Genomic DNA, 72,089 nt, shown 5'->3' on the forward strand with positions numbered 1-72,089 from the left:
CCTCGAACTCGTTATTTCCCAACGTACGAGGAAAAGATCTTCAAAATACAGTCACAGTAGGAGCAGGTTTTAACCAACAACTCCAAAATCGGGCCGCGCTAAATCACCCAGAACAAAATGATGAAAACACACAGCAAAAATATACAGAAAAGAAACGAAAGCAAATCCAGCAGGAACAAAACAGCAGCGTGCTTCTATATGTAGTAGGGAAATGCAGCACGCCCAGTCTTAGCCCTTAATAGATAAGAAGACGATTAGTAAACTAGTTCTAGTTTATGAACAGCAATCGGAAATATAAACACACATACCAAATAACGCAGCCGTTCGCCACACCAGAAAGCAGAGCTGACGTCAGTATCCACGGGATAGAAATGAAGTAGATGCCAAACAGCATATATTGGATATCCCCACTCAACCGGTAAACACACGGGAATGCTGGGACTAGGCAGTGTAACGAGCCAGACCGCACGTAACGGTTGTTTACAATAGACTCTCCAGTGCACGCAAAGCCCCACAGAAATAACACAAGCGGTGTTAAAATGCCCAAACGGCTGTGTTTTAACCACAGACCTCTGTTGAATGCCGGTAAACAGGAAGAGCGCAGGCACAGAACAGATGACCACCTCCGGCCCGCACCAAACAGCCATTTAAACACACCTCCCTGCGGGGAGATAGGCTACCAATAACATGACGTCACTACAGGGAGGATCTGACTAATCTGCCACAATCTACCCCTACTTTTTGTATCGTCGCCCCGACGATAGAATACGGCAACCCCACTTATCAATTCCAAGGCCTGTAAATGACAGAGATCCCACTAGAGACAGACCCACCTAGGGGCACAGCCTCACCAGGCGCCTCCACTGACCGTGGCAGGTGATGGACATTGGAGTGCTGGCCTGCTCTGGGTCTCGTTGATCTCCGCAAAGCCATTACCTCAGTGCCTGGTGGGCCTACAGACACAGTAACAGATCCCGGAGCGAGACCCATTTCTCCAGAACGGTGTTGTCCTTGGGCTACTGGTATCCCAGGTACCGTCACCAGGGGGCAAGGGTCCAAGATATCCAAGGGAGCTTGGACAGCTGCAGGGACTAAATTACTAACAGCCGGACTCTGAGCCTGGGGGGTTTCAGGGACGAACAGTAGCAAATCGCCCTCGTCTGGCTCATCCTCTAAAGGCAGCGCCCCCTCCACCAAAGGCCTATCCCGAGGGCTCGGAACTGGACGGTCCCCTAAAATCTTAGCCTTCAACAAAGAGCGATGAACATGCCTTACCTTACCCAACTCATCAACCGGTGCAATTGTATATACTGAACCCCCTTCAACAGGTGCCTTCACTACTTTATACACAACTGGGCTCCACAAGTCTTGGATCTTATGGCGACCTCTCATGCCACACTCACGGAGGTAAACCAACTGGCCCTCCTCAAGTGACACACACCGCACATTCTGATCATGATGTATTTTACGTCTCTCCGCGGCCACCCTTAGCCGATCACGTGCCCCTTCAAAGGCCACATGGAGCCTAGTTTGATGTTCCACAACCCACTCATGAACATTACCTACCCCCACCTCCTGGACTCTGCCCAACAAAAAGTCAACTGGGAGCCGTGGTTCTTGCCCAAACATTAGGAAGTATGGGGACTCGCCAGTGGTCTGATGCGGGGTGGTGTTATAACAGAAAAGTACTTGTGGAAGGCAAGACACCCAGTCCCTCTTCCGAGAAACAGGCAATGTACGGAGGAGACTATGCAACGTCCTATTGAAGCGCTCGCATTGGCCATTACCAGCCGGATGGTAAGGAGTAGTGCGAGACTTCTCGACCTTGTACAACTGACAGAGCTGCTGGATGAGAGAGGATTCAAAGTTACGGCCCTGATCGGAATGAATCCGACCAGGGACCCCAAACTTGTAAAACCACTCGGCCACAAGAACCTGGGCCACAGTCTCCGCCCGTTGGTCCCGTGTGGGGATAGCCATGGTGTACTTCGTGAAGACATCAGTCATCACGATGACATTTTCAACTCCTGAACGAGAGGGTTCAAGCACAGTAAAGTCAATGGCTACGATCTCGTTAGGTCTTGATGCCAACAAATGGCCCATAAAACTACGGGCAGTGGGACCCCCATGCTTAGCAACTTGGCACCTTTCACACTCCTGGCACCATCGTGCCACTTCTGAGGACATTCCAGGCCAATAACACCGCTGCTGTACCAACTCAGTGGTACGCTCATTCCCCTGGTGCCCATGCTCCTGATGAAGCTGCCTCAAAACCTCAGATTTTAAGGTAGTGGGTAAAATCAATTGAAAGCACTCCTCACCCCCATCAGAGCGAAACACTCGTCGATACAATACACCCTCTCTCTCAATGAACCGATCCCACTGACGAAGCAGGATCAATCCCAGCCTAGACAACCGTTTGCGTTCTTCCACTCTAGGGAACACCTTTCGCTTCCAAAAGGGCAAAATTTCCTTAATCACAGGGTCTGCCTGTTGCAAAGAGCTCAATTCTGCAGTGGTATAACTGGGCAGGGCTGTGATCACCGCTTGAGTGGCTTGAACAGCTACCTGCGTACCAGCCCCCTGCTGTACAGCACGAGGAACTGCAGTGCCTGGAAGCAAGTCCCCTAACATGCTAGAGTCAAGTGGGTGCTGCCTCGACAGAGCATCTGCGTTTCTATTACATCTGCCTGATCGATACCTCACCTCAAAATCAAAAGCTGCAAGTTGTGCTGCCCAACGCTGTTCAGTCGCCCCAAGCTTTGCCGATGATAGATGGCTAAGGGGATTGTTGTCGGTGAAAACAACACATTTGTGCCCCAACAAATATTCACGGAACTTTTCAGCCATGGCCCACTTGAGCGCCAAGAACTCTAATTTCATAGAGCTATAGTTGTTCATATTGCGCTCAGTGGGCCTAAGACTGCGGCTGGCATATGCAATTGGCCGCACGGTTCCTCCCTGTTCTTGGGAAAGAACTGCCCCAAGACCACTGAAACTAGCGTCAACCTCCAGAATAAATGGCAGAGTAAAATCTGCGTAGGCAAGCACAGGGGCAGAGGTGAGTTTCCTCTTTAAGGCTTCAAAACTATCCTGACAAATCTCACCCCAGGCACCGTTAAAACTCACCTCCCTACGTTTCTTTGTCTTGCCACCTGCCAGTTCGGCCACCAATTTATGCAGAGGGGCCGCCAACCTGGCAAACCCCTCCACAAAACGGCGGTAATAACTGGCAAAACCCAGGAACGAACGCAACTCGGACAGACTTGTAGGAGTGCGCCACTGAGCTACCACTTCAATTTTACTTGGGTCTGTGGACACACCTTGAGACGACACCACATGCCCTAAATACTTTACCTCACGTTGAAAGAAGGCACACTTTCCTAACTTGGCTTTTAGTCCTTCAGCCCCTAACCGACCCAAGACCACCCCCAGACGCTCCAGATGTTGAGCCACCGAGGAAGAGAACACCACAATGTCATCTAGATACAAGAGCAAAGATTGGCATTGTTGGTCACCAAACAACCTCTCCATCAGACGTTGGAAGGTACTGGGAGCGTTACAGAGACCAAATGGCATCCTATTCCACTCGAATAGGCCAAATGGGGTACAGAAAGCAGTCTTAGGCCGGTCAACTTCAGTGACAGGTACCTGATTGTACCCGCTGGCTAAATCCATAGTGGAGAACCAGCGGGCACCAGTCAGGGCATCAAGGGACTCCTCAATACGGGGCAAAGGGAAGGCATCCTTCCTAGTTTTAGAATTAAGTTGACGATAGTCCACGCACATTCGTAGACTACCGTCTTTTTTCTTAACTAAAACAATGGGAGACGCATAGGGGCTGCAGCTTTCCCGGATAACCTGTGCCTCAAGAAGTTGATTAATGTGGGACTTTACTACCTCATATTCCGAAGGTGGTATACGCCTGTACCGTTGCCTGACAGGGGTATCGTCCAGAAGCGGAATATCATGGGCCAAGAGGTTAGTGCACCCCAGATCACCCTCATGGGCTGAAAACACAAATTTGTACTTGTGAAGCAAAGCCCGGACCCGGCTTTGCTCTTCCCCTGCCAAAACTGACAAATCTATGGCATCAATCTGGTCCTCCACAGTAGAGGGGACCAAGGAACTATGGGAGCCTACAGTAGCAGTTAAGGACCTTACTTCAGTAATACCTTCTGGCAAACTAATGACAAAGACACCACTCAATGTGCCTAAAGACGTCCTGGGGTAAAGAATCACCTCAGTGGTACCCACATTCACAACCGGGATATACACCGTGCCCCGGGTCACTTGAACCAGTGCGGGGGAGGCCAACAAACCAGCAGGTAAGCCTGAATCTGGAGGCTCAAACAGCACGGGACCGGAAGCATAATGTTCTGAGCAGGTTGCCGCTACCAGCTTCATGGTACCACCTGGAATGTGACACATGCCCCGCCCCCGCACCCTAACCCCCCCAACACGATCAGAGGTCTGGACACTAACCTTACTACAATGTTGTAATGCCTTTGTGACGGAGCTAGGGGCCTGTGACACCACCGGTAAGTCAAAAAGGGATGTACCATGTTGTCCAAAAAGTTCCTGGTAGCACCGGCCAAGGACATTCATCCCCAAGACACCCGGGACATGTCCACCGGCGCCACCAGGAGGATCTCGGACAACCAGCACTCCACACTCCGGTACTACTTTACCACAAAGTTCGACATCGAGCTCCATATACCCGATATAAGGAATCGCAAGACCATTCGCAGCGGTAAGTTGCAACCATTGACACGACCTAAGACGCTCCTGCCCCCATGGTTCAAAATACTGGTGAAAGCAACTCTCGGTGATCGTGGACACCATGGAACCGGTATCCACTAAACATGGCACTTGAACACCACCGATGAGCACATTAAGATGAGGACAGGAGGACACCAAACGAGAGACAGAATTTAGACGGTTTACAACATTTGAGTCAAATGACTCCCCATCCGCGCTGTGACTCCGCAGCCCGGTGGGGATTAGTTTTCCGACGGCTGTGAAGATCGAAACTGCCTAGACCCAGTTGAAGATATACCCACTGCTGGAGCGCGAGGGAGAACACGTTCTCCATCACACTCTCGGGCAAAATGGCCAGACCGTTGGCACCTCCGACATACTATATTACTGTGATATGGGGACCGGCTATATGAATTAGGGACCTGCAAGCGAGCCAACCCTTGGGTAAGTTGGTTTAACTGTTCTTGTTGTGCCTTCAACATTTCCCGTAACTCTACTAGCTCCGACTTGGAAGGGGAGCTCAACCGAACTACCTGCGACTCCCCCTGCATGGCATACTGGGCCCCATAGGCCACTGGTACAGACTGACTTCGCCCTCTCGCACCCCCAGGCACTCCCTCCCGCTCCCAGCGCATTGCCTCGCTACGAACATCTAAGAGGGAAGAGGTAGGGTCACGGCGGACTAATTGTTTTAGTTCCCGACGAAGACCAATATCGAGCACGTGCTCGACAAACTGGTCACGCAATAAAGCTTCTGCATTTGGTATGGCATGCGGCGACTGCTGTTTTACCCCCTCCAAGAGGCCCATCAATGCAATAGAGAACTCTAAAAGTGTTTCTCCTTCCTGCTGCCTCCTGGAAAAAAATGCCTGTTGCAATGCTACATATGACAAAGAACACCCATACAATTCCTTTAAGGCCCGAATTATCTTATCTGGATCCCCCCTCTCTGTCTCAGACCGATACCTGATCTCATCCCGAGCTTCTCCCTCTAAATGATCAAAAAGAAAGAATGCTTGATCAGCTCTAGACAAATGGCGAACCCGCATACAGGCTTGGGCCTCCTCTACCCATTCATTTATGGTAATACCGGGTCTCCCGCTAAATTTTGGGCACTTCCTATCTCGGGGAACAAACACAAATCGCTCAGTAGATGGGGCACTTGCACCAGCAGATTGCTGTGCACCAGAGGGTAAGGCGGTAGAAATAGGAGCTGTACTAGGACCTGGAATAACAATTTGAGCCTGTTCTTGTCTAAGTCTCTCATTATCAGCTCTTAATTGGGCCACAAGATCCTGAAGTTCTTGTAATTCTTCTGCCATCGCTAACTTTTAGTAAAACACTTACCACCAAGCAAGGCGGGGCAGAAAGAAATTTGGACCTGAAACACAATCAGGGGAGGTAGCCAAAGAGACCCTTCAAAGAGTCTACGCTGCTGTCTTGTTCCTGTAAAAATAAAAAAAAAAGCAAATAATGGCAATACCAGCTGGCAAAGAAATCTTCACCCACGTCTCTGTTCCATTTAGTGGACCCTGCCGACTACGCCAAAATGTGGCAGTGGAGGGGCATATAGGACAGTAGCAGACTACGCCACTGGTAAGATTCCGCCCTGTCCTCTTGTTCTCTCGTTCTGGCCAGGCACTCGGGTTCGTGGATGGATCGGCCAGAGACAGTGGCCCGTACAGAGATGCATTTTTTGTTGTTGCTTGGAGGCACACAATGATCGCACCCCCGAGAGAAGAGGGGTCCCATCCCATCGTGGCGTAGTCTGCTACTGTCCTATATGCCCCTCCACTGCCACATTTGGCATAGTCGGCAGGATCGCTTGGTAAAGCCAGAGACGTGTACCAAATTTTTGTTTTGGTTTTCCTGTTTGTGTGTTTTTTTTTTTTTTCTTTACAAGCAAAACAGCAGCTGTTCTTTGGTGGACCGGTAACAGGGCAGGTAAGGTGGGGATTCTTTTTTTTGCCAATTAGATTGTGCATTGTCAAAATATGGAACGGGGTGGCCAAGGGGAATGAGTTACAGGTGTCGAGGGGCTTGATAGCTCCGCTGAAAGCAGGTAATGAGCGCCTGCGTCAGACCCCAGGCCCTGTGCCTGCCCGGCTCCTGGCCCGGCTCTCGCGTTTCTCGTTGAGTAGCCGTCATAGCAAGTGTTTCTTGTTGTGTAGCCGTCATGGCAGAGCACTTGTAACAGGTGTCTGATGTTTCTCGTCGAGTAGCCGTCAAGGCCAGAGGACTTGTACCGAGTATCTCGTGTTTCTCGTTGAGTAGCCGTCATAGCAAGTGTTTCTCGTTGTGTAGCCGTTATGGCAGAGCACTTGTAACAAGTGTCTCATGTTTCTCGTCGAGTAGCCGTCAAGGCCAGAGGACTTGTATCAAGTATCTCGTGTTTCTCGTTGAGTAGCCGTCATAGCAAGTGTTTCTTGTTGTGTAGCCGTCATGGCAGAGCACTTGTAACAAGTGTCTCATGTTTCTCGTCGAGTAGCCGTCAAGGCCAGAGGACTTGTACCGAGTATCTCGTGTTTCTCGTTGAGTAGCCGTCATAGCAAGTGTTTCTCGTTGTGTAGCCGTTATGGCAGAGCACTTGTAACAAGTGTCTCATGTTTCTCGTCGAGTAGCCGTCAAGGCCAGAGGACTTGTACCGAGTATCTCGTGTTTCTCGTTGAGTAGCCGTCATAGCAAGTGTTTCTCGTTGTGTAGCCGTCATGGCAGAGCACTTGTAACAAGTGTCTCATGTTTCTCGTCGAGTAGCCGTCAAGGCCAGAGGACTTGTACCAAGTATCTCGTGTTTCTCGTGGAGTAGCCGTCATAGCGAGTGTTTCTTGTTGTGTAGCCGTCATGGCAGAGCACTTGTAACAAGTGTCTCATGTTTCTCGTCGAGTAGCCGTCAAGGCCAGAGGACTTGTACCGAGTATCTCGTGTTTCTCGTTGAGTAGCCGTCATAGCAAGTGTCTCTAGTGTTTTTTTCGTTGTGTAGCCATCAAGGCCAGAGGACTTGTACCAAGTTTCTCGTGTTTTTCGTCTAGTAGCCGTCATGGCAAGAGGACTTGTACCCCGGGTCTCTCTGTATTCGCTCTACTAGTTTCGCATAGCGAAGGTGAGTGTCTTGGGGTTATCGTCGGGGCGCCGATTTAAAAAAAAACTGGGGCGGATTGTGGCGGGATGCAGTTTTCTGGCTCATGCCTCCCTGGGTGACGCTTGATTTGCTGCAGCTGTGGGTGGTTCTGGGCAGGTAACTTTGAGCCAATCGCGAGGACTACTCCCCCTTTATAAACCGGGACTTTTCTTTGGATAAATGATGCCACCGGTATGCGACTTGTCTTGTTTACCTGCCCAGTGACCTGATGTCTGCCTGGTTACCTGTCTACCATAGCGCCGCAGGTATGGTTAGCTTTGTTTCTCTTTTCACTCGTTAACTCTATAAAGTGGGCTTATAAGGAATGTTTCATGTTGTAGAATCCCCGGTGCGGCAGCAGCCCTTTCACCAGCTGAGTGTGCGCTCTGCTATCAGCAATCAGAGCTCAGCGCCTGTGACGCAATGTTGTTAATCATAGGGAGTGCTATTTAACCGGGGGTGCGGCCGCCAGTTGGCTACATCGACGCTGAACAACTGCTGCTTTGCTTATACTCTTCACGTTACATGTTCACATATTTATGTCGTACCCGATTGCCTTTTCACACTGGACCAAGGAGGATTGAACTCAGTTGTGATGTTTTTCATTTGACCTTTTTATGTGATTTGTCTAGGGTTGATTGTTTATTTTTGATTTATTGTGTGATTGAGTCCCTGTTCATATTGCTAACCCCAGTATAATCTTGGGCCTTAGAACGGGTGACTGATTAGACATTGTGTTGTAATTGTTATTTTCGTTTGTTTAACTTTCAAGTGTCCATTTTGTCCAGGTGCTGAGAACTGCCAGTGGGAGCAGTGCCCCTTGCGGTGGTGGGTCCCTTGGTGTGTGCTGTGGCTGTGTTCACTGAGTGTGGCCATTTCCCTTGCGGTGCGTGTGTGTGAAATCGACACGTGTGATTGGGGTGTCTTTTAAGGATGCTCATTGCTCGAGCCACTAGTCTCCCACTGGTAAGATTCCGCCCTGTCCTCCTCTTCTCTCGGGGGTGTGATCATTGTGTGTTTTTAAGTAATAATAAAAAATGCATTTTTGTACGGACCACTGTCTCTGGCTGATCCATCCACGAACTTGAGTGCCTGGTTAGAACGAGAGAACAAGATTCTTTGGGTGTAACTCCCATCGTGGCGTAGTCTGCTACTGTCCTATATGCCCCTCCACTGCCACAGATTGATGGAAACACATAATGAAAAAGTTGTTTGTTTGCATCTCATTTCTTGTCCTTAAATACATTTTGAATTACAAATGCATCCCAAACTTTTATGCTACAGTATGCCTACCCTTTAAATTTAAACAGATTACTTATTATTAACAAGTTATTAAAATAAATACCTTCTTCGGCTGTGTCTGGTGGTTTCTCTTCAACTGCATCCTCCAGCTGTTCCACTTGAATCTGTAACAAAATGAAATATAAATACGAACAATTATTAACGAAGTCAATAATTTCACTAAAACAAGCCAAGTACTATTTCGGACCATCATATTACAACTTATAATCCTTAATACAGTCTAGTTAATTAGCCAGCATTTGGTTCATGAAAATAAGGGAAGTTGCAAACATACACTGTTTGTGGCATCAACAGTAAGTTTGGTGAAGACAAATTCTCTTTCTTCGTTTTCTAGAAAGGGTAGCCATTTGAAGCGGGGTCCAATGCAGATGCTAGCAAAAAAATAATAATAATAAAATACTATTAGTTGTTACCAAGTCAAAATGAAAACTTTGAACAATGTTGTGCTATTAAAAGTTTTAATATAAGCAACAATTTGGTCAACAATTTAAGCAGCATGTCGCGGGAGTTGGTATACCGGGATGAAAAGTCCGTTGTCATCGCTGATTTCATTTCTCGAGTCATGTCTGTATCGTCCTCGCAGGGCTCGAGATGTTTGAGTAGTTTAGCCTGGAGAAGCGCAATCACAGACACGGTTGGTTGTTCTTCTTCACACATCATAGTAGTAGCGATCTTAATGGGTGTCATCACTTTCACAATATCCTCAGCATTACTGATGTCCGTTTCTGTGAGAGTGTGTACTTCTGTTCCCCTCCGTAAATCCTTTGACATAAGCGTTGCCAAGATTGCAGTTTGTTGTTCTAAGAAACGCTCAAGCATTTCCACAGAACTATTCCACCTAGTGCTAACGTCCTGTTTAAGTTTGTGTATCGGCAAGCCAAGAATTTGCGGTTTCTCTTTTAACGTGCATGTAGCAGTTGAACTTCGGTGGAAAAAAGAGACAATACGTCTTACTTTGCCCAACAATCACTCTGCACTGCTAACTTTCATGGCCTTTTGAAACACCAGGTTCAGAGTGTGTGCAAAGCAAGTGATGTGCGGGGTAAATCCAGCAACTTTACCTGCAACAATCATATTGCGGGCGTTATCAGTAACAAGAGCAGGACTCTTGTCTGCAATTGTCCACTCAGAACAGGCATCGCGCAGCAATTCTCCAATGTTTTTGCCTGTGTGGGCTTCATTTAGAGTCCTTGTTTGAAGAACGAAGCTCTGCATTTGCCAGTTCATGGAAATCAGATGTGCGGTAATAGTCACATAAGACTCTGTCGAACGCAACGTCCAAGAATCAGTCGTGAGAGCAACATGGACAGATTGAGAAAGCTTGAGCTGTAGCTCCTCTTTCGTAGACCGATATAATTCCGGGATGCATTTTTCACTGAAAAACTGATGGCTGGGTATTTTGTATCTTGGTTCTAAAGTGTTTATCATTTCTCGGAAACCAGTTTTTTCCACCACGCTATAGGGCACATATCCTTGCAAATAAATCTTGCAATAGATGCAGTTATTGCTTTAGCACGATGGGTGTTTTAGGGAAGACTCTGAAGTTGACCAAATAGGTTAGGAGTAGCACTTCTCACGTCTGACCCTGAAATACTAGCAGCTGCTTTAGGTGCAGGTATTTCTATATTAATGGCATGACGTCTGTGGAGATGGTTGCTAAGGTTCGTTGTATTTCCAAAGTATTTTAACTCAGATTTACAATGTCTGCAAACTGCAACGGACTTGTCAATCTTTCCATTTACTTTGTGAAAGCCGAAGTAATCCCAAACCTTTGATCTCACGTTGGCTGGGGCCTTGCAAATTTCTCCTTCTTCGTTGCCCTCCATTGTGCACTGCTGCATTTATTTGAATGACAACACACAGGCGCGAATTGAAGATTAGTGACGTAATCCACTGCGCCACTGCAGTGAGGGCACACTTTACATCGCAGACGCAACTAATTTAAGATTTATATTTATTTATTTTAAATTATCCATCGTATATTCATTATAAAATCGCGATTCATTCGTTTTTTTTAATATAAAATCGATTATTGACCAAAACAAATGATTCATGATTGAAAAGTCCATGTTTCAAGATCGATGCATATGCATAGACAGGATTTGTAATCGATGTTTTGAGAAAATGAATGAATCGTTACACCCCTAGTTTGCAGTGATCGACCTGAAGGATGCGTACTTTCATGTCTCCATTCTTCCTCGACACAGACCGTTTCTTCTGTTTGCTTTCGAGGGGCAGGCATATCAGTACAAGGTTCTCCCATTAGGGTTGGCCCTGTCTCCCCGCGTCTTTACGAAGGTCGCGGCGGAAGGTCGCCATGTTTGCGCGGCTTACGAATGAGCACGCGCAGTTACTGCTGAATTGCCTGAGACAATTCGAGGGCAAGAGAGCGGTTCCACTGAAACTGTTTCAGAGGCTCCTGGGGCATATAGCGTCCGTGACGGCAGTCATACCGCTCGGGTTACTCCATATGAGGCCGCTTCAGCACCGGCTTCACGACCGAGTCCTGAGATGGGCATGGCAACAAGGCACGCTCCGAGTGACTATCACTCCGGCCTGCCGCCGAAACTTCACCCCGTGGTTGGACCCCGGCGTGCCCCTAGAACCGGTGTCCAGACAGGTCTGCCGCGACAAGGCAAGCAAACCAACCAATTGCTTGGGGCCCCTAGCTGGTCTGGGGCCCCAAGACAACGACTGGTTATGAATAAATGCAACAACACTGTGTGACCACCCCTTTGATCGTCAATGCAGTAAAGTGCAATGACACTGTTATCGGGATCCCCCTCAAGGGGTCCCCTCTCAGTAGTCACTGACAGCAGCCAGCCAACGTGATCTCTGCTGCCGGCAAAATACAAAATCTCCTCGGCAGTCATGAAGCGGAATTATGCTTCAGGAATCCAGAAGAGAAAGAAGAGAAAGGAAGAGGAGGATAAGAAAAAACAAGATAGTGGTAAGTGATAAATTACGCTGGATAAAATAGCTCTACTTGTCAGTCTTGTACAAATGGTGTAATTTTGCAGCAGGTAGGCTAGCAAAAATATGTTTATGTTAGCTACCTGCCTGATCGCAAATGCTGCTTGTAACGAACAGTATGTGCAACTTTTTTTTTCGAACGGATGGAATATGGTTACTGTAATATGTTTTTTAACGGGATAAGGAAGACGCAGATCTGTTCCAGAATCACTGTTTATCGTATTTACTGACATGACATTGCTGTAGCTTTGTAATAGGTTTTGATTAAAGTGGCATAGCAAATAGCATGCTATACTTTTCCACCGTGATAATCTATTTACCAAATGGGGGTTGGGAAAACCACACAATAAATTCTGTGCATCAAATATTAGCTTGGGATGTTTTTAAGCATTGGTAAGCAGCTGCCTGCATCCCTTCCCTTCTAATATCAAAATATGGAAATGCTAACATTGCTAACTGTAAACTTTATAATAAGTAAAAATACTGTTTGCTAACAGATAAATGACAATTAACTAAAGATTAATTAACTATCAATTTACCATCTATTAATGATTGTTATTATAAAGTGTTACCATCTTTTCTTTCTCCCTCAAGGTGCTTTGCTTAAATTTCTCAGCCCTCAGGCTCTTCCTAAGGATACCTCCACTGATGAAGGTAGAGTGAATTTCTCTCACTGAGCTGTTAATAGTGACCTCTTTCAATATGTTAACAATGAAATGGTAAAACGTACTCCACAGGTAATTTCAGATTTTTTTTTTTTTCAATTATTTTCCCAGCTACACAATCAACTTCATCCTCAACATCAACATCAACAGATGCATCACTTCTTAGTGCTGATGTTTCCTCTATAGCACAATGTACCACGAGCTCTATAATTATAGTTGATATCCTGCACAGCCCAGAGTTTAAACTGATAAGTGTGTGCTGTCATATTATTAGAAAAAAACTTTTGCCCATGGACATTTCAGAATTCTTTATATACAGTAGTGCTTGTCAAATTTCTAGGTGTCAGACACTCACTGATGCATTCTGTTCCTGAACAGATAGATTATATTAATAAAAACATTATTTTTCCCCAGCTACACCGTCAATACCATCTCTCACAGTGGAAGACACTGCATTCAGAACAGAAATTGAGTCTGCACCACTTCCCAACACTGAGGTTTCCTCTACAGCTCAAGGTACCACAAGCACTGTCATTATAGCAGATGACCCTGTGCAGTGGCCAGCAGTCCTGACTGATAGTGTGCACTGTCAAATTGTTAAAAAAGGACCAGTACAAGTCACAATTGTTTTCCCCCAAAATTCTGCGGATCGAGATTGAGCATTGGAAAGGTGTCATAAGGAGAGTGATTGCCATAATATGTCACTTAGCAGAACGCAACCAGGCTTTAAGAGAGACCACAAGTGAGTTGTATGACCCACACAATGGGAATTTTCTGGCACAAGTTGAACTGATGGCACAGTTCGAATCAGTTATGACTGAACACATAAGAAGGATACAAAACCAAGAGACAAGGACAGTGCATTACTTGAGTGGAACTACTCAAAATTAAATAATTGCACTAATTGGAAATAAGGTACTGGAAAAGATTGTGAGAAGAGTACACAGAGCAAAGTATTACTCTGTTATTATGGATTGCACTCCTGATGTCAGTCATAAGGAACAGCTTTCCATTGTTCTAAGAATAGTCAATTGCGAACCAACTGTGTCCATTGCAGAACATTTCTTTGGATTTTTAGATGTTGAAGACACAACTGGTAAGGGCCTGACTGAAGTCCTGCTTGACCACCTGCAAAAACACAGTCTTTCTTACTGCCGTGGTCAGTCTTATGACAATGGCAGCAATATGATGGGCCATAAACAGGGTGTTCAGGCAAGAATTTAGCAATTGAACAGCAAAGCATTTTACATTCCAAGCAGCAGTCATACACTTAACCTGGTTGTGTCAGATGCTGCCAAGTCCTCAGTGCTGTCCATCTCCTTCTTTGGTGTGTTGCAAAGACTCTATAACTTATTCAGTTCCTCTGTGCAACGCTGGGCAGTTCTAAAGGAACATGTAAAGCAGTTCACTTTAAAACCTTCGTCAACTACAAGATGGGAAGCTCGGATTGACTGCATGAAGGTGGTGCGATACCAGTTACCAGAGATCCTGGATGCATTGTCTGCACTCCAGACAATTGCTATACAGAAGAGGGACTCAGAGACCATGTCCACTGCTAAAAGCTTACATGGTGAGTTGAAGACCTGGTCTTTTCTGCTTTGCGCAATGACCTGGTACAATGTTTTGTACCAGATCAATCATGTCAGCAAGCTGCTACAAAGTCCAAATGTTTCCATGGAAACACTTAGATCAGAAACAGAAGGAATAAAAGACTACCTTGAAGACTTCAGGGAAAATGGGATTGCTTCCTGTCAAACTGATGCAAAAGACCTTGCAGAAAATCTGGATAGGGAAATGACCCTTCCTGAGAAAAGGCAGCGTAAAAAGAAAAGACAGTCTCTATATGAAGGTACAGAGGACACTCAGTCTACTCCAGATGAGACTTTCAGAAGAGACTTCTTTCTGCCCATGGTTGACACTGCCCTCAGAAGCCTAAGTGACAGGTTTTCAAGATTGAAGGGTGTTTATGACCTTTATGACTTTCTGTTCTCAAAGGACAATATGAAGCAGACAATAAAGAATGGAAAGCTTCATGAACGATGCAAAAAATTGGAACAAACCCTCCATGACATTGATGCTGATGACTTTGCACTTGAGATCAATTCATCTCTCTACACTTTTCCAGACCATGTAGCCACTTCCCCATTTGACATGCTTAATTACATATACAGTGAGAAGCTACTGGATTTGTACAGTAATTTAAGCATTGCTTTGCGTCTACTCCTGACTCTCCCTGTGTCAGTGGCCTCTGGTGAGAGGAGCTTTTCAGCTTTGAAGCTGATAAAAAATTACATGAGGTCCCCCATTGACCAAGAAAGGCTCACAGGACTGGCACTTATGTCAATTGAGCGTGATGTTCACCAGTCTTTGGACATGGAGGACATTGTGATTGCCTTTGCAGAAAACAAGGCTCGCAGAAAACATTTTTAGATAATTTGCACATGTTTGTGAGAACTGAAAAATGTTAATGTGAGTGTGTGTGTGTAAGTACGTTGGATTTAGTTATTGTGCACTTTTTAATGTATATTTGATTTTAATGGTACAGTGGTGTTTTTTTTTTTGGAAAATGTTCAAATTTCAAATATTTTTTCAAGCAAATTGCACTGTAAACATTTTTTATTTATGTAGAGTACATGCAACAGCAGTATTTGCACTGTACACCTTTTTTATTTATGCACAGTATATGCAACAGCAGTATTTGCACTGTAAACCTTTTTTATTTATATAAAGTGTGTGTAACCCAGGTCACTAGAGAGATTCTGTTGACGTGAGGAGAGAAAAAAAAGACTAACACTTGTGAATATATAAAACAGTTATTTTATTAATATCTGTGGGGAAAGAAAAAAATATATAAAGTTTAAGATTCTAAGTGAAAATAAGAAAATGCATAAAATAAAATAATAAAACTCATTTAGAAAAGTTATCCAATTTAGCAAGACAAAGATTGGTTCAATTCAACGAGTGGGAGTTAGCCCCGCCTTAATAGAAGGACTCAGGGCAAGGATGATGCGACACTTTTGACGAGAAAGTAAGCGGCTAGCTCCAGTTACAGAAGCTGCTGGTGCGATCCTAAAGAAAGAAACGAGAATTAGAACGAACAAACCAAGATTTAAATCAGAGAAACAATAGAGAAACTTTTAGATTAAAGTGCGGATTGAGATTCATCAGTCAAACGTTACGAGTGAAAGTGTCATTGACCGCTACGAAGAGAGTGCATATCCAAACTTGGGAGTTTTTTTTCCTTCATAGCCGAGAATTGAGTTCTCTTGGTTGGGTCTTTTCTTTCTTTCCTTTTTCCCCTTTTTCTGTTTTTTCTTCTTCTTTTCTACTTTTTTGTCATTTCTGAGTCGGATGCTGCACATTTCCTGGACACCGGACGATTTTGAAGAAGAATTGTATGTGAATTGTCCCTGCTTGCTTCACATCGGGAAAAAAACCGTTGCGAGCGGGAACTGGCGAGCCATTTGCCCATATAAGGAAGGACCGAGTTTGTGAGTCAAGAAACGAACAGAGTGGTATGATTGTGCACACAACTGAATTGAACTGTGTTGATCTGAGATACATATACGGAAGAAGGATCTCGTGAGAGCGGCATTCGAACTGAAACTGAGAATTAGTGTGTATATACATATATATACATGGATACAAAAAGAGGAATCTGAATTGTATTGAGACTACTAATTAAGCAGTAAATTTGACCTGTGATTTTTATTTTCTCTACTGTTTTTCCTTTCAAATTCTATTGTATTTCATTTCATTTTGATTTTATTTTGATTTATTTTTTTTCTTGGAGAACGAGAGAAAAAAAGGGTATTCTTAAAGGGGTAATCATTTTGAAAGATTGTATGTGAATTTAAAACGTTTACTTAACCTTAAATAATCCAATTAGAAACAAATTGAATAAATAGGTAAAAAATAAATTATAGATATATATATATATTAATAGAATAAGGGTAAATTAAATTTATTAGCTTGAAACTAAATAGGTCATAACAAAGAGAAACAATAATTATAAACTAAATAGGAAATATAAATTAGGATTATATTAAGGATACATTTATTTGTTCCACGGCAAATCCTTGCTGTTCTCCTGGTCATTATATATATATATATATTTTTTTTTTTTTTTTCTTTCCCTCCTGTGTGATGTGATGTTTTAAATTTCTCTGCTTTATTATTTAAAATCTCTTAAATACATCATACTGAATTTTCTAACCAAAGAGTGTTTGTCACAAATTCTTTCTTCCCTTGCTGTTAGCGCAGTCTCTTGAGCGATTCTGGTCTTCTGGTCACTGGTCCAAATTTTAAGCGGTGCACTTCACGCTCATTTGCATATTTCGCTGGTTGTAAGTGAGGGTTGTACTGTCGCCGCGACGCAGGTTACATGTGGATGAACTTAAACTGTATGGCTATGCTGTGGTTCCTGTAGGCTTTGCGTGTATGCGGAGGGTCGGGGGGGCCTCCATGTCCATTTTGCTTGGGGCCCCCAAATTCCTTCAAACAGCCCTGTGTCCAGACATGTTGTTGTGTCAACAGATGCTTCTGTCACGGGCTGGGGTGCCATGTGCAACGGGCATGATGCGTCGGGCTCCTGGCAGGACCCCGACTTCAGTGGCATGACAATTGCCTAGAGTTGCTAGCAGTACGGCTTGCTCTGCACCGCTTCAGGGCCCTGCTGAAGGACAAGCACGTTCTGGTCCGTATGGACAACACTGCGACCGTAGCGTACATCAACCGTCAGGGTAGTCTACGCTCCCACCGCATGTCGCAACTCGCTCGCCATCTCCTCTTGTGGAGTCACAAGCATCTGAGGTCGCTTCGTGCCATTCACATTCCGGGCAGGCTCAATTATGCAGCCGACGAGCTCTCACGGCAGCAGTCTCGCCCCGGGGAATGGAGACTCCACCCCCAGTTGGTTCAGCTGATTCAGGAACGCTTCGGAGACGCTCAGGTAGACATGTTTGCCTCTCCAGAAAATTCCCACTGCCAGTTGTTTTACTCCCTGACTGAGGGCCCTCTTGGCACGGACGCCCTGGCACACAGCTGGCCGCTGGGCCTGCGCAAGTATGCTATTCCCCCAGTGAGCCTTCTTGCACAGACATTGTGCAAGATCAGGGAGGTTTCTCTGAGGAAGGACCTTCTTTCTCAGAGATGGGGCACCCTCTGGCACCCACGTCCCGATCTGTGGAACCTACATGTGTGGGTTCTGGACGGGTCACGGAAGGTTTAGGTACCTTGCCACCACAGGTGGTAGCTACCATCACTTCAGCTAGAGCCGTGTCCACCAGACTTGCCTATGCTTTGAAGTGGAACCTCTTCGTCACTTGGTGTTCTTCACGGCGTGAGGACTCCTGGAAATGTCCGATTGGGTCAGTGCTTTTCTTTCTTCAGGAGGGGTTGGAACGAAGGCTGTCTCCTTCCACCCTCAAGGTCTATCTCTCTCTCTCTCTCTCTCTCTATATATATATATATATATATATATATATATACCTGTATATACACACACACAGTAAAAATGGTAATATTGTGAAATGTTTTTGCAATTTAAAATAACGTCTTGGTTACGTATGTAACCCTCGTTCCCTGAAGGAGGGAACGGAGACGTTACGAATGGGATCTCGCTCGAGAGCCCAATCACCTTCGAGTGGTACAAAATGAGCTTCGAACCCTTGCTCTCAGTAGAGCTAAAGTTTTTATCTTTGAAAACTGCGCTCCTGAGGGCTTTGGCTTCGGTGAACCTAGGTGTGCTATTTGATTGCAATCTTTCCTTAGAAAGCCACATTTCTAGCATTTGTAAAACTGCATTTTTCCATCTCAAAAATATATCTAAATTACGGCCTATGCTCTCAATGTCAAATGCAGAAATGTTAATCCATGCATTTATGACCTCAAGGTTAGATTATTGTAATGTTTATTGGGTGGTTGTTCTGCACGCTTAGTAAACAAACTACAGCTAATCCAAAATGCAGCAGCAAGAGTTCTTACTAGAACCAGGAAGTATGACCATATTAACCCGGTCCTGTCAATACTGCACTGGCTCCCTATCAAACATCGTATAGATGTTAAAATATTGCTTAGTACTTATAAAGCCCTGAATGGTTTTGCACCTCAGTATTTGAATGAGCTCCTTTTACATTATAATCCTCTACATCCTCTACGTTCTCAAAACTCAGGCAATTTGATAATACCTAGAATATCAAAATCAACTGCGGGTGGCAGATCCTTTTGCTATTTGGCGCCTAAACTCTGGAATAACCTACCTAACATTGTTCGGGAGGCAGACACACTCTTGCAGTTTAAATCTAGATTAAAGACCCATCTCTTTAACCTGGCTTACACATAACATACTAATATGCTTTTAATATCCAAATCCGTTAAAGGGTTTTTAGGCTGCATTAATTAGGTAAACCGGAACCGGAAACACTTCCCATAACACCCTATGTACTTGCTACATCATTAGAAGAATGGCATCTACGCTAATATTTGTCTGTTTATCTCTTATTCCGAGGTCACCGTAGCCACCAGATCCAGTCTGTATCCAGATCAGAGGGTAAGTGCAGTCACCCGGATCCAGTACATATCCAGAACAGATGGTGGATCAGCACCTAGAAAGGACCTCTACTGCCCTGAAAGACAGCCAAGACCAGGACAACTAGAGCCCCAGATACAGATCCCCTGTAAAGACCTTGTCTCAGAGGACCACCAGGACAAGACCACAGGAAACAGATGATTCTTCTGCACAATCTGACTTTGCTGCAGCCTGGAATTGAACTACTGGTTTCGTCTGGTCAGAGGAGAACTGGCCCCCCAACTGAGCCTGGTTTCTCCCAAGGTTTTTTTCTCCATTCTGTCACCAATGGAGTTCCGGTTCCTTGCCGCTGTCGCCTCTGGCTTGCTTAGTTGGGGTCACTTCATCTACAGCGATATTGTTGACTTGATTGCAAATAAATGCACAGACACTATTTAACTGAACAGAGATGACATCACTGAATTCAATGATGAACTGCCTTTAACTATCATTTTGCATTATTGACACACTGTTTTCCTAATGAATGTTATTCAGTTGCTTTGATGCAATGTATTTTGTTTAAAGTGCTATATAAATAAATAAAGGTGAAGAGGGTCGGGGACCTGCAGGCATTTTCAGTTGACGAAGCGTGCCTGCAATTCGGGCCGGCAAACTCTCACGTTATCTCGAGACCCCGGCCTGGGTACATGCCCAAAGTTCCCACCACTCCTTTTAGGGATCAGGTTGTGAACTTGCAAGCGCTGCCCCTGGAGGAGGCAGACCCAGCCCTGGCGCTGCTCTGTCCAGTATGTGCGCTCCGCACCTACGTGGACAGAACTCGGTGCCTTAGGACCTCAGACCAGCTCTTTGTCTGTTACGGAGGCCAGCAGAAGGGAAAGGCTGTCTCCAAGCAGAGGTTATCCCACCGGATAGTGGATGCTATTGTCCTGGCTTATCAGGCTCAAGACCTGCCATGCCCCCTAGGGGTGAGAGCTCACTCAACTTGGAGTGTAGCTTCCTCCTGGACCTGCTCTGTGTCAATCCACTTGCTGCGCCATTCCACTCCGCGGACTGGATGCGTGTGCTATTGCCCTCAGGTGAGTTCCTCAGTCATAACCCTGGGTTCCTCCAGCACTGTTGATGTCCAACACTTGCGTACATGCCCTTTGGTCAGCCCTGTGTGGGACTAGGTGCCTCCATGTGTTGTGATTCCCCTTTCTGGGCAATCCCACGTGTGTATGTCCACAGTAAGTCTCTCCGCAGCATGTGTCTTTCCTTTGGCAAGCCCCTTGCCAGCTCTGTCGTTGAAACTTCCACCCTGCGGGCTGGGTACCTCAGAGTTCTTATGTATCACCACCTTGGTAGATACCTGCCTTCTGTAAGTCCTCCCATGGGCAGGCAGCTGCTAGCATACGTCCAGCTGGAATATGCTACCCAGTGTATTCTGTGTAAGCTATAGGCCCTCACTCGTGCTGGCCTCATGACAGGGTGCTATCACTCACACGGGTCGCTGGAAGACAGCAATGTGGCGTTTTGTAAGGGACCCCATTCGTAACTTTGAACGTGACCGACTGAAAGGGAACGTCTTGGTTACGTATGTAATCCTCATTCCCTGAAGGAGGGAACGGAGACGTTACGTCCCCTTGCCACATCGCTGTTCCGCTGAACGACCGGGTCACTGGCTCTGCTCCTCAGCGAAGACTTGAATGTGAGTTGCTCGCGTTGCTCCTTATATACCCGCTCTGCGGGGCCGAGCTCGCGATGCAAATCCTGCAGACCAAGGTATTTTGTGTACCATTGGCTCGTTTTGTGCCGCTCGAAGGTGATTGGGCTCTCGGGCGAGATCCCATTCATAACGTCTCCGTTCCCTCCTTCAGGGAACGAGGGTTACATACGTAACCGAGACGTTATTTTAAATTGCAAAAACATTTCACAATATTACCGTTTTTACTGTGTGTGTGTGTGTGTGTGTGTGTGTATATATATATATATATATATATATATATATATTTTTTTTTTTTTTTTTTTTTTTTGATGCAACAATACAGTTAGTCCACGGTTCAATATATACCTCGGTTTTTAACCACGGTTTTCAGTTTGATTTCGGTTCTGATGGCTTGACATATAAGAGTGTTTTTTTTTTTTTTTTGTAATTCTATGCTTAGGCAATAGGAACAGTAAGAGGTTAAGAAGAAAAAAATAAAAACGATTTATTGCAATACTCCTTTATTTTACTTAAAAGCAAAGAAAAGTCTACTAGTTCCTAGTGTATTTTATAATATAAAATTTATTTTAACCCATAAATTCCTAAATTTTGAAAATAAACATACATGTGAAGTTAGAAAACATAAATTGACCATTTCAAATAAACATACATGTACTTCAGTAAACATAAATAAACCATCTTGATTAAACTTAACAGTACTCCAGAACAGTATCCTTTATTCAGAATGTAAAATGCAGTTTCACTTAGGTCAGCTATCTATTCTTGTATTTTGAGGTTCTTCTGTATAAAGATAAGCCTGTCAACATTCTCTGCAGCAAGGCGAGAGTGTTTTGCACTTACAATGTTCCCGGCAGTCGGGGAAATTCTCTCACTCGCAACAGTGTTTTTTGGAGGACTTTATTACCTGCTCTGCTATCCTGCCTTCAGACATTAGCTGCATTTCCACTGTCAAAGAGAAGTTATAAGAAAACTAATAAGAAATAAATCACTGGAACATGCACGATCACAAAGGAACATGGTAAAAGGGGCCGTTTGTTTGCATGCTTTGTTAAATATTCAAATTCAAAAGCATTGATGTTTTAACTATAGAGTAAGTGATAGGCTACATTGATCATAATGATTTAATTTATCAGGACTAAAAATTAATCACACATAAATACACTTATTTCTATTTTATTTATTTATTTTTAACACTTATGAAAAAAGCCTGCTTATTCAGTCGAGTCTGTTTCTGTTTATTTGTAGCCACAGCCTATACGTCAAATTTTGAATGAATGATAATATCTCTATTTTTATAAAAGCTCCTGAACAAAAACATTATTACATTTTTTATGATCGAGATGAAAATTGTGACAGATAATATAAGTTACTAAATAATTACACGATTGTGATAGAGACTAAGAAGCTGACGTCTGTTTTCTTTAAGTGGTCATATTTACATAGTCTTTTACCTCGCTTAAATTTTTCTGCCTTGTTTAGGGGATTATAATCCACATCGGATCGCGTTATTTCAAACACTCGCTGCTGACTGAAAGTCAGTTTTGAGCTCAACTGATTTTAAAAAGTCTTTAATGCCAAAGTTATATAGCTGTTATCTTTCTGAAACGATCTGCAGCGCTGACGCTCTCCAGACGCGGAGAAACTCTGCCTTTGTTCATAACCCCTCCTCTAGCCCCAGCTGGCCCGCTTTGGCCAAAGGTTTTCGTCAGGCCAAAAAACCCTGGCTGTTGCCCCCGAGGAAGCCCTGCCGAGGCACGATCAAGCCCCAGAAGTGACAGTGGAAACGCGACTGGCCCTGGCACGCACTAGCACGCCCGGTTTAAGCTCGACAGTGGAAACGCGGCTATTGATATTGCTGGGTGATGGCGCCACAGATGTGCAGTCATGTTGAAAGTGTTTCCATTTGAGTAGGTAAAACGTGTACAACAATGCTTGCAGACAGTCATTTTTTTGTTTATCGTTTTTTCTTCCTCGGCATTGTACTCAACGGCAAAACTGAAATGTCTCCACACCACAGATTTTAAAGACGCCGGCGCTTCCTCTTACTGTAGCCTCACTTCACTGCCGCTCACCATGTTAAAGTGTAGAATGATGTTCAGCGCCCCCTAACTTTAGATCACAGTGATTGAATATTTACTCTTGGAGAGGAGTTTCCTCATCTCAGCTCGTAGTCTTACAGGCACATACAAACAGTCAGTTCGGAGAGAAATTAAACACACATAAATTATTTAAACGTTAAAACGAAAAAAAAAAACGCAATTCACAAGCGCGTATTGAACCGTGGATGTCGTACCAAACGGTTCAATATTATATTGAGAATTGTGGCATCGCTAATATATATATATATATATATATACATATTATCAAATAAATACAGACTTGGTGAGCAGAAGAGACTTCTTTCAAAACATTTTTTATTTAATTTTTTTTTTAATTATCTTAATAATTCCAAATGTATTTATTATTTAAAATTATTTCTACAGATTATAAAACTCTTTTGCTTTTTATGTAACTCTAGCCTTGAATAATAATAATAATAATAATAATAATAATAATAATAATAACTGAAAAATAAGAAAAAGGGTGAAGCACGTGGACAATTAAGCTGCACTTAAAATGTTTTTGCGTTAGAAAACAAAACCAAGTTGCATCAGCAAACAAATGCAACAGGATCTTTGCTCAGAACCATTTTTGGAGACTTCCAACTGGTGTTTTCCTTGATTTTTAGTGGCTGGATCAAGTTCACACATGTTTTCTAGCCTATGAATAATTCATCACATCAACCATGTTTTTCTAACATTTGACAACAAAAATACTTTTATCTTCATTTTGAACAGTATATCATATAGAACCATAAATATTAAAATGTTTTACATGAAAGGGTGCTTTCTTGTGTTACTGTATATTTATGTAAAACAAACTAGATGCCATCTATGTTTTGATATTTGGTTTTTGTGGGGAAGTCGTGGCCTAGTGGTTAGAGAGTTTGACTCCTAACCCTAAGTTAGGTTCACGTCTCGGGCCGGCAATACCACGACTGAGGTGCCCTTGAGCAAGGCACCGAAGCCCCGAACTGCTCCCCGGGCGCCGCAGCATAAATGGCTGCCCACTGCTGTGTGTGTGTGTGTGTGTGTGTGAGTGTGTGTGTGTGAGTGTGTGTGTGTGTGTGTGTGTGTGTGTGCGTGCGTGCACACTTTGGATGGGTTAAATGCAGAGCGAAAATTCTGAGTATGGGTCACCATACTTGGCTGTACTTCACTTTTTTATTTTTAAGCATTGCTTTTTCAATTCAATTCAAGTTTATTTGTATAGCGCTTTTTACAATACAAATCGTTACAATGCAACTTTACAGAAAATTATGTTTCTACAATATTTAGTAGTAGCTAGTAGTTTGTGCACGTTTGACAGGATTTTAGAAAAATAAAAATAATAATAATAATACAAGACGTAGTCAACTAGATGATGAACTATCAATATTATTAATTAATAGTAATTATATGATGCAGTCACACATGTAGCAATAATTGTTAGTTCTGTTTGTTGATTCAAGGTTAGGATCATCTGGGTCCTCTGAGGGTCAGCATCATCTCTTCTCAGGTGTTCTGGATCCAGACTGGAGCTTGTGTAAATCCTAGTTACTGCAAAACATAGAAACAAAATAGAGACATCATTAGCATAGCTGCTGATCCAACAAAGTAAAATTAGTTTAACCCAAGCTAAAGAATAAAAATGCAGATGCAACTACACTCACAATTTAAGAGATACATTATTGGAATGCTTGGCGAAAGAGATGCGTTTTTAATCTAGATTTAAACAGAGAGAGTGTGTCTGAACCCCGAACATTATTAGGAAGGCTATTCCAGAGTTTGGGAGCCAAATGTGAAAAAGCTCTACCTCCTTTAGTGGACTTTGCTATCCTAGGAACTACCAAAAGTCCAGTGTTTTGTAAACTTAGGGTGCGTGATGGGTTGTAGCGTGGTAGAAGGCTAGTTAGGTACGCAGGAGCTAAACCATTTAGGGCCTTATAGGTAAGTAATGATAATTTGTAACTGATACGGAACTTAATAGGTAGCCAGTGCAGAGACTGTAAAATTGGGGTAATATGATCATATTTTCTTGACCTGGTAAGGACTCTAGCTGCTGCATTTTGGACTACCTGTAGCTTGTTTATTGACGAAGCAGGACAACCACCTAGAAGTGCATTACAATAGTCCAGTCTAGAGGTCATGAAAGCATGAACTAGCTTTTCTGCATCAGAAACAGATAACATGTTTCGTAGCTTGGCAATGTTTCTAAGATGGAAGAATGCGGTTTTTGTAACATTGGAAATATGATTTTCAAAAGACAAATTGCTGTCCAATATAACACCCAGATTTCTGACTGTAGAGGAAGTAACAGTACAGTACAGTACAAGTGCAGTTTCTGTGCTATGGTGGGGCCTAAAACCTGACTGAAATTCTTCATACAGATCATTTTTTTCATACAGATCGCATTTAAATGACACAAGATCAACCTGAACTTTCTATGTAAACTGTGTGTTTTGCTGCTCCCACTGAGCTTGATACAACACATCGCAGTAGAATTACTGTCTCTTAAGGGTGCAAAATGGCGTGAACAGTTAAAAATTGGTGCAGCAATATAGGCTGGATCTATAGCCTGCCACCAGAGCACATACATTGTTAATTTGCCCTCTCATTCTATCCCCATCTCTTCCTCATTCCTAGCCCAGGCCTCTGTTTAGAGCCTAATTATCCTTTGCCTTCTGTTCAAGACTCTCTTAAACGTGATAAAAAACAGTCACTTCCAAAGCAAACTAGTTCTTAATTTTCCCTGACAGGCTGCTTTAAACATGTGGGCAGAATGCACAGTCTAATTGAAAGCACATTCCTATTCCAAACAAATTAAGCACAATTAAGGCCTCTGAGTTATGAGTATCTATCATGATGAGATGTTTTTGTAAAAATCACCACATTTAGATCAAAGTCGGCCAACCCTTTCCTTAATAGCCTCATTAGAGTCCTCTGCAATGGGCTTCATAAATACAGGGCAAGCGAGTTTCATTTGGGAATTACTCTAAAACAGGACCCTAAAACTAATTGTTTCCACATTTCCATAAAAGCTTCATCTGTTTTAGGAGAAGCATAACAATATGTGTGTGTGTTAGTTTGTCTGTCTCTTTGTGGCATATAATTCAGTGCTCGTTTTATCTAAACCATGATTTATTCATTCTTTTGAGACCATTGTAGGATGTCACTGAAACTGCCAGATGTAAATGAAAAAGGAAAGAAGTGCAAACATTCTTAACAGGCCATAACAATGACCTCTGCACATCATCAAGAACCGACGCAAACAAATCAGTCGTATCGCGACATCATCTCTAAACTTTTGTTTTGTCTAAAGTACTTAAATTGATTCATGAAGAGAACATAACCATAGCAGAGGAAAACACAGATTGCGTTCTCTTGCTAAATTGCCACTTGAGCTCAGCTCTGGTTTAATTCAGCTTCTTATATGTGCAAGCAGACTTTATACCCGACATGTTTTTCCAATTTTGAGGAGCACTTTATCGGTTAGATGCAGATGGGAACGTGCAGAAGGAGAGCAGGTTTAGAGCATTTGCAGCTGATCTTATCGCATTGGCTATAATTCAATTATACAAATCATTTATTATTTTTTTCTAAACAAAGACATCTATATAGTAGTATTGGTAAGCAGATTAAAATGCAAAACAGCATTAAGGTCAATATAAAATTAAAAAGACCTTGTTTACCTAAATATTGCTGGGTTTGTTCTGAAAAAAAAACTAAAAAACTGATGCACTCAGAAACTGTTAGTAAATTTCACAAATGATTAAAGAAATGGCAAGTAACACATTGAATTAGATGTGAAAACTGAAACAGTGTTTTATTGTCAATCATACAATAATCACTGTTTTATTTAAAACTTTAAAAAATATGTTTTTACAGTCAGAGGTGGAAAGAGTACAAAAATATTCTACTCAAGTAAAAGTACCATTACATTAATGAAATTTTACTTAAGTACAAGTAAAAGTACCAGTCTAAAAATCTACTCAAGTAAAAGTAAAAAGTAGCTCATTTAAAATTTACTCAGAGTAAAAATTACTTGATTACATTTTAACAGTGGGAGGGAGTCAAAAATGGGACAGGCCAAGGTTGTCAAACTCAGTTCCTGGAGGGCCACAGTCCTGCACAGTTTAGATATAACCCTAATTAAACACACCTGATGCAGCTAATCTAATCATTTAGGTTTATTTGAAAACTACATGATATGTGTGCTGGAGCAGGGTTAGAACTAAACTCTGCAGGGCTACGGCCCTCCAGGAACTGAGTTTGACACCCCTGGGATAGGTCTATTAATCTCAAACTACAACCCGAATTCCGGAAAAGTTGGGACGTTTTTTAAATTTTAATAAAAAGAAAACTAAAGGAATTTCAAATCACATGAGCCAATATTTTATTCACAATAGAACATAGATAACGTAGCAAATGTTTAAACTGAGAAATTTTACACTTTTATCCACTTAATTAGCTCATTTAAAATTTAATGCCTGCTACAGGTCTCAAAAAAGTTGGCACAGGGGCAACAAATGGCTAAAAAAGCAAGCAGTTCTGAAAAGATTCAGCTGGGAGAACATCTAGTGATTAATTAAGTTAATTGATATCAGGTCTGTAACATGATTAGCTATAAAAGCTTTGTCTTAGAGAAGCAGAGTCTCTCAGAAGTAAAGATGGGCAGAGGCTCTCCAATCTGTGAAAGACTGCGTAAAAAAATTGTGGAAAACTTTAAAAACAATGTTCCTCAACGTCAAATTGCAAAGGCTTTGCAAATCTCATCATCTACAGTGCATAACATCATCAAAAGATTCAGAGAAACTGGAGAAATCTCTGTGCGTAAGGGACAAGGCCGGAGACCTTTATTGGATGCCCGTGGTCTTCGGGCTCTCAGACGACACTGCATCACTCATCGGCATGATTGTGTCAATGACATTACTAAATGGGCCCAGGAAAACTTTCAGAAACCACTGTCGGTAAACACAATCCGCCGTGCCATCAGCAGATGCCAACTAAAGCTCTATCATGCAAAAAGGAAGCCATATGTGAACATGGGCCAGAAGCGCCGTCGTGTCCTGTGGGCCAAGGCTCATTTAAAATGGACTATTTCAAAGTGGAATAGTGTTTTATGGTCAGACGAGTCCAAATTTGACATTCTTGTTGGAAATCACGGACGCCGTGTCCTCCGGGCTAAAGAGGAGGGAGACCTTCCAGCATGTTATCAGCGTTCAGTTCAAAAGCCAGCATCTCTGATGGTATGGGGGTGCATAAGTGCATACGGTATGGGCAGCTTGCATGTTTTGGAAGGCTCTGTGAATGCTGAAAGGTATATAAAGGTTTTAGAGCAACATATGCTTCCCTCCAAACAACGTCTATTTCAGGGAAGGCCTTGTTTATTTCAGCAGGACAATGCAAAACCACATACTGCAGCTATAACAACAGCATGGCTTCGTCATAGAAGAGTCCGGGTGCTAACCTGGCCTGCCTGCAGTCCAGATCTTTCACCTATAGAGAACATTTGGCGCATCATTAAACGAAAAATACGTCAAAGACGACCACGAACTCTTCAGCAGCTGGAAATCTATATAAGGCAAGAATGGGACCAAATTCCAACAGCAAAACTCCAGCAACTCATAGCCTCAATGCCCAGACGTCTTCAAACTGTTTTGAAAAGAAAAGGAGATGCTACACCATGGTGAACCTGCCCCGTCCCAACTATTTTGAGACCTGTAGCAGAAATCAAAATTGAAATGAGCTCATTTTGTGCATAAAATTGTAAACTTTCTCAGTTTAAACATTTGCTATGTTATCTATGTTCTATTGTGAATAAAATATTGGCTCATGTGATTTGAAAGTCTTTTTGTTTTCATTTTATTAAAATTAAAAAAACGTCCCAACTTTTCCGGAATTCGGGTTGTAGTTGTTTTTAATTAAAGGAATCATTTATTTAGAATAATAAAACATTTGGGCTGTTACCAGGCAAATCAGTATCAACAAACTCATCTTTTAATGCAGAGGAAATGCAGAAGATTCGTTGGAAGTGGCATTTAGATGTATCACACTGTGTAGTGCTGGACAAGAATGCATTTAACCTGCAGTTACAAATGCATGAATAATGTTTTGATATACAAGACATAAAATGTTGAATACTCATTTGAAATGATAAGAAATTAATTATTTAAAAAAATCAAAAGATAGCCTACTTTAAATGTGAAATTAAAATGGCCAGTATGTGTCAGCAAGTCACTGTTAATAAGTGAGTCATTGCGATTGAACCGAATCATTTAAACGTTTGATTCATTCAGAAACGAAACACTGTCACGTTGCTCAGAGACGCAAAACTGTGCTTTGGTGGCTGTGTTTGGAATTATTTTCTGTTGTAGAAATAGAGCTAAAAAAGGCAATATGGTGTCTAAAACGCAAGTCTCTTAATTAACTTGTTTACTGAACTGTTATATATATGTATGTATATATTCATGATGATTTTTGGAGGAAAAGATGGCATTCTTTGTGTGATTTTGATTTAATATATGAAATTATATAAATATGTGAATTTTCTGCCCCTATATCTTCAATTTTGTGATCATTCTAAATGCATTTTAGGAGACTGAATCACACAGTGAAAGAACGCACTATAAATGCGCGCGCACATCATTAAAACAAAAATAGCACACTCCTCACCACTGTCTTTTTGGCTAATTTGTGCAAAACCTCTTGCTAAAATGTCAAAGCTTCATTTTAACCACCAATGCAACAATGCAATTATTTAGCTTACCTCTTCTTGCAAAGGGTTGATGTCTTGTCGAGATTTTATAAGCTGCTAGTTTGGTCTTCCTAGGCAAGTACAGCTTACACTGCATAATAGAGCATACATATGGCCAGGGGTTCACTTCATTTCCTTCGAGTTCAACTTCAGAATATGACGGGGTTTCGTTTTCAGCGGTGTCTGCACCACTAATGCCTGTTTTGTCCGTCTGCATCTTTCTTGTGATTTTAGCGCCAGTTTGCCCTCCTGCCCATTATTTACTGCCGTAGTTTCCAGGGAGCGATTTATTTTTTTTTTTTTTTTTTTTTACTCAGTAATTAATGTGTTTTAAAATGTAGCGAAGTACAATACTTCAATCAAAATATACTTAAGTAAAAGTAAAATTACAAATTTAAAAAATTACTTTAAAAAGTATTAGTACACAAAAAAGCTACTCAATTACAGTAACGCGAGTAAATGTAATTCGTTACTTTCCACCTCTGTTTACAGTGTACTTTCTTAGTCCTCTTTTTTTTTTACAAGAATGTTGCACTTAACTAGTGACAACAATGAGTTGTGACATCAAAGTCCATATAAATTAAATATCAAGATTTTATGACTCGGAGACTGCTGAAACATCTACAATGATGTAATGACATAAAATGTTCTGCATCGTTTCTTGTGGCATCTCATATTTCACTCACGACTTCCAGCCTTAAACTATCCTGAAAAGTAATATTTGGTTGTGCACAAGAAACTTTCTTGTGCCCAAAATAAGAACAATCCTGCAGCCTGTTTTAACCATAGACATCTGAAATGCATTGTCCTGTGACCATGGGCGAGGCTAGCCCCTTTTTAGGGGTGCTGAAGCACCCCAAAAAAGGAGCTCAGCACCCCTAAAACTTGGAGTAAGAAATTTTGTTATTCTAAAAAAAAATTTCGTCTTTTACACGGTTAAATATTGTCCAAAACATACTCCGTAGTTTGTGGTTTAAAATGTATGTGTTAAGGAGGAAAATGAAAACATTCCCGCATAGCAAATTGTGTCATCTTCTTCTCTTCTTCTACTTCTGCACCGCTCAGCACGACCGTCATCCAGCGCGAAACACACGCAGAGTGAGAACCCGTGATGTAGTGTTGTGATCGGTTGTGGTGCAACTAAGTTCCGAAACCATATCGGTGAATACTGGAGTCAGTATCCTGAATCACCATGGTGGTACATCTATAATAAGTGTTTATTTTCAGACTATTTTAGTCCGGCGGGTCGCCGCCGCTGTGGAGTAGCACAGGACGTGGGTGACTCGTCCATAGTCATAAACGGAGAGAAGTAACGCCGGTTACAATGTTCTTCCGCAAGACGCATGCAGTTCTGTTTATTAACTGCTAGAGCGTGAAACAAAAACAGAAGCGCGACAAATAAACTGCGTAGGCCTACCTGTGTACTGCGTACGTGTGTCTCTGTTGTTAAAGTTTATCGTTAATTTAATACTCGGGAGTCATGTAAACATAAAGTCACATGCTCTTTTCTCGTCAGTCGTCATGGAAACATGAAGCCCTGGCGTTTTGAGTGAAAACAAACGACGTATCACTGAAAACACTCACTGTGGCTTTTTAAAAGAATTGTTATTAATTCCTAGATTTATATCTGTTATTTTTTAGTTGTGGCTGACAATCAAACTAGACAATAAAAGAAAGTTTCATGTTTTTCTTTTGCTGTATTTATTCATTCATCACACACAGGATTTAACCTGAACCAGGCTTAACTCCTGAACTCCTAGCATTACTCTCTCTCTGTGTGTGTGTGTGTGTGTGTGTGTGTGTGTGTATGTGGCCTGGCAGTGAGCAATGGACATACGACAATTCTTTAAAAGAAAAAAGACAGATTCAGGTGAGAGACGAGACAGTCCATAATGACCTCTGTCTTGTTTTTTTTTTCTTCTGCTGAAAAGAGTTAAGTTAAAGTAACAGATAATGCAAACCCGCTGCTTTTGTATCAAATTACTTATCTAGGCAATGGTCCCCTGCTTTTATTTTTTATTTTTTTATTTCAAACTCACAAGTTTCTCTTGTGAAAGGAATTTGTCATTTAAAAAAAGTTTCTAAGCCCAATAATAATAATAATAAAGACATTTAAAATGACTCTTGATATGAAGCTTGTTTTATTATTATTTATTGATGACATATTGGTTTATGAAAGTTCAGACAGGCGTGCATCCAGATATGTTAGAGATGGCCATTTGTAAATAATTTACAGAAGATGAATTACATTTTGTTGTCCAAGTACCTGTTACTTTGTTCAATGACAATAAAGTTGAATCTAATGTAACCAATCTGATGACTGTTGATACAAAAGGAGGCACATGGAGTTAACGGTCAGGAAAACCAGCTGAGTGAAGAAGGTTATGTTTGTTACAGGGGGCTGTCTGTGTGAACTCTCACAATTAAGCTGTTGTTTTGAAAAGGTCTCAAAAAAAATAAAAATAAAACTGGATTTTGGAGTTAGTTGAATCAATGTTAAAATTATAGTTATTTTTCAATAGACATATTTTTTGTTTTCGTGTGAAAAGAGGGTGGGTGGAGGCATTGGGGCTCATTGGGTGCTCAGCACCCCTAAAGCTCTGACCCTAGAATCGCCACTGCCTGTGACTGTTGTTGTGATAACAACATGCTTTAATGCATTTCTATTTCACTTACATTTTTTTCTCTTTCAATCATGTTAACTTTTCCTCACAACCACCAAAGTTATGCAATATTTTTGGTTAAAAAACTGATCATTGGTTTTGATCCAACTATTGTCAAAACTGACATTCACAGCATTTACATATATTTAAAGGTGCAATAGGTGACTGTCTTCAGAAACATTTTTGTTATACTGGATGAAAGTCTCTTCACATCCCAATAGTAATCATTAAGTTAAGTGATTTATTTATCTGTATTTGTATATTCCGTGGAAGGCGTAGGACCAAGAAATGTATGTCCAATCAAAACAGTCGGTCCGAGTGTTTTAGATAGCTTTCCTATCTGCCTGTCAACTTACATATCTGCATACCTACTTTTAAAAGTACTTATAAAGTTTTCTCGCTGGTTAATGAAACATGATGTAGCCCAGCGGTTCCCAGTTCTAGTGCTCACACACATATTTTGCATGTCCCGCGTATTTAACACACCCGATTCAGATTAACAACTCAAGCTATGTGAATGAACTGTGTTCCAATCGATATGATCTCTACACCGTGTTCATTGCTCCCTATTCCCTGAGCAGGGGTTTACTTCACTTCAGAACATGGACTAGAATAGCTGATGTAGCCTATTGTAGTAATATTGTCTCTGGTATTCTGGTCTGTGAGCATAAATGCGTTCGGGGGGCGTGGCTTTGGAAGGCGATCGCAGGGAGGGTGGGACGTTCGCTTTCAGTGCTATCATGCTAATGTTAGCATTTTCCGATATCTCCTATTGCACCTAGGGTGACCATATGAGCCATTTTCCCCGGACACGTCCTTGCCAGGATTTTTATATTGCCTAAAATATCCAGATTTTGGCTGTTTGTGCTGTGCAGATCGATCATTGTATGACATTCATAAGAGCTATAGAGAGCAGAGCAGATGGCCCCTTATGCATTCAAATCACTCTCTTGGTACTTTGGTGTCATACAATGATCGGTGCACAGCGACGCTTCAAGTTGAATGAACGAACAAACACCTAACATGTACATGTATTTGCATTGCTTTGATCGTTCTCTGTAGATCTCACCTTCTCACACGCCACGATTGATTGATTTTGTAACATACCTGCTGCCTGCATGTTATTGGTCAAACTACTTTGGATGTTTTAGGCAATATAGAAATCCTGGCAAGGACGCGTGTCCTGGCAAAATGGCTCATATGGTCACCCTAATTGCATAATTTCTATATATGTCTATATGACATGTGATAAATGCTAAGAAAAGCATATTCACTTTTAATATTTGAATGTTTGTAAGAAGGAAAATAAGACACTTTCTAAGAAACTTCTGCCTATTTGATAGACAACGGTTCTCCTTTGAATGCATCTTGAGTAAAGCAGCTCCATATTAAGCAAAGCACATTCAAAATATCTGAACCGACCGTTTAGAAGGGTCTACACCTCTGATGCCTTGAAATGCTGTCTGTGTAGGCAGCTCGCTATGGATTCGGCACAGAGCTTATGTTGTAAAATGGCAGTGCAGCAATAGCAGCGCAGTCAGTGATTAAACTGAAAGACTGTGCCAAGTCATGGCTGGAAGCAAGTCTATGAGTCACCCGCATTCAAGACAGGAAGATGACTGATGGTACGAGAGCAGCCAGAGCCCCCTTGCTGGGTTTATTGCCCCCAAAGTGCCCCTTACCACACATGTCCCCCATCCTGCAATGACAGCACTAATAGAATATGCATAGCCCTATTAGCATACAAGCTAATGGTGCCCCAGAGGGAGGGCAAAGACATCAGACTTTAAGTAGAAATCAAAACATGGAAGAGTGAGAGGACGGGGAATTCAAAGGACACCAACACCTAAAGAAAACTGAGCCTGAGGCGTGAGGCAGGATATAATGCTCTTATCAAGAGCCCATCACTCTTGCTGATGATATGCATGAAAACAAAACAGAAAAAAATCTAGTGAATGCCACTGTAGAGGGAAAACTAAATGAGAGACACTGATGGAAATATCTGGATTGACATTATGTGCATACAACCTACCATTGTTGGGAATGCCTTGTCATTGAACTACTGCGCGACTGAGAAATAATGAACTGAGAAATAATGAAAAAAGAAAGGAAAGAAAATTCACAAGATCACTTACAAATAGTAGTCTGTTGCTGATTTCAATTTGCATGACAAAAAATTTAGTTATTAACGTAATTCATCACATTGCACATTTAAGGTAATATAATCAGACTACTTTTAGATTTACTTTTAGATAACTCATTTATCACATTGATTTAAATAGGATGATATTGTACCATATTGATATCAAAAAACAAAGAGAAAGAAAATATATTCCATCTATTGTTATTAACAACATGAAGTGTATTAAACAGTACAATATACATCAAATTACATACAGTAGTTATTCATTTATTACATTCAAATCCTAGGGGGTATTTTAAGTTAATATATTAGGTGAAAAAAAAGTTTGGGAATCCCTGCAAACAAGAAATAATGTGAATGTGTGTGCTTTAATGTGTTTGAAAGGCATAAGCCTTCGAAAGACACATGAACAAGATACATTGCATGTAAAGGTTAAATAACCTACTGAAAGATGATTCAAATAAAAATACATGTGTTCATCAGTAGTTGATGCAGTGATGAAATGCTGAGAAAAGACTTCTTAAAATTGAAATGATTTTTGTAAATCCAGTGGTTGAATGCTGTGTGGCCTCTCGATTTTCTATATTGCAGCTCTCTGACTAAGTGCCTGGGCCTGTATTCATAAAGAATCTTAAGGCAAAAAGTAGCTCCTAGTGAGAAAATTCTTAGAAATGTGGGCGTTTACTCTTAAAATTAAAGAAAAAATCCTGGTAAAGAAAAAGGAATTCAGAAATCATCTTAACCCTTAAAAGACCCTTAAAAGGTCTTAAGGTCAAACTTGTTAGGAACACAGACGAGGACTTTTAAGAGGCTTAAGAGTTTCTTTAGCAGAGGAGAAAATGGCAGAGAGACGAAGAGGCAGAAGAAATGAGTTGCAGACAATGGATGACAGTGAGTTTGTAAGACACTATAGATTAGATCATGCAGGGATCATGTTTGTGACTGATCTTATTAGAGACGTGCTAACATCTCCGACACAGAGAAGAAATGCCATAGCGCCAGAAATTAAAGTAATCACTACATTACGATATTTGGCAACTGGGAAAATGCAACAGTGCAATAGTGATGATTTGGGTCTGTCACAACCTTCTGTAAGCAGAGTGATCACACAAACAATTACAGCACTTTCAGAACATCTTATTGTGTCGCAGTTCATTTAGTTTCCACCGGACATTCCCACCTTGCAGGCTCAAAAAACGGCATTTATGAGTATAGCAGGCTTATAGGTGTGCACAAGCAGGGAGAATGAACAGTTAATAGTTTGTGCTATACGCTCCCATGTCTGCTTCTTGTCCCTTGCTGTGACACCCGGCCCGAATTTTCCTTTAAGAATGAGGTAAAGATAAAATGAGGTTTGTAACTTTCACTTCAAAGAACCAAACAATGGGTTGAGTGTTCAAGATGATTTTATTTACGGTTTGTCCCACACATGTGTCGAGTGGAAGGTGCACATTCCAGTGCGACTCATGTTGTGTCTGTCTTAGCCTTTTGTGCCTGGAAATAGGAAAAGGTTAATGTAAATTTATACAAATAATGATTTGTTTGTTAATGGTGAACCTCTTGTCTTACCTTCTTCCTGGAACATCCTAATAGGAGGGGCTCGCGAACAGGAAGCCTGATTTATACCTTCCCAAAGGAGGAGGAGTTCAAATATTGAGAATGTGAAATGTTATTACATTGAATGCATGTCTTTTAAGATTCTCGTTGGTTTTCATGATGAAAATGGAGCTTGATAAACAAGATGCTAATATTAATTTTTGAATGTTGAGGTTAAATCTGGACTCATAAATAATCTTATGTATATTGCAATTGAGATATCCTTGCCATTGGTATGTTTGAATTTGAGGGGAGGAGCCTCAACTATAAAGAGTCTAATTGTTTGGACTGAAGGAAAAAGGTGACTGTTGAGCCAGTAGCCAACGTGTTTGATGTTCTTTATGTAGATATTAGTTTGTTATTGTTTTTTTCCCCCTTTTATTTGTTTGTACTTTATTTTTTCCTGTGTTGAAATTTTGGTGGATGGAACCCTGTTACACTGTTGGAGCATGTCCTGACAAGAAAATTAAATCATCTTTAATAGACTTCAGAGTTTTATTTCTTTTTGCTGCCTGCCTAGCTACAACTAAGACCATCCTTACCACAAATGGCCTTGTGTTCATCCACTAACTGGGCTAACAGTAAACACTGTTCCTCTGTCCAGTCTGGCTTTCTTGCCCTTCTTGGTTTTGATTCCATGTTTGATACATTAAAAACAACATTTAAACCGCCACTTAAATAGGACAGCAATCACTGTAATTGGAAAGAGTGGAACAATTTTTATCATTCTAAGCCAATCAAATACCTTATAGGAAATTAAAAGCATGGCATATAAAAAAAGGATATACATACATATAATGTGTTATATAAACACATATAATGTGTGTGTGTGTGTGTGTGTGTGTGTGTGTAAGAGAGAGAGAGAACGGTCAAATAGGAAAAAGTACATATGTAAATTCAAAGTGAGAATTAGAACAGACCCTATACTTAAAATCACTCTTTTTCCTTCTTGGACAACCAACCAATCACAGTCTTCAAAAGATTGTGTCATACATAGCAACGGGGTCAACCCCGCCTCCTCACTAAGATGAAAGTTTTTGTCTTTTCCTTACTCAGAGTTGCTCTCAGATCGGTCCCGAATCACTCTTAAGCTAAGACTCCTACGTAAAAGTTTTTAAGCTAAATTAAGAGTTTTTTGAGAGGATTCTTAGAATCTTTATGAATACGGGCCCAGGTCTCTGTGTGAATGTCCAAAAAAACTGCAAGACTTTCTGCGTGTTTACAAGCGGTAGGTACTTTAGAAAGGAAAATGTAAAATATTAAGAGGAAGAATAAGAGGAATAAGAAAAGAATCAATAAATGATTAATAATTTGTTGCTAATGGGTGAATAATGTAATGTAATCATGTAATCAGTAAAAAGGAACTGTATAATCTAATAATAAGTATGTACTTAATCATTGGAATCTGATAATCCAGATATAATTATACTTAGGTTAATAATTTCTAATTTAATCAAAGCCATACTTTTTTCTAGTGTGAAAACTCAACATTAATATAAATCATTTACTGTAAAAATAAATAAATAAATAATAATAATAATAAAATGCAACACAAGGAACTTGAATGTGTTTTAATATCCAGTACTTTACATATCAAATTGTTGTTCCACAAAAAAAAAAGAAGCATTTTAATTTTATTTTTACAGATTGTTGGTGATACGACTCTCACAGCTGAATTGTCCAGAGGTCTTGTCTACACAGCTTTGAATATCTGATCTTCAGTCCAGTAAATGTACTCAAATATTTTGGCTGTCACCCCAGATTTACTGGCAAATGAACACAATGAAATCTCTTTGAACCAGAATCTGATAAATTACCAACAGCCAACAGAACTAGAAACCGCAAACTGTGAAAAGCAATTTTTTTCATTAAAAAAATGCAGTGCGAGACAAAAGAAGCAGTAATTTAGTCACATTGTAGGACATGAAATAGATATAACTGATCACCAGAAGAAAATAAAATAGTGTATGCCACCCATCCATATGCAATAACAGTCCTGATCAGAATGATCAAGATTTCAGAACCCAAGGTTTGAACTATAATTCATACTTCCACCAAATTGTTGAGCTCTTCCAAAAAAAAAAACTCAATGCAACCAAAATTAAGTTATGTTCTATAAATGCTTCTCTGATAGGATAATTTATGACTCAACTAATTTTTTTTTTTTTCAATTTGTTGGAAGACAGAATTAGGAACATCTATTAATTGAACACTGTTTGAGAACATTATAATCCCACAAACATATGCTAAACTTTATGATTCCATTCTACACATTATTAAAATATAAATGCGAGTGGTGTATGGAAATCTTCGTGTAAAGATTATTATTTTTTTAGTACTTTTTTTTCAATACGTTATAAGATTCAGACGGCCAGTACAGTAGCCAATGATAAAGTCGCAAATAGATTTTATGATTCTAGAAACTGTTAATAGTTGTCATACAGTGATGGTGACTTGGAAAGTGTCCAAGCACTCAGGCAAAATACTGCCCTGAATCTGTAGATACTATGAGGTCTTGAACCCCAAATCAAAAGAGTTTGACATTCACATTCACAATATAAGTTGAACATAAATTCAAGTAGTATGGGCCGCTGTGTAAATGTCTGGGCTTCCCTCTGGTCCATACAGATGGTTTGGCAGAGTGACAAAGCAAACTGGACCCGAGCCCAGACTCCAACCTCTTTTTCATGGTGGTTTAGCACTCTAGCCTTCACTAGATTACAGTCACAGCACTTCAAGAGCACCAGGCCAAAATCAAATAATTTACATAGGCCCCATCTGCTAGAATGACAGTAGTCGGAGCTGGTGAGCAATGATCAGCTGTGAAAATCATAGTTGTGGTTGAATATGGTTGGTCATAGCACTTGGATCTGATCCTGTGTGGCTACGATTGATGGTGAAAGGAGGTGTTAATATAGCCAATGATCAGGTGATTAGCACTAAACGTGATTTCAGCATGTGTATTGGGAGAGTAGTGAGAACTGTGAAATATGTGCATCCAAACACAGTGATTTCACAATCAAACACGATCAAACACAATCAAATTTTTCAGCCTGGTTCTCATAAGAGAACCTGGAGATTTTGTTTGGTCCTCACACTGCATATAGCGTGTCCCATTAAATGCAACTATAAAAAAATGAATTAAAGGAGCTATGTGGAGGTTTTTACTTAAAAAAAAATCTTTAAGATAGAGTTTTCATTTGTACATCTATGAGCCAACCATGATGTAAAAAAAAGAATGACACCTCGACTGTCCACCACGGTTGCCTCTATCAGCCTGTAGGCTCAATTGTGTGTGAAGGAGTCGGGCCCGAGTTGGCGCGGAAATTCACAAAATGTGACATCATGCGCTTTCTCGTCTACTTGGGCTTACAACCGTACGGCACGCCAGCCATTATAGTAAGCAGCGGCAATAGTGTTTTCAAATGGACTCTGCGGATGGAAAGAAGCGACCAGCTTCCTGCACAATTCAGACACCCACAGACACTCCTCGTAAGTAAAAAAAAAAAAAGAGCATGCGCACTGAGAACGAGCATGAGACTGGCTGCAGTTCCTCTAACGGCCACTGGTGTCAGTAACGGTTAGAAATTTCAGAACCTACGCAATGCTCCTTTAATAATAGTTATAATATTATTACACTTTATTTATTTAGGTTTTTAACAATTAAATAATAGTAAATAAACTAAATAATAGTGTGTGATAATATTATTAAAAATAAAAAGGAGTCCTAGTAAGTAAGTATACGCGCTTCCGGAATTAGCGCTGCTGATTAAAGAGCATCAGTGGATGAATGTCACAGTTTTGTATTGTGCTTTGAAACGGTAGGCATAGCCTAGATTTATGCTTTCAGGATGAAAATAAAACTTATATAGTACAGTTTGTGATCTAAAATGGTAAATTTGCATTAACAGCTGTCAACCATGTCGGTATGCAAATGTGCTGTCAGAACATATTTATATTAAGCATTTTTTATTTTGGTCGCGCATGCGGACCTGCAGACCACTTGTGCACCCCTGACTATAGGTAACTGTCTCTCATCCAGGTATCATTGGAGTCATATCAGTTTGAATAAAAATGTACTCAAACAATCCAACCACAAATGCAAACTTTTCAATAACTAAACTAAACAAACTTGCAAATCCTAATTTAATAATAAAACAACACCCAACACTTTATGAACATTATCTTATATGTTGTTTCTGGAACTGTATTGGTCCGTAAATTGAAAATGCATAGTAGTTTTAAGCAGAATAGTAATGAGAATTTGATTTTTTTTTTTGCATTACACAAGACACATTTGAGAGGATGTGCTTAAATGTCATGAAAATACACTGCTGTCAATATTTTAAGGATCTATTTCTACCTGATCTGACACTTAAGAATTATTTTTGGGGTTGTTATATGAGTTTATTGAGGCAGAAGTTAGTGAGAACTGGACCTTAAAATGAAGTGCGACCAAAAAATGTCTAATTCAGCTGGTTGCCAAAGTAACATTTCTCATTATAATTTAATTTAAACTGATGTACTAAATAAATAAAACTAAATTAAAAATGTATATTATAAAACATATTTGTAAATATAACAAAAAATAATTATAATATATATCTAAAGGGTAACACTTTAGAATAGTGAACACATATTCACTATTAACTATAGGACTTTTGCCTCAGTAAACTCCTAATTTGCTGCTTGTTAATAGTTAGTAAAGTAGTAGCTGTCAGACTCCATGTTTTGGGTGTGTTTTGCTCCATGTGACCTAGTTTCTCCCTAATGTTGATTGTTAATTTGATCCCAGGTGTGTTTTCTTAGTCCCTCATTATTCTGTGTTTAAAAGCTCCAGTCCTTTCAGTTAGTGTTTGTCGGCAATTGTTGATGTCTTCTGCTACGTGTGTCTTCCTGGTTCCTTTGATTCAATTAAAGTCTCCTGTGTTGATGTACTCCTGGTCTCCTTGTTCCTTGCTCCATGTTCCTTCAGTAGCACCGTGACAGAAGAACCGACCACGACTTTAAAAGTGTTTTGTTTTCCTATCAGTTTCTCCCTGATCAAATGGAGGAACGAGCAAGATTCATCGTCATGACTCAGACGGGCTCCAACCCGATTGTTAATGTGAGGTCGTTTGTGCTGCTCGCCTTCGCCAGCTCCCTCGAGGGGGAAACCAATGTGACTCTGTTCCGACTCTGCTTGGGAAGATGTATTATCAGCCCACGGAGCTCCCAGACACCACCAACCTCAATTGGAAGGAGGCAGTCATCTGGTGTCTTGAGAGCCTCCGATCCCAATCCGGAAACATTCTGCTGGCCGTTCCTGAGTCAAGTTTGCCAGCGGCACCCAATTCCAGTGCACTGGCAATGCTGTTGTCATGCCCGCCAGCTGCAGGTCACTCCAGCCCGCTGGCCGCGCTAAAGAAAAGCCCGCCAGCTGCTCAGAAGTCAAGTTTGCCGGCTGCTGTTATGGCAAGCCCGCCAGTCGTTCCTGTGTTGGCTCCAGTCCCAGAGCTCGCTCCAGTTTCGCCTCCAACCCCAAAGCTCCTCCAGCTCCTCGAAAAGGGAAAGGGAGAAAACAAAACAAAAAAACAATTCACAATATTAATAACAACTGTAATAGAATATCAGTGATACTAAATTATACTACAATAATGTATTTACTATGTACTTATGTCTTGTGAGTTGATGGAAAGCAATTTAATAATTAAATCATATGAATTACAATTTCAAATAAATTACTTGAAAAACACAAACAAACAAATTAAATTATTATACTCTCTATATATACTATATTTTAAATGATTATACTCCTATTTCTTTACCTGCAGAAAGATGATTTAGGGAGAATCAATTAATTCTGAATAATTTACTGTAATTATATGATATGTAATCATGTAATCCATCACGTTTAGCATTAAAAAATAAAATCTGATCTAATTACAGGAAGTTATTTTTTATTTTTTATGTTTATTATGTAATCCAGAATACAAGTAATCAGTTACTAAACAGGACTGATGTTCTTTATGTTCATTTTGTGGTTTCTGAAGTGTCAACTTTGACCGACCCACCCACTTTTATTATATGGACAGATATGGATTATTTTTCAAAAAATCTCAGTTTGTGTTCTACAGAAGAAAGAAAGTTCATAAACCACTGGGATGGCATGAGATGCAAATGATGAGAGGATTTTCATTTTAGGTGAAGAATCCCTCGAAGGTACAGTTGTTGCACTTGTTTTACTCTGCATATCAAGTTAATAATTTATTTTTTATTTTTTTTATTTTTTTACATAAATCATCTATAAGGTCCTTTATTGCCACAATGCAACACTAAACTATAATAATTTAATATCTTCCTATGAGGATTAATTACTTGTTATAATGTGTTGTTACATTGTTATAACAATGTTAATTATCATTGCTCACTCTCACTGAGGACGGGGTGGAGAGACTTCGGACCGCAGCAGGAGCCTGTTTTGCGCTCTGCCATGCTTCAGTTGCATGCAAGATTGATGAGTGTAGGTGTACAAAAAGGCAGCTGTTGTTGATTACTCATTACTTAACCTGTAATGTGTTCCGCCCCTTTTTTCTGCATGTCGCTCCTCCTTTCCCTCCCTCCATTCTTTCCTTCTTCTCCAAAATAAATGGAAAAATATTCCTTGCCCCAGGGTAGTGCTGAACTTCTCACTCTCTGCATCCAATTTAGAGTCACTACTCCCTGTGATGTAACCCAGCAGTCCCATTTCCGAGGAGACGCCACAGAGGGAGAGAGGTCGAGAATGCATCCAAGACCTCTGATGGTACACTTCTTAACCCTGGTATTTAAAGTCCAGTAACTCTATATTGCCATTTGGAGCAATTAATGCTGGTTAGCATCTGTTTCCCAATTAATGCAAAGGAGAGGCCACCTCTCGCTCTTGCTCTCGCTCTGCCTCGCTTTCAACTCAGTCATCGCCCGCTTCACCTCTTTTACTTCTGACTCTTTGGTTTGACATTAGATGTTATCACATAATGGTTGATGTTATCTCATAAATGCCATATTGAATGAATGAAATGAAAAAAAAAAATCATATGGTCAAACCTTTTGCCTTCAGAAAAATGTAAACTTCTGTGAAATTTAAAAGTGTTTTTTTTTTCTCCCATGCAAAACATGCCACTGTGATGCTGGGTTGTTGTGGGTTGTTGCCAGTGCGTTGCTGTCTGCTTATGCTATCAGTGTTTTTAGCATGTTGCTATGCATATGCAAAGGTTTCAAAGAGTCCAACCCTGAGTGCTATATGCTAAATGGCTATGGTTCCTCCCTCAGTGTAAGTCTACAGGATTTTTTGCCTGTTTTATTTCGCAGTGAAAATCGTAGGTCTGACCTGACGTTTCCATGGGCCAATTAGCCCCTATTGGTAGATGCTGTAATTACACCATCTGGTAGCAAAGAGAATGTTCATTAATAAGTAGATAGACAGACTGAAGATGGGCACTTTGAATTTGCAAATGAATTCATACATTGTTTTGGAAATAAGCTGTGTTAAAACACTTTTTCACAATATCACTACTTTATTAAATTTGACTACTAAAATGTCCAAGATTAGGTTTTAATTAAGATTAAGAGCAACTGTTTGTAGTAGTTATGTTTAGGCATTGGGTAGGTTTAAACGATCTAGAATATGGCCATGAGTTAATATGTGCAGTGTTGTGGAAATTAGACAACAACTGGTGTACAGACATAATTTTGGAAATATGGAAAGAAATCTTGAGAAATCTTGAGAACACTTACAATAAAGTTTAATTTGTTAATACTAGTTAACAGTTAATATGAGCTTAGACTGAAAAAAAGTACCTCTAAAGAATGTATTAATGTTAATTTCAATATTTACCAGTAAGTTATTCAAAAAAATAATTGTTATGTTATATTATTTTATGCATATTATTATTTATATGGACCTGATATTCTTTATTATTTAATGGACCTGAGCCAGCATATGTATTTTTTATTAACTAACATAAAAACGATTAATAAATGCTGCAGCAAGTGTATAACTCATTCTTACTATAATGCATATATATTTATATATATAAGTATATATAAAGTTTATGATTGCTCATCATCTTTAAATAGCTAACTTAATAACTAAGAGTGAAAATGTTATTTTTCTGACATAAATTTCTGAATCTGTTCACAGTAGGCACGTCAATCATCACAATGAGAAAGCACTTTATCAGATGCTTGGGTAACCTTGACTGTGTTCTGGAGAGTTCAGCACAGAAGTCCTAGCGGATTGAAGCAGGAGTGACTTCAATCTCAGGCATGACTTGCCAAGTTGTCACACTTTGCAGGCCGCATTCTCTTTAAATTGGTACAAACACACTAGATACAACCCAGATGGAAACCACCATCAATGTCGTGCTTCAGACTGAATGCATATTGCCTATGCTTTGACATAATCAAGGGGTTTTGCGAGTTCCCATCATTATGGTTTGCTTTATTTTCTTGAATGGGTCTCAATCACTCTGTGTGTCAAAAGAGAGGCGCGGAAAAGCCTGGAAACATGTAAAGACAAAGATGACGATGATGATGATGATGAAGTATCTGTATATGACTTAAAGCAGGGCAGTTTCATTAAGGAGTGTGGTCTGGCAGGGGATGCTTTGTTAGCTCCTGACCCCCTTGTGTGCATGTGTGTGTATGTGTGTGTGTGTGTGTGTGTGACCCCTGAGGCCACTCTTTATGTGATTGTGTGTCTGTGCAACATCAGTCCCATTATGAGCTGATAAAAACTCCTAGGCCAGCATCCATCCATCATGTCCCGCCTCTAATCAGCATGTTTGTCACTGTAACTAAACAGAACCCTGAGCCACGCCGTCATGCGATTGGCTGTGACAGGCCGAAATAAATCTGCCTCCAGCCAATCAGCAGCAGGCAGCCGAGCGTTACGAGCGAGGTGACAGACACTTGAAGTCTCAACCGGTGCGAGATTAGGAGAGCCAGGGCCAACCTTAGCCCTGGAGGAAATGACAAAACAGCCAGCGAAATGGCAACCGTGTTGGAACAGCTCTAGCATTTGCTTCAGAGGCAGAGAAAGTTTGCACGGCATTTTATACAGTAGTTAGGCTACAGACAGTTCGATTTGGTCTCTTGGTGTAGAAGCACACATTCGTGTTGTGTTCACTTTCATGGTTGCAGTTACAATGTAATAAACTCTGGACACACACATATCTATAATGTGACTTGTGGATCTCTGGGTATGGGTCTTCTTAGTATTTTTTACTGTGTGTTACTGTAGTCAAACAACAATTTAAAAATAGTTTTTTTTTTAATTAAATATAAAGAATATTAACAGGTTTATGAATCGTTGATCTACTCTGCTTACTTCAGTTGAATGGTGAATTTAGCTTTCAATCTAAATTTTCAAGCTGATATATTTAGTGAATAATACAACCCAATCCCATATTTTACAAGGTGTCAATTTTGTATGAATTCATACAACATGGTTTGTTGAAGTATAAAGGTTGTAAGTGAAGTGTACAAAATTAGACACCAGTTCTCCAAATTGTAAAATAGTTAATGCCATGAGAGGATGTTGGATTGATGGCTTAAATTTTGGTATCTTTATCACACAATGTTATTATATGACTGTATATTACAATCATGTACAATGCTATGACTTTGTGTATTAAATTATAGTAAATGTTTTGGACATCCACATTATTTAGTTTCATTGTAATGAAAAGAGCAGCATAGACATTGTACAAAATATCTCCTTTTGCATTCTAAAGCAATCAGGGTGAGTTTCATTTTAGGGTGAATTAGCACTTTAATTATAGTGTATATCTTAATATCGATTCTGGAAATATATTTATTGCCATCTACTGAAATTTTTTGAAATTATGAAAAATTATATTTGAAATATATTTCAAAATCTAAAGATTGTGATAAATGTGTTCATTTTAGCAATTGTACACAGTATACAATTAGGCTGATGATAAACTTTATTCTAAAATTATTTTTATTGCTAAAACCTAAGCACAACTTCCAAAATTTGGAGGGATCATTCAAATTTCCACTTATTGCATTTAAATAATATTCACATTTAGCTTTTTTTTTTTTTACCAATTTTGTACTATTATTTCTTAATGTCCTGTAATGTACCCAGTCCTGAAGATTATTTGTTTTCTTTGCTTTAACCCATGCCGCATCACGTTCTTTGATACATGAGGAAATTAACTCCGTAAACCAGGGGTTATCTCTCCCTCTTACTCTGAATTTTTTAAAAGGAGCATGCTTATCACATATACTTAAAAAAGTACATTTGAAATGCTCCCATGCTGAATCTACATCAGGTATCAAAGAAACCACATGTAAACCACTATCATAAATATCTTGTAAAAAAGCTTGTTCGTTAAAATGCTTAAAATAACGTCTTGAAATAATACGGGGTTTGCTTTTTGGGGTCTTACAATTTCTCACACATACTATAACACAATGGTCACTTATATCATTACAGAAAACTCCAGAAGCAGAAAATCTATGAGAAACATTAGTTAAAATGACATCAATTAATGAAGATTTGCTTGGGTCTTTTTGATTCAACCGTGTTGGAGATTTAATCAATTGCTCCAAACAAAGAGAGTCACAAATTTCCTTGAATGGATCAGACAATTTTGATGACCAGTCCCAGTTTAAATCCCCAAGTAAAATCAATTCGGAGTTAGTCCAGTTATGAAGAAGATCAGTAAGTGAAGTGATAACTTCACTTGATGCTAATGGTGGACAATAGCATCCAATGACGATGATGTCATGACCATTTGAAAAATGAAGTTTGATTGCCACCAATTCAAAGAAATGTGGCTTACTAACAGAGTACAAACAGGTGCAGTTCCACTTTGACTTAACATAAACTGCAACTCCACCACCTTTCTTTGTGCGATCTGATCTAAAAACATTGTATCCCTCAATATGTATCATGGAATTTGTAATGGATTTATTTAACCATGTCTCAGAGAGAACCATAATGTCAGAGTTCGTTGACTCAGCCCATATTCTTATGTAGTCCATTTTATTTATCAGACTGCGAACGTTAAGGTGGAAGAAGCGTAAACCATCACTAGATTTAAATTCATCAGGGGTTTGAAGCTGCATCATCTCTGGGCTTGGATTAGGGTGGATGTTACCCGAAATTAAAAGCAGAAGAACAACAAACCAGCTTTTCCTCACAGTGCCAGTGGTCGAATGATCACTGCAGATGGATGTCGCATAAGGAGACAGCTTTCCATTTCCATAGTCCCACAGACATCGCAAGCTTTTTGGCCTACCTCTCAAAATAAGCAGCCTCCAGAGAATAAGGTGAATCTTGAGGACCCAGGTCCTCATAACAGTATCTCCGTCCACCAACTCAGAGGAGGTCACGGTATTCGGAATGGTCCAAAAACATGGCACATATCCTGCTCTCCCTTCGGGGCTTGAGAGCATGCAGTCCATTAAAATCCACAGTTGCAAACAATTGAGCAGGCAAAAGAATATGGAGAACTAGGTAATAACTAATTTCTTACCCTGAACCTACCCCTAAGCCTAACCTTAACCCATTTAGTTACCTTAGACTACCCAGTATGTTCTTGGGTAAGTACACTGTAAGTACACACACTTTAAAATGAAGTGTAACCACATTTTTTGAAAGTAAAAACCTAATGAATAAGGGAGGGGAAAAAATACACAAACACCTAAAAGAATACTTTTTTAAATTGTGGTTCATAAGCACTTGTGTCTAAAGTTCAGTTTGACATCCCATAGGCGTAAAGGTTTTTATACTGTACAAACTGTATATTCTATGGCCCTACACCAACCCTACACCTAACCCTAACCCTAACAGGAAACTTTGTGCATTTTTACTTTCTCAAAAAAACTAATTCTGTATGATTTATAAGCATTTTGAAAAATGGGGACATGGGTTATGTCCTCATAAGTCACCCTCTCCTTGTAATACCTGTGTCATACCCATGTCATTATACAGAGTTGTGTCCTGATATGTCACACACACACATACACACACAAAAACACGCCTACACACACACACAAAGAGTCGTCATTTAGGCTTTTACACAGCTGTGTTAAACAACAGACATCAGCAAACACCATCATGTATGATAAGAAACAAAACATCCTAAAATTCATGACAACGTCATAACAGTAGAGTTGCTCCATTTCTTTGTTTGGTCTGGTCCTGACCCTGGAAACAGACCAAACTGACTCCCAGCAGCCCTCACTAGCTCTTTACGGCTCAGAGCTTTAACACACATTGGCTTTTTCATCGTCTGTCAAAGACTCATAATCCGCCTGCTCTCCGTCCCTGATCCCTCACTGTGAGGAAAGAAACAGCACTATTAGACGTGGGTGGTGAAGAAAACCCCTAATAAAATTAGACTGCATTAAACTGCGTTAGAGAGAGGGAGAACATTGGAGCATGGAGCTGATAAATGGTTTTGGGAATGAGGAATACAATTCAGTGATCTGATGAATATAGATAGATAGATAGATAGATAGATAGATAGATAGATAGATAGATAGATAGATAGATAGATAGATAGATAGATAGATAGATAGATAGATAGATAGATAGATGTGACGATTCTACAGTACACTTTTAATGGTTTAATAATTTCTGTTTTTAACACTAAGTCTGGATCACATTTCTCACTTTATCGGTTGGGGGGCTAAAAAAGACGTATACTCATTTCTGCAATGTAAAGTGACACTACATCAAATCAAGCATTTCCATATGTTGGTTGTAGCCACAGTAGTGTGTGTGTGTGTGTGTGTGTGTGTGTGTGTGTGTGTGTGTGTGTGTGTGTGTGTGTTTGTGTGAGTGAGTGAGTGAGTGAGTGAGTGAGAGAGAGAGAGAGGCTCAGGGAGCCCATATGATGGCTTATGGAGCCACCTACTGTGAGGAGTGAAGAGAAACCTTCATACAGCAGACTGACTTCAACACACTCGCCCTGACTCTTGCCTGTACCAGCACTTTATATTAAATATAATCATTTTTTATGTTATGTTAATATCATTTATGTCGTAAAACTAATATAAATAATATAACTTTGGTGCTAGAAATAAACTACAAGAGCAAGACTTTTAAAACACTGTTGTAGACATCTATGTTATACACATGAAATTTAGTCATTTAGTGTTTACAAATCATATATTCTGTTCTGTTCCACTATGATTTTTTGAGAACACAATTCTCAGTATTAACTAACTGCTTATTAGCATGCATATTACTAGCATATTGACTGTTTATTAGTACTTATAAAGCAGATATTAATGCCTTATCCTACATGATCATATTTTAGATCCCTTAACCCGACCCAATACCTAAACTACATAAAAATACCTTACTAATAATTAATATGCTGTAATTAGGAGTTTGTTGAAACAAAGGTCATAGTTAATAGTGAGAAATGGACCTTAAAATATAGTGTGACCAATTTTTTTAATGAAAAATGCAAATGTATGATATCAAACAAAGTCACAACTTAAAATACCTTTTTGAAGTCTTTTCCCTAAATATGGAGGCGTGCACTTTAAATTTCTAAAAAAAAAAAAATGATATGAAATGAAATTATCCCCTCCAGCATGGCGCAAGGCAGTGGTCTTTCTGAGGGGCTTCTTTTCACAGTAAATTTGAAATCTGGAAAACAACACCATAGGAGTTATTTTCAACACTTTGAAAATGTATACATGAGAACCACCCACAAAGTGTTAAATTAACACTTTCAAAAGTGTTGCCTCATGCAACACCAATACAGTGTTAAAATGTAAACACTAAAAGAGTGAAATATTAACACCGATGCAGATAAAAACAACACTGTTACAGAGCTGGGTGTAGCTTTGTAGCAAACACTGACAGAGTTAAAATTCTACACTATTCCGGTGTTTACATGACACTTTGAAAAAATGAAAATCACAATATACTCAATGTATAAAAGGGTCAAAATTTTTTAACTTTTTGGGGAGTTATTTATGGTTCTGCATTACCTACTAAAAAAAACTAAAAACTAAAATAAACTAGAAATTCACTATGAAGAAAACGTCACTGTCAAGGTTTCAAAACTTTATTTCAGCACAGAACAAGAAACCATAAATGCCATGAAATTATTACAAATAACAGTCCACGACAATGTAAAAAAGATGGTCATTGCCATAGGACATTTGTAAATCAAATGGCTTGTAGTACATCAATTCCTCAGGTTTTTTGAGTACAAGACTGTGCTCTTGTTCAACAACACTGAAAGCATGAAGGTTTTCAATAAACTCTGATTCCATACACGATACCAAAAAATAAATTCCATCCTTAATAAAAATTGTAACAATCTTTCCAAAAACAGGTGCATCATCAACAAACTCTAAGAAAACAACAAGACCACTGCGATACTCAGTACCTTGACACTTTACCCACGGTGTGACCATTACCTCGCTAGAGATATCAATCTGGAGCTGCTCTGAAATAAAATCAGAGTTTTCAAGGTCAGAACACAGCTCATTTGAAACAGGGCCAGACTCAATACCCTTGATAGTACAGGACTCCCAGTGATAGGCAATGGCTAGCTGGTGTTTTTTTTTTTGCAAGTGATTTGGTCAGGTTTTTTAAAAAAAATTAGATTTTTCTTAAAAAACCTGTGTTTTGTCTCATACCTCATGGTCCATACATGAATCAATGGGCCAATGTGTCTGATGCATTCAGGGTAGTGAATCATAAGGTGGTGTTTTGGAATTAGATTCCTAGGATACAAATCCTTAAACAACTGATGATGCTCTTTTATCAGATGCTTCAAAAATATTATCATTCCTTCAGAGATGCAAGGAGAAAAGATAATATTAACAATATGTAAGAGCAGCAACATCAAATGCCAGTGCTTATCTACCACTGGGACTACATCTCCAAATATGAGAGGGATGTTCTTAATGAGACACCATGTCTGACTTGCATTGAGACCAATGTTGTTTCCTGCTTGTTGAAGGTTGACCTTGGTTGGGCGGTTATTTCTTTCTAAAAAGCCATAGTTGAAGGCATACAATCTTTGAGGAATGGAATCGCCAGAAATTAGATTGCAACTCATATATTCAAAAAGCAGTTTCACTTCATACTGTGCAACTCCCTCCAGGATATCATGCATAATATCCAGCACAAAGTTCTCAGATACATTAAAGTAAGTCAAAGTATTGAGTATAGAATTTATTTTAACACCATAACAGGAGTTTTCATTGGGGTTGTCAGCAAGATACTTGTAATGCTCCTCATTTAGATTTCTATTACGCAATATAATCCGTGGATCATCCTCACTAAATACTTCCTGTGCTAACACCTTGTCAGTGAGACAGAGTCTGCAGTAATGTTTTGCAGAAAAAGATTCAACATAACCAAGAATACTATTTAGACCTAGGTTATCACCAGTAATTTGAGAAATAGTACCAAAGATGGGCTCCTCAGAAAATGACACCATCATTCCCTTCTTCTCAAGTACTTTCACATCATCAACCAATGGGCCAAGTATTTTGTCCATGCCATGCTTTTTTCCATCTTCAGAATGGAACAAAGAAATTAGATGTATGTTCATTAAGGAAGAGTTAATGTGTGCTGGCAGGTTACGAAGTACAAAATATAAACAGCCAAGTTTATGAACTCCTGCTTTAAATCCTAATGGGTTCGCTGTTTCAAAATCATCATAGTAAATTTGGATCTGAAGTGCATTGCTGTGGATGGAGTATAAAGGATGTTTTTTGTAATACTGTCCATCACAAAAATCACAATACATGTCACTTTGCCGTTCCTCTTGGATAAGATTACACACTTTATCATTCCTAAAAATGAACTCAAGAGTCTTCAGAAGAGGGATATATATGAAAGTGTCATTAACTGTTGTCTGTTCATACATCCCAGAGATTTTATTTCTTTTTGAATCGTATCTGATACCTAAGTGTATTTCTATAGGTTCAACAACCCCCCATTTCTCACAGAAATATTTTCTCCATTTTGTATCAGTATTAAAATCAGAGAATGGATTATTAAAACCATTAAAAACTTCTTCAACTGAACTTCTACTTGTGCTGTCAACAGGCACAACATTTAAAACATTTTCCCTTAAACTTGTATGGAAATCATTAACAAAATCCTCCATGCTTTCAACAACTGGCATGATTACACTGTTTGCAACACCATTGCCCTGTAATTTGGCTATTATTGATGCACACCTTTCCCTCGAACTATCCCTTGAAACAGAAGAACATTCATGCAAACTCGCATCATTATGTAATCTTTGCTCTGTGTCAGACACAACAAGTGATACTGCTTCATTGAGATCTGGAGCTTGTTGATTTTGTAAAGATACACTTCCACTGCTTGATGCTACAGCCCTCAAATGAAATCTAGTTAAATGTTTTCTAAACCCTTCATAACTTTTAAATTGCAAGGAACAACCGTCCTGATCACAAACCAGACCAAATTTCTTACCAGGATATAAACCATCTACAAGTTTTAAGTGCCGAATTAATTTAGCTATTGTAGCAAACAGTGATTTACAGACATAGCATCTAAACATAATTTGGCAGATGACAGTAATCTTTTCAGCAGTGGAGTGGAAGTCAAGGTTTCTCCTAGTCTGATAACCTTTGCTTTGAAAACTGTCGGCCACCTTTCCAAAAGTCTGGAAGCAGTTTCTGACCCAAAAAGGTGTGTGAAGTCTTGAAGAATCTGAAGCAGTTTGAAGAAAACACAAATAAATTACAATATATTGTGATTACAATAATGTGGTCAGTTTCAACAATGCAGACCATTTGACAGTTCTCTGATACTAACATTTCAATTTTCGTAAAAAATGTAAGAAAATCCATACCAATCCTTTAGTGTCCAGGAATCGAGGAAGAACAGAGAGAATGGTGGTGGATCCCTCTGGATCATGGACAAGGCGCTGTCTGTATTCAAATGTTGCCTTCATCTTCTGCATGATGACCTCACGTTCACTTGTATGATTCATCAAAGAGATGGCCTCTACACTTTGATCATTATCTAGCTGATGTTCTTGGTAACATAGCTGTCTGTCAAGCAAAGGACCTCCCTTTTCTTCGGTTTTTGGATCGTCCTTATTTCCAGAAGGTCTTGTCCCCCTTTGTACTGTCTTGAGGCGCCATGACAAGAATCCAGTGTTTTTTTGGTCATCATAGAAATGTTCCTGTTGAAATGACACAAATTCTTAATTTAACCCTTAATTAAAAATGAAAACATCTTTAGACATTTCCAACTGAGCACAAAATATTGAATGTCCGATCAGTGATAATGACTTACATATCCAGTCCTTCCTTGGGGATCTCTGAGTGAGGGAAACAAGGTGATAATTCCCAATCCATACTTCTGTTTGGTAAGTCGATGTGGGACCCTTCTGAAGAATTGGAACACTCAATGTTACTTTACGCTGATAGGAAATGTTTAAGAACATTTAATTAAACTAACTTTTAGGAAAAAATAAAAATAAAATTTGGGCAATTTGCACAAATTTGTATCACCGAACTACATCTATCTACTTCACAATCTATAGAGCATTAAAATCACTAACAAACTGAATAATGCAAGACCGAAATATATTTTTATAATTACCCTTCTGTCTCCATCATGTGTGCAACTGAGATGTTCACCATCACTTCCCTCGTGTCATCACTAATTGTGCCTGTATCTTCATACTCCTTAAGCACATTTCCTCCACCTGGTCTTGTCTGTAGAATTTGTTTTATCAGCTATAAAAAAAAGAGAGGATTATTAACAGATACTATTATGAGAGACGATAGTGCAGTAATATCTAAATTACCCTTAAATATGACCCTGATCTAAAAAATATTACCATTATATATGGGGATTAAAAAAAATCTTAATGAAACTGAATATCATGGTGAGTAAAACACCCAGTGTCTGTGTAAGGCTACTGGGACTCACATCTCTGACCTGTGCTCGTTGTGATGCCACATCATCATCATCATCCTTTCTGAATCGTTTTGGACTAAACCAGTCACTCTCTTCACTGCTTTTTGAAGTTAGAGACAGTGTGTATCCAAGCTGACTGAAGACTGAGGTGTGGAAGATCCTGTTAATGTTAAAACTGGGGTTAATAGATGTCATGTTAGTATATATAGTATATATCCTTGCATCTCTGAATATGACCCTTGCCATTTGTTTACTTTTTAGAAATACATTGTTGTACACCTACAATATTTTGAACAATGAACATATTAAAACACTACCAGTATTCATTCATAAATTGGTCCTGTTTTTCACTCACCAATGTCAGTCAACTCATTTATGACTAAAACCAGTGCCGCCGCTCCCTATACGCAGAGTACGCAGTCTGGGTAGGGCACCAACTCGAAGAGGGGGCACCATCCCAGTTGCTCAAAAAAAAAAAAACATGCTCCATTCTCCCATCGCTCGCACCTCATGTTTGCGGCTGAATGTTCATAATTGATGGATGGACATCTATGCCAGGGTAAAGGACATCAGCAATCTGGCGCAGAGAAAAGAAAACTAAAGAAAATAAAAATAAAAACAGGCATAAAGTTGGCTTGACGGTGGACATTCGAGAGTCTCAAATTTAGGGACCGTCTCTAAAGTTACATGCGATATTGGTATACACGTTTCTAACATCAGTAGTATTTGAGAATGATTTACAGTCATAAAAACATCTGTAATAGTTCATTTAGGTATCAGCTATAATGCACAATTGAATTGAATGTTTGATATTTATTAAAATAAACTGTAACTCATATGTAAATTATGCTACTTTTTCACATGGGCTCAAACGCAAATTTGAAGCTCAATATCATTTGAGGAGAAAGACTTGTAGTCATCAAACAATTGTAATGTGTTCATTTTTTTTTTGTGTCAGCTACAATGCACACCCTATACATTTTTAATATATATTAAAATAAATGATAAATCATTTAGGTAAAAACGAGGCCCGTTTATCACTTTCAGGCACGTTCCTGTGAAAGTTTTTTTTTCTCTTATGAAAATTACCCATGGTTTAAACAATAACACCACAAATCATCGTTCTTGTAGCCATGGTAACTGCAAATTAACCATGGTTTTGTTACTTCAAATAATAATTTAAAAATAAGTATTAATATACTGTAATATTTTTTTATTTATTTTATAATTGGTATAAAAACAGACCTAAGCCATCAATAGCCTTTAAAATGACTTAAAATGCATTATATAAAAAAAACAATGATGCAATAATGATTGGTTAATAATAACACTGTTAAAATACATAATGTAGGCACATACAAAATAAACAATTTATGTACATGTTATTACAAATGCCTGCACAGGGAGCCAGATGCCATGTAATTGCTGATGTTACACTTACAGGAGAATCAAATCCTTGTTTAGGCTACTGACCAAACATTTAATTCAAATATTCACTTAATCTTTCATTTTTGGACACCTTTTTGCTATAGATGACACAGAGTTTATAATTTCTTCAACAAAAAACGTGCATATCACAACCTTTACAGAAATAAACCATGGTTTTATTTTATTTTTATTTTCTTTTGCATGATTTCTGAATGCTTGAGACTATAAAATAAATTAATCATAATAAAGTTATAGCCATAGGTAAATGTCGAGAGCTACAATTGTAATTTGTAAATAATACAATTTATTAATTTACTTTTTTATTTGATTAAAGTTCTATTTTCACCCCTATATAGGTGTTTTTTCCATCATCATATTTGAGGAAGGGGGGCACAAAAATACAATCCTGCTTAGGGCACCTATTTGGCCAGCAGCGGCCCTGACTAAAACCAACCCACTGGTGGACTTTAGATCAGGAAACACATCTTTATCCACCTCTGTACCAGTTTCATCTGTCACTGTAACAGCAAGGTCGTCTGGAATTGAGAGCTTCTCTTTCACTGCAAAACAAAATATTTACCAATTTTAGTCAAGTTTTATTCATAATTTGACAAAGCTATAAAAAACATATAGATTTAATTATGATATTAAATATCACTCACCCTCTGCTAGAAATAAATCAAAGCACGCCTCTGAGATTTTTATGAATTTCTTCCGAAATTGTGCTTTGACAATCATTGTGATTAAGCACCTGAACTCCTGGCTTATAGAGGAAGAAACACATCTTACTGGTTTGCTACAAACACAGACTCAATTTGAAACAAGATTGTGAAAAAATAAAAATATCAAAACAACTTTCATAATTTATCAAAACGGCAAAGATACCAATTAAATCGTAATAGGTTAACTTTTTATCTGTTATAACCCCTCATTTACAAGACAAAACGGGAACTTTTGAGAAATGATACCATATTCGTCTCCGTGTAAACTTTCACACTCTCCTCCTCCTGCAGTCTAAAGCATGCGGTTTCTTCATCTATTGTATCCGGAAAGACTTGCAATACAGTTTTACGCTACGTACAGCGCCCCAATGGTCAAACCTCGTTATTGCCGATACATTTTACATAAAAATATCTGTTGTAAATTGGTTTTAATTGTCGACATTGTCCACTTTTCTCAAATGAGACTTCCCCTGATGACGTATGCAGCCTTCAAATGCGACCTCTGGAGGACGCAGCCTCGGAAATGAGACAGCAATATATTCCACGACTTTGTTAATACAAAAACACATGTTACATTTTTTGCTCCTTAAAATGTAATTGAGTAATTTAATTCACTAAAATAATTACACTAACGTTAATCACATCTGACCATAGACTGTATAAAAACACAAATCATATAACGCTGCTCAAACATCGACATTAAAACGTATCATTAAGTTACCACAGTTCAAAACCATGAAGGACCCAGAAGCATGGTCAACGATCAGCAGAAATCCAAGCCGAATCTTAAAAAACAAAATCTGAACAATCTTTTTTAGGCCAATAACGATATTGATATATACATTTTCTGTTAACGTAAGAAGACTGCAGAAATTCCACGTGCCACACTTCACCTGTAAAATGGCGCGCGAGCGCGACTTTAGACTCATTTTGAAAAGAAAACGATCAGACTTTAATCAATAAAAATGACTGCTGTGTGCGACACGCGAGATGACAGACGAAACTACTAACGTTAAGTTATATTCAAAGCTTTAATTCGTTGATAAAGGGGCATGACATAGGATGAATTTACAAAAAGCAAATGTCAGAGCTCGTTGGCTTTCTCAATCATTATTATAATTATCTGTGATTGAATTATAATGATTATATACAAATTATAAAATAGAATAAATTTACAGTCTGTATCTGTATTATAACAATAAATTTATAAAAAAGACTTACCACCACTCTTCCAGCGAAGTAAAATGGCGTCCGCATGTGGTTTGTTTCGATTAAAAAAGACGTCTGTCTGCACGTTAATGGAGGTGTGGCTTGATTAACTCTGAATGAGAGTTGACGTTTGCAACTATGTAAAATAACACCAACTCTTATTTGAAACCTGACACTTCTGGTGTTAGACCCATTCTGTTCAGTGTTGATCCAACACTTTATTGTAACACTGGAAAATCAACTCTGGTAAATTTACTGTGTTGCTAAGCTTGTCTAAGCAAACATAAATTAACCTGAGTGTGCTTACCTAAAATGTCAGGGTTAAGCAATGATTGAGCGATGAAGTCAAACAGGGGAGATTCAGGAGTGTGGGGACTGATGGAGACGTGAACCGGCCCGCACCCCCCATGCTACTCTGGCCTGATCCCAAACCCCAAGTTTGTGAAGGAGGGGGTCCAGAAACCTCCAGTACATTAGTTGGCACAAGTGAGAAGTCAGGAAGTATAGGAGACGCCTCCTGCCTGTCCTGAGAGTGTAACCCAAAACAAGTGACACAGCCAATACATGTCATATTCCCTGAGTACACATGAAGAGTTTATTTTTCAACCTAAAACCTGTCTCTCATAATAACTCTGATTTTTTTAAAACCGAGCTGAACGGTCCTCGACAAGAGACCACTGTTGAAGCCGAGGGGAAAAACAGAAAGGACTACATCCCACACCAAATTACAGAAATTGTCCTTAATTCATAAAACAATGTCTCAGACTATTAATGTTTCTGGCGTCGTTAATATGCTAAGTACGGCCAATACAATCAAGTGTACAGGTAGCTACAAACACGTTTAAGATGGTGGATGAAGAATTCCCGTAAAGCAGCAAGCCCTATAATCCCGACCACAGCGAGAGCGAGATTCCTTCTCAGAGCCGGAGGCTGTTTGGAGCTCATCCAGGTGTGGTTCCTGGCCTAAATAACCCAAGTCAGTGGATGAGCGCTGTTAAATCCCAAATACTGCCAGCTTTGGGTAAATATCTCAGCCGTCTCTGAGCAGTTCAGCGAAGGAACCGCAAATATTACTTCCATTCTTAAAACTGGGTAATGTCCCAGTGCTGTGGTGAACCGTATTGTAGGAAACATTTTTAAACTGTTACAACTGCAAGGTTTAAATTGGCTATAAAATATCATTCCCTTTCTCTCTCTCTCTCTCTCTCTCTGGAACAACACAAAGTTCTGTTTTCTGCTAAAGCGTAATCTAGCAAAATACAGTGATGCTATGGTCAAAACGGAACTTAAAGTGCCCCTGTCATGGATTTTGGAAAATTCGTTTTCATGCAGTGTGTAACACAGCTCTAAAAGAATGAAAAATTTCTGTAAAGTTTTAAATCTGAAGGTGCACCGTGTGTATAGTTATTGTCTCTCAAAAGAAGATAGACTCTGAATCATTGAAATGAGTTGTTTTTACAATGAATCCCAAGCATTTCATGTTGATGTCAACATGAAACATTAGCAATATGCCCACACACTTGTTGGTCTTTTGACATCTGTCTGAATGAAAATGCTAATTCACTCTTTCACTAGGTGCCGCTTTTGGAGCAGTAAAATACCGGTTTCCCCGGTAACGCTGTAAACAAAGCAGCACTGTGCTCACAAACGCAGGTTTATCAGACATTAGAGGGTCATGATGAAATGAAAATGAGACCAATCACCACAGATTAGCGTCATGCAAACGAGGGGTTTAGAAAAATGAATTGTTGAGCGAATCGTTTGGGAGTCTTTGAACAAGTAAGGTAAAAATAAATGCATATTATAAGAAAATGAAAGTGTTTTTGACCAAAACCAAAATATGAATTTGTCATTACCCATCATAGGGACACTGTGATAGGTAATTATCAACAGGAACAGCTGCTCAGCATCAGTTTTTATCACATTTGAGGAAACGCTTGCTGTATATAAACGATCACCGTGATTTTGCCAAGACATCTTTTGATGATCCTGGATCAACATTATTATCCAAAAGTATAGATTTAACCCAATCCCTACCCCTAAACCTAACCCTACCCATCATTTATTCCTAAAATCAGAGGGAAATGATAGCTTATTAACAAGGGTGTAGATGCACCTAACCCTGATTGTAAGCCTAAAACAGATATTTCCTGAAAAGTTATATCTCAATTCTGATTGGTTGATCGGAATGTTGTTCCAGGATCAACAAGGATGTTGATCCAGGAACATGTTGTACTTGGTGAAATCACACTCACCATATATAAACATATCAGACGCTCTGGATTCAAATTCATTGCTTGAGTCCAAGCCAACAATAGCGACACTTTTGAATGAATAAACTGTGATAAAGAGTCCGATGTTATAATAACAATAACATACACATGTGTGTAGAGCTTCTCATGCCTAACCGCACAGAACAGAATGAAAATACGATGTCTGTGCCTTTAAAGTTTTGAAAGCATCGCTAACAGCAACTTGGTGAGGGGGGGGGCCCAAACATTTTTCAGTGTTTGTTCTGTGTAAAAACCCTGCGGTATTAGGGTGCACTAATCTTTAAAAGGTTAATTTATTCATAGATATTTTGACAGAGATGTATGGGCCAGCCAACATCTCAGGCACCTCTTCCCACAGGGAGACGTCTAACATGAGGACTGGGGGAGGGAGGTAGAGAAAGAGAGAGAAAGAGAGATGGATATACAAAGCGGGAGGCAAAGGGAAAGTGGGCAGGGAACATACTCTAAACACACAGACATAATTACCTCATCGGTGAAGGCAATGACTTTTAACCTCACAAACCTTCTCCCATTTCATCGTAAGAAAATATAGTGTGCATTTACAGTAAGTTAAATTTGAGCATATTTATCCCGAGCAAAAGCTGTTTCCTGACAAATTTATCTTAAATGAATCTCACTGGTATTTAGACTTCATCCAAGTACATGCGCTGATTTAAGGGTTATGAAAAAAATATGGTGCATGTCACGTCTCGTCTAGTCTCAAATTTCAATCCGCTAAACACACTGAGCGGGTTATGGCATGCATATCTCCATATAAAGCACTCAGTTTAAACTAAATGATGCAGAAAGGATATAGCATACAGGAGGTCCCTAGATTTTTTATTGATTTTCTGAAATGATTTTCTGAAAATAAACAAAGCTGTGCATTGCTGGTCCAAGTAAAAATGAAAAGAAAACTCTGGTAACAGTGTGCATAAAGCTGCTCGAGAGATGATAGAGGGTGCATGAAATAAACATTTGTGGCACTTCGTATACAACTGTCACCGGAGGGTTTCACATTCAGTATATAAATTGTAGCCGTCAGACATTTAGGCTAGAATTCACAAATGCTTGACCAACATGTTAACTGTCCGACTGAACATACTTACACTCTTTCATTTATTTACCTGGCTGATCACTAACTACAGTGGTAATTACTTACCTTCAAATTTATCAAAAAAGTAAGCTTGCCATAAACATGTTGTCAGTTTTAGGCCAGAATCTGAATATGCATACTTCCCTAGTACTATATAGTATGTGGAAAGCATTATGTGAAATTGGTAGTATGTCCATTCACGAACCACTATTGGAAAAATACCTGGTTGATCTGTCAGAAAATGAAACAAATTATGCCATAATCCTTGTGAAAAGGATGCGTGCTTAATTGTATTGAGTGTACACTTGTGCATGTACTTTTAAAAGTATTTAAAAAAACTGCTCTTTCAGATAATATTTCTGAAAGTATTTTTCTTAAATATATGTTTCTTAACACACTAAGTACACCTTTAAACAAGTGCACACTGTAATGTCAAATAAATATTAAATCATATTTCAATAATCCACTAACAAAACTAATAAAAAAATATGTGTTTACTAACATACTAAAGCACATGTAAAGTACTTGATTATCATTTTAACTGTATGTGTTATTTAATATTACAAATATTATATTATATTATCAATATAATATATTTAACAAATATTAAATTGCAACTTCATCATTACAATTACAATGTAATTACAAAACAATTTAATTGCATGACACATTTAATTGGAAAATACATTCATGCATATCTTATTTACTATATTTTAACAACAATTATAAAATTACATATAATTAAGTTTACATTAATTATGAAATGATAAATAAAGTTGTATGTAAGTCTGACTTAAGTGTACCAAAAACCACTATAAAGTTCAACCAGTTGCATTAAATATACATTTAAACTACAAGACATTGCCACTGAATTGAAAATAAAATGCAATTAAGTGTCTGAATCAATTACTTCAAAAATTTTAAGTTTACTTTTAAGTTTAAGTACTATAGAAAATCTCAAGATAGCATGGTGGTTGTAGAATATTAATAACTAGAATTAAAAGTTAGTGAACTAACTTTGATGTTGGCTTGGCAATCTTGGCCATGGGGCAAAAGAGCCACAGTACTTGTGTGCCCAACATTCTTGAGTTGCCCCGCTGCAAAAAAAAAAAAATAATAATACCATAAAAAATACACCTGCAACAGTCGTTTTCCATGGTCCCTTGCTGTTTTCCTTTTTAATAAAAAGCCTAGGCTATGATAACAGCTAGGACAGGGTTGTCTAGCTGAATGCGAAATAAGTCATGCAAAAACTATAATCTCCTAAATACCATTCCATTTGATCTCATTTTAATAGTACTGACAACATATTTAAGTTATCACACAGTACTGAAAAATGAAAGAAGGGACACTATATATAGTATACTTCGGCGAGTCAAGAGCTAAACAAAAAGTCCTGTTTCATTACAAAATACTGTACCTTTTATAAACTTTATACTATCACCACAAAATTTTAATTTATATTTATTAAAAAATAAATATTTCATAAGACTGAAACTTAAATATATTATTTCTATAGGCTATACAAAAAAGAAAAGAAAAAAGACTAAATAATAAGGCTGAATAAGCTGATCTATAGCATGTTAAATGGTGGTTGCCTGTCTATGAATGGTACACCCCTCTAAGCTCACAGAAGTGGTTTGACCCAAGTCCTCAGCAGCCAATGACATTGACCCGTTCAACCTGATTTTTAATGCGTACTTCACGTGTAGTTCATGTGTATTTAACATGTGAAATACACGTTAAATACGCGTTGATTTTTCACGTGTAAACAACACGTATTTAACTCGTTAAATACGTGTTGTCTACACGTGAAATACACGTATTTAACGTGTTGTTGACGCGTTAAAATTCACGTGTATTTGACCCTCTTGGCCTTCCATATTTGACCCTCTTGGCCTTCTATACACATTAGATATAATGAAGGGAGACGTGAAAAAAGGACATCGCGTTGTTTTGATATGGATTACTTTATCACAGAATATTTGTTCAGCAGCACTTGTTTAGTTTAAAAGTAGACATGTCAAGCTTTCTATAGATATATCTCTCATGTCTCTTCGATGAGTATTCATGGAGTTACAGTTCATTTTAATGACGTGTTTGTAAATGAAGATCAGCGCAGACAAAGGCTGCAGACAGCACACCTTGTTTGTTATCTTTATTTTATAAGTGCACAAAGTTTTGTTGTTATTATGTTTGTATCCAAAAAAAGTAGACCCTTTACAGATTCGATTGATGTATTGCTCTTATCTGTACGATTAAAACTGAAGGTGTAATTTAAGTTCTTTTCGGGTATATCAGGAGAAAATGACTCAAAACGCGTATATGCGTTAATCGACTCCAGTGGGTTTTAAAAGGCTGTCGTGACTTTTTTTTCCTTCCAGTATTCATAAGCTGTATCACGCTGTCAAATTATATTTCATTTGGCACACATAAACAGCTCAAAAACACCTGAAATCTGCTCTTGTTGTGTTCTAATGGGTGGATTAGTGCATTCGCTGTGATATTATTTTTGGAAGCTCTTAAAAAATATAAAAATGCTTTTATTCTGAGCTCGTAGTGATAACTGGGCTGGCTGATGAAGCGATCATTTCTCTCTCGTCTTTCTCTCGGTTCTTTGGCCAGAGACATAATTTATTAATGAGATCTGACCCGGTAATAATAAAATATGTTGGTTTAGCTTGTCAGTGTGAATGAAATGTGTATTTATTTGTCCGATCTTGCCCCGAAACGCGGCTGTCATGTGACTTTTTTTCCCTTCGCGATGTCAAATATTGCATTTTGCACACATACACGGCTCAAAAAACACTGGATTTTGCTCTTGTTGTGTTCTAATGGGTGGATTGTGTGCATTCGGAGTAATAGGCCTATTGTATTTTAAGAAGCTCTTAAAAAATATATAAATGCCATGTTGTGCAGCGCCGATCAATCTATGTGACTTTCTGTCGGGTATTTCGACATATTTTGTATTTATTTGCTGTCGGTACATAAGCAAGAAGACTTTTCTCTGCTTGCTCCCTGAACACCAGAACACCGCGGTGCTGAATTGAGCTCTTTCGCTTTTTGCTCTTTTTTTTCTGTTTATTTAAACTGCGATTTGTATTTGTTCGTTCAGGTGCAGGAGGACGTGAACGTCCTGAAGGAGAGCTCGGTTCAGTGTTGCTGTTCGCGAGACGCGGGTCTCTCGTGCACACCGAACACAGCGCGAGTCACCAGCTGCTCAGTTCAGCTTTCCCGCATCGCGGGGCTGAAGCCAATTGATGTGTTGAATGCTCGGAGCACGTTATAAAACGTATTCTTAAAATACACATTTCTGTTTTAATAAATGCTCAAATTAAATCATAGCATAACACATAAGTATGTACAAAAATAATCAGTGATGCATATGCGGCCATTTTGGTCGCAGTGTAGTTCCCTGCTTTGTTGTGCAGCGCCGATCATTCGCTGTGACCTTCAGTCTGACAGAGAAAATCTCACAAGCACATATAAACACTCATTTTCATGTGTATAATATATTCTTCTAATTGTTTTGTGCCATTTCGCTGCAGTGTTTTAATGTGAAAGGCTGTAAATTCTCTATGTGGACTTCAAGTGTTCAGAGAAATACATTGCGAGCTCGCGGGCAGTTGGGTGCCGCGAATATATCATGTTATTACTTTAAAAAGTTCAGAAACATCTGAATTTAGCTCTTGGTGTGTTCTAACGGGTAGATTGCGTGCAATCGCCGATATAATTTAATTTATAAAGGTCTTAAATAAGAATAAATTCGCTCGTTGTGAGCTCGTGGAGACTGAGCTGCCTGAGCTGACAAGCCCTGATTCTTCTCTCGTCTTTCTGACTGCTCTCTGCCCAGAAATCAATTATTAATGAGCCCTGACCCCTGTAATAATCAGATATGTTGGTTTAGCTTGTCAGTTTGAGGGAAATTGTATTATTTACTTGTATTGACCAATTTAAAAGTGAAATGAAACCTTAAGACCGGGTATTGCAACTGTAGGGGCGCAATTTTTCTCAGACAATGTAAGTCTATGGGTAATGTATTAAACATTTAAAAAAAAAAAAAAAAAAAAAAAAACTTTAAGTCTGATCACTCTGAAAAGATATAGCACACACTACCGCTCTATCCCGCGGGTGTCTGCCGAGTTTATCCTCTAGGAGGAGAAGCGTTTAGAATTTTTTAGTCTCAGAAAAATAATAATTAAAAAAAGAAGAAGTTTAAATAGCATAACAGTATGTTGGCTTTGCCAAGCCAACATAATTAATAAAAATGTATTCATAAATCGTACATGAACACTACAAATATACTATAGGCCTATATTCTGTACTACATAGACTACACTCTAACAATACAAAGCTGGTTAAAACCAGCAAACTTCTTTAAGAGTGCAAAATTGGACCAAACACTTGCAATGTGTTACTAAGCATTCTTATCTGTGTTTGCCTACTTGGATAGAGTATGTTTGGCAAGTATACACTTAACATTCTCTGTATTGATATGGCTGTGTTAGTTAACTGCCATGTATCTCCAGAGAACAACTTTGTGAAGTCAAATCTTTGGTGAAGACTTGACTCTTGAAATGTCAAAATTCCTCCATGTTCTTCAGTCCTACAAAGTGTATTTAAGAAGTAAGACCATTAAAGTGGAGGGTTCATTCAATGAACCTTTTTAATGTGCCTCCTAAAATTTTAATTACCAATGAAACATCATAATGGGTTCTTAGATTTTTCCATTTGCAGAAGTCATAACTGGCTCGCCAATGGGGTCTCACTAAGCCCACCTGTTGGGCCAATGCCAGGCTGTGTGGGTAATAACCGAGCCTTTAGCAAAACAGAGCTACTTCCAGCCATCTGTGCCCAAGTGGAGCCAGATAGAAGAAGAAACCTAATGTACATCCATTCAGTACCCATTGAATGGAAGCATATCTACTCAATGTCAGTGACACAGCTCTGATTAAGTCATAGCTAATGTTGTAGAAATAACATTAGCATGTGGTTTCTGGCAAGCCATTTTATTCATCATGTGTGACAAAATGCATTTCTTACAGACTGCTCTAAGATGTTACATAAACATGTAAGCCACCTTGCTTTTCATTGGGTTTTAAGTAATGACTTGAGGCAACTTGGCAACTTGACTGAAAGTCTGGTCTGGAAAATACATGTTGAATCCATTTTAGTTTTTGAAAGCCTGACTGATAAGATTGGCATGGAAAGTTTTAAATCATGCTAGTGCCATCTTCTATTACAGCTAAGCCCTAACAGTTGAAGTTACCTCTACCCAGTAGAGTATCCCGACTGCCATTGTTCCATCCCCTCATTGAGGCTATTTATGTTGCATCAGTTGAAATCCAAATCCCCAAAAATACACCCAGCCTAGCTTGGTGCATGAATGTAGCACATTATCTTCTATTAGCAACATTGCTGGGAAAAGTTACTTTTAAAAGTAATGCATTACAATATTTTTAAATTACTTTTCCTTTACTTTTGTGTTACTGGGCTTGCTTGTTTATATATATATATATATAAGGAAATATATATATATATGAAGGAAATGTAAATTCATGTCTGCACAGTAGAAGGTGCAGCTCAAATAAATATTTTTAGCTATGCTGCCATTCGGGATTACATGAAGAATAGCATGCAGGAGAAATAAATTCAACACTTTTCAGAAATAAAAAGAAAAACACAAATGTTATGTTTATCTAAAGTCATTTTGCTTATTAAGGTCAGCAGTAAAGAAATTTGGCAATAAAATGGGATGAAATATTTGTGTTATTTAACATATTTAATTATTGTGTCATATTCTGAGTTTGCATGTCACTGATTTTATTCATTTTGAGGAATACCGAATTTGTTTTTGTGCAAGTGAGATGAGTAAATGCATGCTGACATTTAGACTAGATCTACAGTAACATCATGTTCACACGGCACACACAACTCCTGATTTCTCTCTACATGTGTATTGAAAAAGCTTTTACCAGTTACTTGAAAAAGAAATGTGATTACATAGCTTGCGTTATTTGTAATGCATTTACCCCTAACACTGGTTAGCAACAGTTGGACGTGACCCCACGCTCACCCCAGCCACGGTTCCTCCAGCCAGGGACGCTTCATGCTCTCCTTATGCCGAATCTTTCACCAAGCACCTCTCTGTCACTTGCCCTGGGCACATCTAATTGAAAGCGATCTCGAGGCCTAGCAAAGTTCCGTTTCTTTGCTAATCCTCCACTGGGGGAAACTCACATGGTCCCAATTATATACCGGCCTCTCTCTTTCTCCTCACTAGGCTTCTCTCTTCAACTGGCCTTTGCGGGAGTTTATGTTATTAACTACGCACTGCACAGTTCCTGCCTGTCACGGGGCCTGGAGATGTTATCGCCAATGCTCTGCGTATATGGTTACCTTGAAAATATTCCATAAATTAGATTGGGATTGGCAATTTTGGAATATGGAAGAGGAGACAAGGCAAAGGTGGGGGGGACAGGCTTCTCTGTAAAGAATAGGACTAGAGGATCTACGGGTGTTTGTTTTGGACAGACAGACATTAGAGGTATGTCACTGACAAGCTGAAAGGTAATCCTTGGAAAAAAGGGGGGAAAAAAGAAGAATAATTTGGGAAGTGCTTAAGGGACTCTTAAGGGAGTTTCTTCTAATAGTCAAGACGAGACAAACCATTCTTATTTGTACAGAAGTTACAATAGTCCACTTCTGGATGAGAGAAAGCAATGTGGATTTTTTTTTTTTACTGAACTTTTGCTTAGTAATAGAAGTTCATAATCCATAATCAAATAAGTCTGTGTAAGAAAATATCCAAACCAAAATAAACTATGAACAGCATCCTAATGGAAGCTCATAAGGGAACAATTTGGAATTTACCTCTAAATAGGCAACAGATAAAGTACACTAGAAAAAAACACACCTTACGTGGAGCACGTGACAGGCTCGACTCTTTACTCTTTACCCGCCATTGATAAAATTTTCCAGCTTTAAGTTTTTTCACTGTCATATGGTAGGGGGCGCTATTACGCATCTTCAATTATTAAATCAATCATTAAACAGAATATAGTATAAATCAAAACTGCCTAAAGTTACAGAATGCAATTTCGAACCAGGAAGTGGTTTAGGCTTTCTCAGCTTTTTTTCAAAATGTTACTTTTTCATGAAACTTACCCAAATTCAAGTGTTGATAAATTTAGTAAATTTTCATCAAAATGATCAAAAATGCTGGCAGTCGCTGGCACCTTAAAAAAACACTGGCGGGGAAAGAGTTAACTGATTACAATAATCCAGAGGTCTTTAACTGTGGTTTCCCAGTACTGCATATTTTGAATGTCTTTCTTATTTGACTCATGTTTTTCAACTCGGAGCCAAATCAGATCTGTCAAATAGTCAAGTGTGATATAAAACGTGCAGTGGTGGGGCAGAGCCACAATTGAGAGCCACTGTGTTAGCATATCGCTAAACTAACAACATAATACTTTACAAGGACACCTAAACACTGGGTTAAACAGATGACTTGAATAAGATATTTATATTTGCTATTTCTCTCAACATGTCCACCATTTTAAATGGTGTTTTACTGAGCTTCTCATAATACATTCTGGGATTTGCCTTCTCCACAAACCATATATCTAATGTTGACCTATAGTCTTTGTCTAAAATTTATTTCAGTATAGCCTTTTGAACAGGGTTTGACTAAAATGTTCTGCTGCTGCTTTGTACCTTCAAGGCCTATGTCCAGCAAACATAAATGTTTGATCAATCCACAGAATAAAAAAATAAAATAATAATAATAATATATATGTGTGTGTGTGTGTGTGTGTTACAAACACGCCAGGTTCCACCTCTACTCATTCACAACGCACGCCCTCACCTGAGTACTGAGCACTTCCACCTGACCCTCATCATCATCCAATCACCTCTGCACTTCAAATACCACACACACGCACTCAGTCAGCGTCCGGTCTCGTTCGCAACAAGGTCTTACCTGTATGCTAACTCTAAGGACTAACTCTATCTCTACTTACCTCTCTCCAGCGATCTCCTGAAGTTCCCAGCCATCTCTGTGCGTGTGTGTGGTACACCTCCCTCTTTTGACGTCTCTACCCTGCTACTATGGATCACTTCATCACTGCCATACTCCATATCACTCTACCCAGCACTACCCGCTCCTCTGCTTGTGCCTCAATGAACTGTCTTTTTGTTATCCTCAGCCTCCTGTGGTATTCCGTAACAGAAGACCGGACCCACACCAATCGGCACAAGCATGAGCATGACAGACCCCTTTCAAGGCCTGGTTGATGCACTACGTAGGACACTCACTACTCTACCCGCATCCCCGACACCAGCGAGCACTTCCGCCAACAACGCCAGCACTTCCTCACCTGCCGTGCACGCCAGTCCCATGGCCAGGCCAGCGCCCTACTCTGGTCAATTGGTGAGAAACTGTTTAACCTTAAACATGGAAAAATGTCTGTCAATGAATATGCTCTTCAGTTCAGGACTCTAGCAGCCACCAATGGATTGAACGAACAGGCCTTGCTGACTACCTACCGTCAGGGATTGGAACCTCGAGTGCGGTTGCATCTCGCTGCATACAAGGACACCATCGGGCTTGAACGGTTCATCCAACTTTCCATCCGCTTCGCCACCCGTATGCAGTCGTGCTTAGAAGAGCACCAGGGCCAGGCGTATTCCACCTAACACCCGCCAAACACCCCTTTCTGGTTCTCATGGACCACAAGAACCTAGAGTATCTTCGGGTCGCCAAGAGGTTAAATCCGAGACAAGCCCGCTGGGCACTATTCTTCACCCGCTTTCACTTTACCATCTCGTATCGCCCAGGGGCAAAGAACGCGAAGGCTGACGCCCTGTCCCGGTGTCACGCCCCTGAAGAAAATCTAGAGGAACCCGAAACCATTCTCCCAGAAAAGGTCATCATCAGCCCCATTACCTGGTCTGCCGAGACCCTTCCTCCAACCGATCCTGCTACCAACATCCCGCCGGGTTGCCCACCGGGACACCAGTACATCCCCAAGACACGGCACACTCCACTCATTCACTCCGCTCACACATCTCTTGGCACTCGTTGCTAAAGAAACGCTTATGGTGGCCCAACATGGCCTCGGATGTCAGAAGGTACGTGAACGGATGTACAGACTGCGCCGTCTCTAAAAGCCCACGCCATCTACCATCAGGCAAGCTCCATCCTCTGCCCGTCCCTAATCGCCCGAGGTCACACCTAGGGGTGGATTTTATTACTGATCTTCATCCTTCAGATAATAATACCTGCATTCTTGTCATAGTGGATAGATTTTCTAAGTCATGTCGTCTTCTCCCCCTGAAAGGTCTGCCCACGGCCATGGAAATGGCCGAGTTATTATTTAACCATGTCTTCAGGTATGGAAGGCATTCCATTCACTCCTAGTGTTGGCCATCAGTCTGTCCTCCAGATACCATCCACAATCGAACGGGCAGACGGGGGGAAGGTTCAGGAGATTGGATGCTTCATCCGTACCTTCTGTCACGGCCACCAGAACTCCTGGAACCAGTTCCTAGGGTGGGCCGAGTACGCACAGAACTCCCTGCGACAACCTACCACCGGACTCACTCCATTGCAGTGCATGCTCGGCTACCAACCTCCACTCTTCCCCTGGTCAGGTGAACCCTCGGATGTCCCCACCATCGACTACTGGTTCCGGGAGAGCGAGAGGGTCTGGGACGCGGCCCACCACCAACTCCAGCGGGTCCTACGCAGACGCAGAATGACAGCCGACCTTCACCGATCCGAGGCCCCTACATACCAACCCATTCAGAAGGTCTGGCTGTCCACCTGGGACATCCGCCTGCGCCTGCCCTGCCGCAAGCTAAGTCCCAGATTCATTGGCCCATTCACCATTCTTGAGCAGATCCGGTCACTTACAAACTAAAATTACAACCTGAGTACCGGATTCACCCCACTTTCCATGTGTCTCTCCTGAAACCTCACCTCCCTCTGTTTCTCCCTCCACAGAACCTGGCGAAGCCGAAGCCCCCCCCCCCCACCACTCCTCCTAGAAGATGGCGCTGCCTACGAAGTAAGAGACATCCTGGACTCCGGGATGCGTGGTGGACAACTTGAATACCTAGTGGACTGGGAAGGATATGGTCCAGAGGAACGTTCATGGGTCCCACGCAACGACATCCTGAATCCGAACTTACTAAAACACCTTCCACTCCAGTCATCCTAACCGGCCAGCTCCCAGAGGAAGAGGACGTCCACCACGTCATCCGGGTCCTCGGCCCTCAGGAGCGGGCCGTGGGGAGGGGGGTACTGTTACAAACACGCCAGGTTCCACCTCTACTCATTCACAACGCACGCCCTCACCTGAGTACTGAGCACTTCCACCTGACCCTCATCATCATCCAATCACCTCTACACTTCAAATACCGCACACACGCACTAAGTCAGCGTCCGGTCTCGTTCGCAACAAGGTCTTACCTGTATGCTAACTCTAAGGACTAACTGTATCTCTACTTACCTCTCTCCAGCGATCTCCTGAAGTTCCCAGCCATCTCCGTGCATGTGTGTGGTACACCTCCCTCCTTTGACGTCTCTACCATGCTACTACGGATCACTTCATCACTGCCATACTCCATATCACTCTACCCAGCACTACCCGCTCCTCTACTTGTGCCTCAATGAACCGTCTTTCTGTCATCTTCAGCCTCCTGTGGTATTCCGTGTGTGTGTGTGTGTGTGTGTGTGTGAGTCTATGTAAAATATCTATTATTTATAGTTTATACTGTACCAAAGAAATAAAAATACCTGGATCCTCTGAATGATCCTAATGTGAGCATACAAAAGTTACCGCTATGTTCCTATAAATTATATATAAAACGTCCATAAGCACAAAAAATATTAAGTAAAATTGCTAAATTTATCCCACTAGTTCAATCACAGTTCAATAAATGACTCCGTCATATTTGTTTCATAATTGCATAGGGTCAATAATTGCATTAGGTGTTCATTAATGTAACAAACATTTTCAGAGGAAAATGACATTACATATTAATAATACTTTTACATTTCTCAACGTTTACACGCCTCAACAAAAGCTAACTTTAAAGGTATAGTTTGATCTGTAATTATTCTAC

The 72,089-nt window shown here is 39.8% G+C and overlaps 1 protein-coding gene across 1 annotated transcript; it reads right to left on the reverse strand.

Annotated features, from left to right (window-relative positions):
- Positions 1-9,029: 9,029 nt before the first annotated feature.
- Positions 9,030-56,394, reverse strand: LOC132115190 (uncharacterized). Its single transcript, XM_059523586.1, has 8 exons — positions 56,319-56,394; positions 56,111-56,216; positions 54,241-54,388; positions 53,908-54,044; positions 53,599-53,692; positions 53,150-53,485; positions 9,225-9,285; positions 9,030-9,052 (listed from the first exon to the last, which is right to left on the reverse strand). Exons 1-8 carry the CDS (start codon positions 56,392-56,394, stop codon positions 9,030-9,032), a joined length of 981 nt encoding a protein of 326 aa, XP_059379569.1.
- Positions 56,395-72,089: the final 15,695 nt, after the last annotated feature.

Source organism: Carassius carassius, chromosome 34 (genome assembly GCF_963082965.1).
Source record: "Carassius carassius chromosome 34, fCarCar2.1, whole genome shotgun sequence".
Lineage (NCBI taxonomy): Eukaryota > Metazoa > Chordata > Actinopteri > Cypriniformes > Cyprinidae > Carassius > Carassius carassius.

Coding starts and splice junctions, on each gene's coding strand:
- LOC132115190 (XM_059523586.1), bottom strand. CDS start 56,394: ATGATTGTCAAAGCACAATTTCGGAAGAAATTCATAAAAATCTCAGAG. Junction 53,486..53,598: donor CCCAAGGAAGGACTGGATAT/GTAAGTCATTAT, acceptor TCATTTCAACAG/GAACATTTCTATGATGACCA. Junction 9,053..9,224: donor ACCAGACACAGCCGAAGAAG/GTATTTATTTTA, acceptor AATCTGTGGCAG/TGGAGGGGCATATAGGACAG.